Here is a 72,089-nt window from a genome sequence, read left to right on the forward strand (position 1 = left end):
CGAAGGTCCACAGGAGATAAGCGACTTGAACAAGGCGTTACTTCCAAAGGCAGCAGGAAATTGTAAAAAGAGCACTGGACTTGGAATGGGAATTCCTGGCCCAGATTCTGACATTTGCTATCACGGACAAGTCCTTGAGCATGTCTGTGTCTTAATATCCCAATTTGTAAAATGTAAATAAAAATACCTCTTCACTGAGTTGGTGTGAGTCTCAAACAAGAAAATGAATATGAAAATGACTTTTAAAGTGTCAAATGTCGTTCACATGTTAATTAATTCTTAATATCCACTCTTGTGAATTTCCCTCTATTATTATACTGTATTTATTTTAATGTGTTGAACACCTTTTCTCCTGACACTCCAAATCCCCCAATATCAGTGTCTTTCTACCAGAACATACAAGTCTACCATAAAAATCAACCTTACACTCCTATTTTACTAAATAATATCTATTTAAGAAAAGAAGAATGGAGTTAACATTTAACTATCAGATAAGATGCTAGGCAGTTTTTTCTTGTATCAGTCCTGAGATATAATTATTCCCATGTTATAGCCATAGAAGTTTAGGATCAGAGAAGTCAAGTAAACTGCCTGGGGTTGACAAAGTAACTCTCTGGCAAAGCCACAACAGGGATCAAAGTCTTTCTGATCACCAACACATTCTTATTGAACTCAAACTTGGTGCAAAGAACCATCCATTCTCAACTCACAACAAACCGATCTTTCCATATATGCTTGTCTATCTCTTCTAAGATCCATTTCTTTTTTTTTTTTTAAAGATTTTATTTATTTATTTTTTCCCCCCAAAGCCCCAGTAGATAGCCGCATGTCATAGCTGCACATCCTTCCAGTTGCTGTATGTGGGACACGGCCCCAGCATGGCCGGAGAAGTGGTGCGCGCCCGGATCTGAACCCGGGCTGCCAGCAGCAGAGCGCGTGCACTCAACCACTAAGCCACGGGGCCGGCCCACTAAGATCCATTTCTGATACTAATTTCATCCTCTCTACTTCTGATTCCAATGAATAACAGATTTCTTTCTTTTTTCCATATACATATTGATCAGATCTCCTCCATATACAACTCCTCTTCTCCACAGATAACTGAAACCCTTCCATTTTTCTTCTTGATAAACAGGGGGATAAAAAGTTGTTCCAAAAATTGATGGTAAAATTGATCTTATTTTGGAAACACACATACACAGCTGTAGTGAGAAGGTATTTTAAGTCCTTAATATTTTGTTATTTACATTTCAGGTTTGCCCACTGCCAGAGCTGAGTCTTACTTAATCCTTCTCAAAAGTTAGCTCGACACTTCCCAGGAACATAGACTATCCCAGGTGATTCAGACATCAGAACCACTGAGCAGCAGGGGCAAGAAGAGGAAGTACAGAATGTAGACTTTGAAAATAATGTCAGAAATCATCTAGGTACATTCAGGTATAATAAAAACACGAGAGTGCTATTGAAATGACCTGCGAAATGTTAAAAAAAAAAAAAAAAAAAAAAGCTGGGGACCGGCATAGTGGTTAAGTTTGTGCGCTCCATTTTGGCAGCCTGGGGTTCACAGGTTTGGATCCCGGGCACAGACATACACACCACTCATCAAGCCATGCTGTGGCAGCATCCCACCTACAAAACAGAAGATTGGCATGGATGTTAGCTCAGGGACAATCTTTCTCAAGCAAAAAGGGGAAGACTGGCAACAGATGTTAGCTCAGGGACAATCTTCCTCTCCGAAAAAAAAAAAAAAGGTGGGTGGTCAAATCTGTCTCATCTCTTCAAAATGGGAAGTATGCAATATTCAAGCCACCAACATTGAGTTATTTCTGCCAGAGAAAATGCTGTTGCAACTAGACTGAACGAGATAAAGAAGGCTGACTTATAACTACCCTTTCTGAGGAAGAGTAGCATTACTAGGAAGTAGACAAGATCCTGAAAGGATCTTAGGAACACTCCCACAGGAGGGTAGGAACAGGGGAAAAAATGGCAAATAACACTCCCTAGAAAAATATTGCCAGGAAACAGATGTGACTTATCATATCACCATCATATTATGACATATCATTTTCACCATCAACTTAAAAAATATAAAGGAATCATAGCTACAAAATAAAAGAACACATCAGAGATATGAGATTCAGGAATATGCAGGAATCAATAGAAGCTAAAACATGAGCCGGCAGCACTCGGCAAAGAAGTGGGAGAAAAACAAATAAAACCATCACAGAAATGAAGCCAAACTGGAAGCAACACAAAGAATGACAGATACTCCTGCAACCACCGTAAAGGACATAGAGAACAGGATGGATCAAAGAAAGCATGATAAAATGGAAATGAAGAAAACAATTAAAAGGTCTAAGAAAATTTAAAACATACACGGCAAGTAGAGTCAACATAAATAAATATCAGTAAATTTTATACATATTTAAAGAAATAAGAAAGTTTTGCATAAATGAATCAGGCCTTGAATCTACATATTAAACAGTCATACCAGGTTCCACAAAAAGTGACAAAGAATGAATAACACTTAGATATACCCTATTCAATTACAAAGAAAAAAATTCTCTGGGAACTCAATAAAAATATCAAATCAATTATGAGTGAAAAATATTAGGGTAGCCTCAGACTTCTAGAAAACAACATTCAATGCTAAAAGATAGTGGAGCAATGAAAGAAAAGAAAGTATGACTCACAAACTCTACCCATAAGAAAACTGTCATTCACCTTCAAAAACTCAGAGCATATAGTTCCCGGGAGTTTTGTTTTGTTTTGAAAAAATAACTAAAAAAGGAAAAAAAAAATCTAACTAGCCAAAAGAGATTGGATGAAAATTGGACAACATATAATTATTTAATTCATTTATCTGTTATATTAAGATTAAAACTCGTGGGGATTACGGTCACAGGAAAAATATGTAAAATTACAAACAATGACAACATAGAAACAATGTAACTTACAAAGTTGATAGGGAAATAGTGTACATGTTGAATTCCTCATCTTTCAAGGCTGAGAGTCAAAATACATCACTCGTATCTGAAAAATAATAGAGGTATATACACTATTTAAAGGTATAAACACTAAGAGAAAGAAAGTAAGCAAATAAACTGGGGAGCACAGAGATGGGAGGAGAGAGTGGAAAAAAAGGAAATATATTAAACATTTTCACAACAGCCTGAAATATCATAAGGAAAATAAAAAGGCAAATGACAAACTGAGCATAAATATTTGCAACATATATCACAAGTCCCTAATAAATAAATAGTTTCTAAAAAATTGAGAAGGAAACATCAACAACCCAAGAGAAATTGGGCAAGGATATAAAAAGAATAAATCAAATTCAGAATATAGGAAATTTCAAAGGACAAATGACCTGGTTTCCTCAACAAATAAATCACAGAGAAAAGAAGAATGGCAGGGAACTGTTATGAATTAAAAGAAGTTTAAAAAATATATAAACCAAATGCAATGTGTCAACACTTTTTGAAACCTAATTCAAACAAATAAATAAAGATTTTTTTTTTTTTTTTGTGAGGAAGATCAGCCCTGAGCTAACAGCCATGCCAATCCTCCTCTTTTTGCTGAGGAAGACTGGCCCTAGGCTAACATCTGTGCTCATCTTCCTCCACTTTATATGGGATGCCATCACAGCATGGCCTGACAAGCGGTGCCTCGGTGCGCTCCCGGGATCTGAAGCCGGGCCACCAGCAGTGGAGCGTGCACATTTAACCACTACGCCACGTGGGCCAGCCCCAAATAGAATTTTTAAGACACTGAGGATATTTGAATATGAATCAAGTACTAAATATTAAGGAGTCATTAATTTTAGTTCATGTGATGATGATATTATGGATTGTTTTTAAAGCCTAATCTGTTACATAAACATATTCAAGTATTGAAGGGTGAATTGATATGATATCTAGAATTTAATTTAAAATATATAAAAATTATAAGAAAGAAAAGGGATAGATGCAAAAATGTTAGTAAGTTTTGAATCTGGGGATGGGCCTATGAGGGCTCATTCTCTACTCGTATATATGTTAAAAATTTAATTGTGTACACCCCAATGAGCAGTTCTAAAAGTTCTGTATGGCAGTGCAATTATCTGTGTCTAGAGAACAGATAAATTAGAAATATCACAATTACTTCGGTTCCCACTGAAATATAATTCCCTTTGCTTTCTTTTATTGGTATTATTTGTTTTAAAACTAAAGATTTAAAACGAGGCATATAAACAGTTGTCTGACAGTTTTTTATCTTGAGCTGACTGGTTGACTCTGAACTGACTGGTCAATCCAATTAAACTGATTGTATAAGGACTTTGGCTAAAATATGAGAATTACATTATTGCAATTTTGCTGATGAAATCGTTTGTCATTAAGGGAGAGGAGAGGAAGAGGTACGCAAAGGTTGTGGATAGCATCATAAGAAAAATTCATTTGTTATTGATCATAGTTCAGACACCATAGGGAAGGGCACAAACATCACTATCTGGCTATTCTGAAACCCCCTTTGCAGCACCTCACCACCACCCCCCCAACTCATCCAGGGGAGGCCTTCTGCTCCATTAACAAATCTGACAATGCTGTTCATAATTACTTCAAGCAAGCAATTACCCATCCCAGGGTAACTGCATTGTTTTAAAAAAAAATGTCTCTGGATAACAGAACATTTGAGGATAAAGGAACTAATGCTAACAGAGGCATTTCAGACAGGAGGAAAAAAATTGCAAGGGGGATGATCAGATTTTCATTAAGGGAAGTAGGGGGTTATCAGCACTGTCAAAGGACACCCAACAATAATTGTTTTATCTGCTTTTAGAACTAAGTGGATATAAGACTGTAGGGAATTATTTGAACTACTCAGTAATGCAAACTACCAGACACTTTTAACACTACTTTAGCAAAATTCGTATTTCAAAGCAAATAATAAATATGCTTCATACAATTATCCCACCCCAATCATCAAGGAAACATTCTCAGGACCTTGAATTGATACCCCTTTATTAGCTTTGTTTTAATTGCTTTAAGAACTTAGAATTTTTTTAAAACTTTATTTGTTAAAAAATAAATATTCCACTAATTTCAACAAGATGTCTCCCTCTAGTCTGCCTACTTCCAAATTGCTGAGGTTTTCACTATGTGGTAATAGCAGAAAATAACCAAACACAATGTGCATAATGTACCTCTAGCTTTACGTACCATCCTGCAAAACACAGCAACATGGAACTAATGGACAGCAGTGCTTCCCTATTGAAGTGACAAGAGAAATCTAAAGATACATTGATAGACTTAATATGATTAAATTATTACGACCTTTAATGTGATTAATTTCATTTCATTAATAGCATAATTTCAGTGACCATTTCAAGTCCAACATGCCCAAGATGAGAATTCAAGAGTCTGAAGTTCATACTGCTATTTCAGCATTTACACCTTCTTTTAATTGTTTCCATCTAAGTGATGCTTTTATCTTTAGACACGCTTATCTACTTCTTCATTCTCTTTTGCTTTGCCTTATGCCACTTTCGTGAATTCCTTCCAGGGTGGTAGAGCCCTTGCGAACATCTATGCTTTTATTGTAGAATCTGCCCCCAAGGTAGCCACATTCTCACAGTGTCCTTCTCTGCAGCTCACAGCATAACCTGCTCTTCCATGATACATGAAGGACCACACACACACACTCACACTCAGAGCAAGCTCATGCACATGCACGCAAGTCCAGCACATGTATATTTCAGTTCCCAGAAGCTCCTTGGTCTAGCTTTCATGGATGCTACGCAGATGCTGCCTTGGCATGGCATTCTCACTGACCAGAGATCCCTCCCTTCCCCACAGAGCATGTGCTCACTTGGTTTGGTGGTGGGGAACAGATCTCGTCTACTCATGTCTTCAACTTCCACCCTAGAAAGGTCACTCCCAGATCTACTCACAGTCTAGATTCTCTTTCTGGACCTTACCTATACCTAGATATCATCCCAGTTCTGACTCAAGGCACCATAAAAGCAACAAACCGGAATCACTATGAGGGCAAGAACCACCTCTCATTCAACACCATGTCTCTACCTCCTCTCAGTTTACCTGGACCACCAATAATTTTGAATGGCTGATTTTTCATCTCACCAGGTCCTTTATCTAGCTTTCAGCTCTTCCTCACCACCTTCCCACATCCATCTCGTTTGGGCCTCAACCTCCTTTGCTAAGTAATATCCACCCCTGTCCCTACTCTCCAGAAACAACTTTCCCAGACCTGAGAAATGACTCCTGCCCCGGACTTTGCCTATTACCAAGTAAACTGGCTTTCTATCTGAGTTCACGTCAGATCCCAAAGAGTAAATGAGGTCTTGTCATGCTCTCATTTCCACTCTCCCTCAGCCTGCTCTGCTCCTCTTCACCCCTGACATTTTCCTACTAAAGCTAAGCTCATAGCAAGAGACCTGCCTCCCAAGCAAGACTTCAGTTCCCAGGGCTGGGAGTAATAGCCCATGTCTACTGAGTGCTCACCATATAGCAGAGACAGTTCTAAATACCTTATGGATGTGATCTGTGAGGTGACCAGTATGATGACTAGTATCTCATTTAATCCACAGTGAGGTTTACCAGTACAAATAAAAGAATATCCAGCCTCAAAAGTTCTTAAACAATAAAGAAATTTATTGTCTAAATTAGAGGTCGTAAGGTAGGGCTGCCTCCAGGCATGGTACAATGAGGACATTAGCAGATATAGATGAGAATGATAACTCTGAACTCCTCAAATCCTCCTGAACGTGCCTGGCTGGCAGAGGGAGCCCCCACAAATCCCCCAACCAAGCTTCTCTGATTTAACATTTCAATGACTTAACCTGGGGTAATGGCCTCACAGAGGTATGCACATTATTCTCAGCACCCACCCCACTCTCTCAATGCCTCTGAGCCCTCTTGGGCCACAGAGATCTCAGCATAGCCCAGATAGCAGTACAAGGTCTAGTTCAGGAGATAGCCAGGCATAGTGCCAATTTCCATAGGCAGGAACCTGAGGCATATGTATGGGTGGGGATTCTAAGGGTGTCTGCCCAAGGAGGATGAAATGTTAAGATTCTATTTATTACCGGTGCACTTACCAAGGAACAAGGATTTAATTTTAGCTCGAGCACCTGAGAGGGGCATTAAAACAATGTGCTACGTTGTTAACTGCAGCCTGAACTTAATAGTACTCCACAGGCAATAAGAATTAAAGGACAGAACCTCCCTGGCAGTGTTAAGGAAGGAACCCAAAGGCTCAGGAAGATAGGAATATTGTATGTGTCCAGATTTATGCCTGTTGTCCCAGTCTAATTATTAATAGTGTCACTTTCACTCTCAAAAGTGTCCCAGTTTGGGATGGTGTGCCACCTGCTCAGTCACCCCTTACCCATGTCACCCCGGAGGCTCCAGAGGACACTCCCTTTGCCAGGGCTTTAAGAAATGCCTTGGTGAGGGGAGCACCAGAATCCCAATAAAGTCCTGTGGTAGATGTCCTCTGTAGCCTAGAGATGACAGTGGGGAGTACTGGCATTGAACTAACTTCCCTGATCTCAGTGGGAACAATGGGAGTCAGACTGAGTGAGAGGGGTAGTGGCCAATGATGGCACTTAACCATTAAAAGACACTCCTTTCTTTTTTGAGTAGTGCTTGATATTTATTGAAAAGAACAAGTGCTTTTTCCAGGTAGTATTGAGGAGCTGGGCCGAGTGCCTGTTCTTGTTTGTTTTTAGTATTTTTGTCCAAATGCACACATCTGTGGGACTGCTGCCATTTTGGAAAAAAAATAACAGCTGTGCAAAACGGGTGCCTAGGAGAAAAGAAATGTCAACAATTTGGCTGCCAGGCACACTAGGCCCCTGCAGCAATTTGGTGGGGCAAGGGAGGACTCTGGGAGCAGGTAGGGAACTAACCAGGCTGCAAGACTGGCCCCTTAAAGGTTGGTGAGCTGTACAAATCATTGTCCGAGGAGGTGTAGCCAACTCAGGCATCTTCTAGGTTGACTCTTATCTCCAAAGGTGGTGGTCTGTCACTGGAATGTGATGGACGACGGTGAAGTGGCAGCTTTAAGTCTCTGGGCAGATGTAGGCCTGGCAGTTTGGCAGGGCTGTGCGTAGTCTGACCACTTTGTAACAGGGTCCTGCCCTAAAGCTGGGGCTCAGGACACAGTCCAAATTAGCAGCGGAGGGTCCTGGGGCTGGCCAGACTGGGTGGCGGAGCGCTTCACAGCGGGGCCCCAGCTCCAGCAGCAGGTAACTGGAGCACTCACTATTCCTGGAACAAAGACAAGCACTACGAGGGAGGCGGGGGATGAGGAAGAGAATGGGAGGGCAGGGGTAGGAAAGGGGATAGGAGGGCGAGGGGGAGCGCGGCGGCTCCGGACAGGGCAGGAGGGGGCGCGGGGGAGGGGAGCGGCGTGCAGGGCCCTCCCACCTAGGCCCGAGGGTCTCGGGGCCTAGTAATCATCATCTTCGTCGTCGTCGTCGTCTTCTTCATCGTCATCCCAGCCAAAACACTGTTTCATCTCATCGAGGAAGGCCCGGTAATCACCTAGGATGGGGCTATCCATCTCAATGTACGGCACCACCCACTCCTCGGCTTCCCCGGTGAGCAGGCTGATTAGGAATGCCACCTTCATGGCGTCGTTGCAGAATCGGTTCTCGTTGACAAGCATGTAAGACGCCGTCTGCACGATAAACTCAGGGAGCCGAGAGCTCTCGCCGTTAAACGTTTCAGGGAAGGGCACCGGGCAACTCGGCGGACGTACCTGGCGCAGTAGGGTGGCCCTCTCGCACACCAGCAGCCGCAGCTGTTCCATGAGCTGGCTGTTCTCGATGCTCAGGGCGCGGTGCCGCATCAGGAGCGCGTGCAGCAGCAGCACCAGCTCGTCCACCATGGCGAACGGCTTGGAAGGGCAAGGCTGAGCTCGGCTCGGTTCGGCTCGGCTAAGGTGCGCACAGAGGCCTCTCAGGAAGTGCGTGTCCGCGGAGGAGCGCGGTGGCCAGGGGCGGAGGGCAGCGCGCGCAGGGGACCCGGCGGCTGCGCAAGCTCCGCCCACAAAGCCGCACGGTCGGCCGGCGCGCCGCCGCGGCCCGGGTGAGGTGAGGGGGCGTGGCCAGGGAAGCTGCCGGCGCGGCGTGGGGGCGTAGCCAGGGTGGGGCAGGCGGGGCCGCGGAGACATGACGGGGGGGGCGGGGCCAGGGAAGCGGCGGGCAGGGTCTCGGGGCGGGTCATAGTCCTCAAGGCCCACGGATAAAGGCAAGGGACCCCGACGGAGCCCTGGATGTGGGTGCGGCGTTCGTTAGCCTGGACCGCGGGCGCGCTAAGACCTGTGTCAGAGCGGGCCAAACCTGCGTAAGTTTAAAGGATTAACCACCGTTCAACCCAGCCGACTCACACAATACAGTGTTCCTTGCTGGGTCTGTGGCCAGTAGATTTCATTTACGTGAAGTTTTGTTAACACGTTTCCTTGCTTATTTAAATCTCGTTCACCCAGAGAGCTGTTAAGCACTGCTGGCCGCACCGCGGGAGTCACACATCCTTTCAGAGTTATGAAAGACCGTCAGAGGTCCTGTCTTTTGTCCGGGGAAGAGGGAGAATCTCGCTCTGCCCTTTCCCTTAAGGTTCTTCTGGCTGGCCAAATAATCAAGACAGGTTAGCAGGAGAAAATAATACCAAGTTTAATAACATGTATACATGGGAGAAGCTCAGAAATGAGCAACTCATCCCTCTGTGTAAGCTGCTTGCTTAAGTATTGCAGCTAAAGGCGAGGAGCGTGTTGGGGGTGGGTAGTGGCCTGGGACTTTAGAGGGCAGAAGGACAATTCTTTTCAGGGTCATCTATTGATAATTTGGTCAGGGAGAGATAGAGTTTTTTGATAAAAGGGGCTTGGTGCCCCTCCCATTGCAACATCTATTTTACATTATCTTTATAGCCATCATGATAGAAGATCTGTTCCAGGAATGAGCCACCATGCCAGATTCTCTAGGCAGTTAGTGGGGGAGGTCAAATATCCTTATTGTCTTCAGCTCGAAATAATCCGCATACCAGAGTGGTGCTTCCTGGGGCAGCTTGCCCTGAGCACCATCAGTTCCCTCCTCTGCAACTTCCCCAGAAGTTTCACATATTAAAAGCTGAGCTGGTGACTGTGGAGAGAGAAATCCTGTTAGTATCCGAGTGATAAGAAGTCTGCAAAGAGAGAAAAGAACGTAGATTAGAATGAGGATGAACAGACAGAAAAGAACAAATCGGAGCACATTTCCCCACACTCCATTAAACCAGTCCCCCAATCCTGGAAATAAGTCAGTCCAATAAATTGTGTTAGCTTCGTTTATCTGATGAAAAATGTCAATCTTCTCTTTTAATAGATTTAAGTTAGATATTACTTGACCTGTTTGATTCACATAAAAGCAACATTTTTCTCCAATGATTGCACATGCTCCTCCTTGCTGGGCAGTGAGCACATCCAGAGCACGTCGATTTTGGAGCACCACAGATGCTAGGCTGTTAATCTCTGACTGGAGTATGTTCAAGGTTTGCATGGTGGTGTTGAACTCTTGCTCCATTACCATAGAGAGATTTAATATTGTCTTTTCCAACTCAATCTCCAAAGCTGGGGAATAGGACTCACAAGGCTGAAAAGAACTTGGAGTTGTGATACACAAATGGATTTTCCACGATTTCTCGACTGGCACGTTTATGTGGCACAATCTTATGAACAAACGAACCCAAGTTTGTAATTTGGCTAGCATTTAAGGTGGAGTGTTTGGTGACAGAAGGAGCCAGGTATCCAAGTCCGCATCGTCCTGACCAATTAGGTGGGAATCCTTTATACACTTTGTTGCCGCATAAAATGAAAAGACTAGTGTAGTTTAAAGACAAGGTTAGAATTGAGTCTGTAGTTCCCAGGATCTGGACTATTTCATGATCTGTGCCACTTGCACTGTTACTACCTAAACATCTCCATTTCCCATGAGCTCCTGTCAGTCTGCGAGAACAGAATAGATTGCGGAATAGCTGGTACAGGAGGCCTGCAGTCTGATTTTGGCAGCTATAAAGCCTGGTCTTGTCACCTGACCAGGTGAGTCCAGATTTTTGATCCACCCATATATAGTCTGTGGCATTGGGCAGCCTAACCATGCGGATAGCTGCGATACCCCAAGTTGCACACAGGTGGCTCGTAGGCCATCCAGAGCACTTGGTGATTTGGCAAATGTGTGTGCCAGAGGGAGTAGTGATAGAGTCACTTACAATTCCCTTGAGAGTTCTGAAGATGCCACCTGTGGAATCAAACCACAGAGTTTGACTGCAATATTGTCTCGGTATGTCACCCAGGAAAGGTCCAGCACCATGTTTACTTTCAATGCAGAGGGAAAAACTTTCACCTATTGCTTGTACTTGGGCAAGGGACAGTCCTTGACCTTCTAAGTAGTCTTTCTGGGGCCCAAGTGACTCACCAGGAGAAGAAGCAGAGTGAAGTTTCCCTTGTTGCAGATACCATACTCTGTTATTCATCCTTTTTCCGTACTTAGTCTACCAGGTGTTCATATCAGCAGGAACAAAGACTAGTTCAGGTTCTTTTGCACTATCTAGCTGTTGACATAACCAACAGTCAGATTGATTAGTTAGCGTGGCTAGGGCTTGGTAAACTGGCATAAGGGGGTGTTTGGTCTGTGTCCGACCTGTTGAAAAGGAGAGGGTTAGTAAAAGCAAGACACAGATCGGAAAAGAGCCCATAGCGGAGACTTAGAGAGGGGAAGAGGGACAGATAGAGACCAGCACTCTCCAGTCAGCTTTCTAATAAATGATTTAAAATATATATATATATATATATATATATATATCCACTAATAGTTTGTGTGTGTGAGTGTGTATATATATAGGGAGTTTTGAAGCAAGGGGGAGGAAATGGGTCAAAGTAGGTTTTCTCGATCCGTGATCTTGGGAAAAGCTGTCTACTTCGTGATGTCGGCTGCTTCTGGGGCCTGGGTTTTGGCCCTCGAAATCCTTAGTTTAAGGTCACCTGTGGGGATTATCTCCCAGTTGTCTTGAGAGCGATGTTCTGGGTCTATTTTGGCGTGGCTCGCATGGATCCAGGAAGATTTTTCCTTTATTTTGATGGCAGTGCAGGTCGTCAGTAAGACTTCATAAGGTCCTTCCCAGCGAGGTGACAGTGCGTGTTTTCTTCTAAAGACCTTGATGTACACCCGGTCTCCTGGTCGAAAGGGATGGCAAGGCTTGTCAGAAGGTGGTGGCCATGCCTCTTTTACCTGTTGACGATATGCTTCAAGTATACTAGTTAATTTTTGTATATAACAAGTCATAGCATCAAATTGTTCACTTAAGTTCCCATAATATTCATTTAATCCAGGAATTGAAGGTTTAGAGACGCCAGTAGGCATCGGACGTCCAAAAACTATTTCAAAAGGAGTCAGTCCATGCCTTCTATTTGGAGTATTTTGAATCTTCATAAGGGCCAAGGGCAGAGCCTCTGGCCATTTAAGTCCAGTTTCTTGACAGACTTTTCCTAGAGTTCTTTTTATATCTAGATTTTTACATTCCACTTGCCCTGATGACAGAGGGTGATATGGGGTATGAAATTTTAATGAATACCCCAGAGTTTTTTATCCTTGGTCTGATTCAATCCATAAAGGAATGCCAAAGCGAGGAATAACTTCAGTTATTAATTTCTTTACCACTGTTGTGGCATCTGCATGTCTGGTCGGATAGCATTCAGTCCATCCACTAAACATGCAGACAATAACCAAACAGTGAGAGTAACCTAAAGCTGAAGGCAAGTCTATAAAATCCATTTGGAGTGCCGCAAAAGGCAGCGTGGGCCTGGGAGGACTTCCTGGATCACACTGATTTCTCCCAGAGACTTGGTAAGATTTGCAAGTTGTGCACTGGGAGGGGATTTGGTCAGAAATTTTATGGATGCCAGGGCAAAACCAATTGTCTTTTAGTTCCTTAACTATCCCCCGTTTGCACATATGTCCCATTTGGTGGGAGATAAGTGCAAGCCAAAAAGTCAAAAGAAAAGGAGCTACTGGAAGTCCATTTGGTCTAATGTATAATCCATCTGATAATTGTGTGGCACCCTTTTCTATCCAATTGTCTTTTTCAGATTGTGGGGCATTTGCCTGATAGTTAATAACATCAGTCAGGGATAAAGGCAGGTTTAAGAATTGGGTGGAAAATGGATAAGGGGGTCCATAGTGAGCTGCATGTTTAGCAGCTCTGTCAGCCCTGTCATTCCCTAAAGATATGACATCAGTCTCCTTAGTATGGGCTGAACAATGAACAATGGCAATTTTTGAAGGAAGGTGAATAGCTTGTAATAAGGCTGCAATTAAGTGTCCATTAGCAATAGGAGTTCCTGCAGAAGTTAAGAATCCACGGGATTTCCAAATTGTGCCAACAGCATGGCAGACTCCAAAAGCATATTTGTGTAAACGAAAGAAAAACAAGGTTAATGGTTAGAGCAAATTGTAAACCAGTTTTTGAGTTCAGAGGACAGCCAGTGAAGAAGAATTTTAGATGTCAGCGTTAAAGTATCTTTTGCAGTTTAAAATGTCTCTGATGGTGTCGTCAGGTCATCTCTTAAGTTTATATCAAGTCCATCAGCTTCAGTTTGTAAGGCTTCAGGAAAAAGGGCAGGTTTAGTTTTCAGTGATTTCAAATGAAAATGATGGAAAAAATCAAAAACGTTAGTTTGGATATCTGTAGCCAGATATTTCAGGAGACTAGAAGAGATCAGGATCCAGTCCAGTCAACAGATATAAAACAAAAACCTTAAAAGACAATTAGCAAAACTAGGATCTAATATCTGCAAATGTATACTATAGTTTTTACTGAAATATAATTTTTCTTTCTAAAATCACCCTCATTTTTACTAAGATAGCCAAATTAAAACTAACTAGTTTGCAAAATAAGTCTAGTTCCAATAGAGTTGGCCCAATTATTTACATAAGTACAGCAAGAATAGCAGTTGATCACATAGGCTCTTTTAAATCTGCTTTGCTGGAACTTTTTTTAAGGAATCTCACATTGGACTTCAAAGGCCTCTCGAGGCCAGGAAAGCCAAGCCAAGGATTTTGTCATCAGACTTCGCCTGCAATACCTACAGATTTGGGTGAATTCCTCTCCTCCGAGGTTCCCCCCAAATATTTCGAGGTTCCTTGTACCTGCCAGATAAGTGACATTCTTTACTTATCCTGGAAAGTGCTGCTTGGAACATAAGGTACCAGGCCAATAGTTCCACGTGGCTTTATTCCATAAAGTCCAATCTTCATTCCTCAAAAGCTGTATGGTTATATCGCAAATATGATGTTCCAGTCACAGCCTTGGTAACATAACCAGTGTTTCCAATTGTGTTCTGTTATAAGGAGAACAGATTCTTATTGAACTTATGCAAATAACTATATTGCCATGAAAACAACAGTACTCACTTACTAAGAGTTTCCAAATCCTGGAGGGATCAGGTAGAGAGAAAAAGATAAATATTTTAATTTTACTTACAAAGGTATCATTTACCAAATTACTATAAGTCATAGCTAGCTCAGGAGAAAAGAGAAAAAGTTGTCCTTAAATCATAAAAAACAAAACATTAAAAATTCAGCAATACTTCAAATGAAAAATCATAAAAATTATAAGCATCCTTATCCGTTTATTCAGTCCTGTGTAATCCATTCTTTATCCCACTCTTTTTGTTAGTGGCTTTATGAAGTCATCAGTTTCTCCATCGGATTTCTGTAATTTTTTTACCAAGTTCAGTTTTATGATCAGAAAGTTTGTCAGAAATTTGTATTCTAGAGTAAGTGTTAAAGTCCTTTCCATGAACTTCTCTGAAGATGAAACATATTTTGCAAAAGCATTAGAGCAAAGAAATAAGTCTGTAAACAACAAGACCTCAAAATGGCAATTGACAAGGAAATTTGGTTAATTTTGTGACATCCAGCACTTTAAAATAATAATAACCAGAATTATGACTAATAACCAGGACAGATCAGAATTTCAGTAATGTTATACAATTTTAAAACACCTATGTCAATAACATTTACCCACAAAATAGCACCTAAGCAGACTTATCATCACTAGTCTGACAATGCTTTCCACGTAATTTAACATACTGAATAAGCCTAATAAGTTTAGTATCTTCCTCCTTATAGGAAGAGAGCAAATTTCTTTGAGAAGTTTCAGGGCCCTTTGAAAATTCTCAAAGAAAAAAAGTAAAAAAAAAGACTTTATTTAAGATATGAATTTTGGGGAGCTTGTCAAAAATATAAAAAGTCAAAGCAAACAGAGCATTAACAGTCCAAAAAGCCTTAATAGAGAGACTTCAGTCTTTTGAACACAGGAAATTATTTTAACAGGTTTTTTTTTCTTAGGTAGACTTACTCAAAGGTAAAGAAAAATCTGTTGTAAACTCTTTATCAAGTTTAAGAAAATTATATTTTTAAGAGACAGAAGACTAAATTTTAATTTTGCACCAGCTTATTTCTGCTATTAAAACTCATTTACTTAATTAAATTCATTTCAATCTTAGCCAACTTGACCATGCATAAAACTCCTTTTCCAGAATTCCTCTTCCACAAACCTTCTATAACTTTCTTTTTACATTCAGAATTTGTCCCATGTCTTTCTTTTCCCTCCTAGTACTTGAGGACAAATTTATCTTTCTTAACCAAACAAAATATTTCCATTCTTCGTACCTTTATACATCTTACTTTCCTTGAACACAGACATATTTTTCTTAATTTTTTTAGTAGCTTCAATCACATATATTAATTAGAAATTTTAACCCTTAGAAACCTTAATTTGTAAGTAAAAACTAAGTAAACAATTATAAACTTTCTTTTACATTAGTATCTTGTGGCTTGGAAAATTTATAAACACTTCATAACTTCTAGAAACACATTACTTTATAGTACAATCTTTTAATAAAACAAATGTTTACCAATAGACCCAAAATATCTTTTAGTTTTCCTGTAATGAAAAGCCAAAAGTAGACAAATGTACATTTAGCAATCAATGTCTAATATCTTATCTTATTTGGAAATGATGATACTCAGAGAATTTTTATCATAAAATTTAGCAAAACTCTAAAGTTTTAAGTCACCAAAAAGAGTTTGGAAGCTGTAACCACCGTAACGCATAATTATTGTTTAAAGTTCACCCAACATTCATCTTTTTCACAACTATTTAGTTACTTATTCCCAATAATTATTTAGATTGCCTATAAGACTTTGTGGGAGATCAAGATTTGGCCACCCTGAAATCTATCTCTTTACCTTGGTTGATTTCTCTGAGGGCATTTGACCTCCCCCACTAACTGCCTAAAGAATTTGACATAGTGGCTCCTTCCTGGAGCAGATCTATCATGATGGCTGTAAAGATAACATAGGGTAAATGTTACAATAGGAAAGGCACCAACAAGCCCCTCTTATCAGAAGTTCTGTCTCTCTGCTCACATTCTCTAGATGACCCTGGGAAGAGTTGCCAGACAATCATTTACATTTATAAGGGAAATCTCCATTTGTAAAGGTATCTCCCTCTCTGTTTGGAGAAGAGAGGGGGATGAGCTCATTTTTAGTAACTTGTCAATGTGGAAGGTGAGGCCTTGAGCTACATAATAACCTTACTCTTGTTTACTGTGCTTTAGTGGTAATCTCCTGTAACTGACTCCCCCCACCCCCAAAATCCTCCTTTGTCATTGGCTGAAAATGATATTTAAGACGAGAATTTCTGCTATTGTGTTGAAAAACGCAGTGTCCCTGCTTTCTCCCATGTATACATGTTATTAAACTTGATATTATTTTCTCCTGCTAACCTGTCTTGTTGATTATTTGGCCAGCCAGAAAAACCTTAAGGGAAAGGGCAGAGGGAGATTCTCCCTCTTCCTCTACAGTTTTGGCGTAGTCGGCAGGATCCACACTGGCTGGCAAGTTGCCTTCTCTGGCTGGAAGACCTGCCTTCTCCCTGGACTGCTGCAGATGATGAGATACGGGAGTGCCTGACGAAAGCCGGCAAAAGGTAAGACTTCTTACCACGTCAGCCTCCCAGAATCTCTATCTGCGGAGTCCGGCGGAAGGAAGTGGTGAGAATTTTTTCTCTTTCTAAATTTAGATTGGCAGGAGAAAATATTTGGGAAACTAGTTTCTTGGGATTTTAGTGACTCTTGGTTTAAATTTGGTAGAGTACTCTTGGTTTTTGATCTTGATCCCTTTTCCTCCCAAAGGTAGTCTCTGTTTTTCTCTTTTGTCTGTGTCTTTTGTCATAAGAAGAAAATACCATAGGGTAGGACGCAGGCATAGGCCCTATAAGCCTGCTGTCCGGGCTGGCCCCACAGACTGGTGAGTTTGCGGGTCTCACCAGACCGGTGTCTACAAACTTTGCTGTGGGTTATTATGCACATGAAGTGAAGGCCATTGCCGAGGGCATCTTGGAAGCCAAAAATGCCGCAAATTTAAGTGGGCGCAGGTCGAGCAGTTAAGAGCCATTAGGGCACTCGCCTCTTTCAGGAAACTCCCATGACAGGATATGTTGGGTCACGGAACGGGGTAGATGACACAGGTCCCCCGCCAACTGCAAGAAAATGTCCATGCAATGACGAGGTACTCTGTAAAGCACACAGTCCCCAACCCGGTGACACCTCCCCCCATAGGTATTATTCTGGCTCCAAGAGACCTAAGGCGTGGCTAAAGCTGTCATTGTGAACATAAGAAAAAAACCGGATGAGGTTTTTCTTTCTGTCTTCTTCTGTGTCCTGAGAAAACTTGGCTTTGTGACCAGTGAGAATATTCTCCTTGGTCTCCACCATACGGAAGGTGCATTTACCGGAGTGCACCTTGGTGGCCAGTCGAGTAGACTGGGGTTCCGAACTGTCTCTGTCCGGCTGTGCCAAGCTCTCAGGGGAGTCTGAATACCTTTGGGAGTGAATTCTGTGGATCATGGGGGCTACATCATCTGCGCCCTCACCAGGGACACCTCTTGCGTCCATGGTGAAGATTTATTCTAAGCGTGGAAAGTTACCTCCGGGTCTTTCCTTAAAAAGGCTTATTGGTTTGAGTCACTATTGGAATAAATATACAAATGAAGATCCTACTCGTCAATGGCCAGACGATGGATCCTTTGAATTGGAAAAACTTCTAAATTGGGAGAAAAAAAGAATGTTTTGAGAGCTCTCACATAATTATTTATTTGGTACCTAAGAAAAGGCCAAAAAAAAGGAAGGAAAAAAATTTGAATAGCCTTAAGACCTTGACTCAGGTTACAATTGAATTGAGAACCTGTAAAAGTGTAAGTGTTGATAAGATTATAAAGGTTGGAATGTTTGAGCTAATTTTATAGAAAGAGGTTACATCAACCTTGCCTGAGTATGTTTTAAAATGTCTGACTGAGAATGCTCCCCTGGTCCAAAATTATAAGACCAAGACCTATAGATAAAAATTTTAATGATAACTATGTTTAAAGGTATAAGAGGTGATAAAATTTACATAAAATTTTGTAGAAAAAAATTGATGTTATTTCTATTACAGAACTGGTTAACAAAAATAGTAATTTAAATGATGGCTAATTTTATCTAATCTCTTATGAAGTGTTGTAGGCAATCTAAATAATTTTTGGGAATAAATAACTAAATAGTTGTGAAAAAGATGAATGTTGGATGAACTTTAAACAATAATTATGTGTTATGGTAGTTACAGCTTCCAAACTCTTTTTGGTGACTTTTAGAGTTTTGCTAAAATTTATGATAAAAAATTCTCTGAGTATCATCATTTCCAAATAAGATAAGATATTAGACATTGATTGCTAAATGTACGTTTGTCTACTTTTGGCTTTTCATTACAGGAAAACTAAAAGGTGTTTTGGGTCTATTGGTAAACATGTGTTTTATTAAAAGATTGTACTATAAAGTAACATGTTTCTAGAAGTTATAAAGTGTTTATAATTTTCCAAGCCACAAGATACTAATGTAAAAGAAAGTTTATAATTGTTTAGTTTTTACTTACAAATTAAGGTTTCTAAGGGTTAAAATTTCTAATTAATATATGTGATTAAAGCTACTAAATATTAAGAAAAATATGTCTGTGTACAAGGAAAGTAAGATGTATAAAGAAGGTGCAAAGAATAAAAATATTTTGTTTGGTTAAAAAAAATAAATTTGTCCTCAAGTACTAGAAGGGAAAAAAAAAAAGACATGGGACAAATTCTGAATGTAAAAAGAAAGTTATAAAAGGTTTGTGGAAGAGAAATTCTGGAAAAGGAGTTTTTGTATGGTCAAGTTGGCTAAGATTGAAATGAATTTAATTAAATAAATGAGTTTTAATAGCAGAAGTAAGCTGGTGCAAAATTGAAATTTCTCGTAAAAGGATAATTTGCTTAAACTTGATAAAGAGGTTATAAAAGATTTTTCTTTACCTTTGAGTAAGTCTACCTAAAAAAAAAAAACAAAAAACTGTTAAAATAATTTCCTGTGTTCAAGAGACTGAGGTCTCTCTATTAAGGCTTTTTGGACTATTAATGCTCTGTTTGCTTTGACTTTTTATGTTTTTGACAAGCTCCCCAAAATTCGTATCTTAAATAAAGTCTTTATTTTTACTTTTTTCTTTGAGAATTTTCAAAGGGCCCTGAAACTTCTCAAAGAAATTTGCTCTCTTCCTATAAAGAAGAAGACAAAAAAAATTTGCTCTCTTCCTATAAAGAAGAAGATACTAAACTTATTAGGCTGATTTAGTATGTTAAATTACATAGAAAACATTGTCAGACAAGTGATGATAAGCCTGCTTAGGTGGTATTATGTGGGTAAATGTTATTGATATAGGTGTTTTAAAATTGTATAACATTACTAAAATTCTGATCTGTCCTGGTTATCAGCCATAATTCTGGTTATTATTATTTTAAAGTGTTGTATGTCACAAAATTAACCAAATTTCTTTGTCAATTGCCATTTTGAGGTCTTGTTTACAGACATTTCTTTGCTCTAATGCTTTGCAAAATGTTTCAACTTCAAAAAAATTCATAGAAAAGACTCTGACATTTACACTAAAGTACAGGCTTCTGATAAACTTTCTGATCATAAAACTGAACTGGGAAAAAAAAAATTACAGAAATCCGATGGAAAAACTGATAACTTCATAAAACTTCTAACAAAAAGATTGGGATCAAAAATAGATTACACAAGACTAAACCAACTGATAAGGATGATTATAATTTTTATGATTTTTCGTTTGAAGTATTGCTGAATTTTTAATGTTTTGTTTTTTTCAGATTTAAGAAAAACTTTTTCTCTTTTCTCCTGAGCTAGCTATGACTTATAGCAATTTGGTAAATGATACTTTTGTAAGTAAAATTGAAATATTTATCTTTTTCTCTCTACCTGATCCCTCGAATTTAGAAACTCTTAGTAAGTGAATATTGTTGTTTTCATGGCAATATAGTTATTTGCATAAGTTCAATAAAAATCTGTTCTCCTTATAACAGGACACAATTGGAAACACTGGTTATATTACCAAGGCTGTGACTGAAACATCATATTTGCGATATAACCATACAGCTTTTAAAAAATGAAGATTAGACTTTATGAAATAAAGCCACGTGAAAATATTGGCCTGGTACCTTTATGTTCCAAGCAGCACTTACCAGGGTAAATAAAAAATGTCACTTATCTGGCAGGTACAAGGAACCTCGAAATATTTTGGGAAAACCTCAGAAAAAAAAATTCACCCAAATCTATAGATATTGCAGGCCAAGTCTGATGACAAAATCCTTGGCTTGGCTTTCCTGGCCTCAAGAGGCCTTTAAAGTTCAATCTGAGATTCCTTATAAAAAGTTTCAGCAAAACAGATTTAAAAGAGCTTATATGATTAATTGCTATTCTTGCTATACTTATATAAATAATTGGGCCAACTCTATTGGAACTAGACTTATTTTGCAAACTAGTTAGTTTTAATTTGGCTATCTTAATAAAAATGAGGGTGATTTTAGAGAGAAAAATTATATTTCAGTAAAAACTATAGTATACATTTGTAGATATTAGATCCTAGTTTTGTTATCTTTTGAGGTTTTTGTTTTATATCTGTTGACTAGACTAGATCCTGATTTCGTCTAGTCTCCTAAAATATCTGGCTACAGATATCCAAACTAACGTTTTTGATTTTTTCCATCATTTTCATTTGAAATCACTGAAAACTAAACCTACCCTTTTTCCTGAAGCCTTACGAACTGAAGCTGATAGACTTGATACAAACTTAAGAAATTACTTGATGACATCATCAGAGACATTTTAAACTGCAAAAGATGCTTTGACGCTGACATCTAAAATTCTTCTTCACTGGCTGTCCTCTAAACTCAAAAACTACTTTACAACTTGCTCCAACCATTAACCTTGTTTTTCTTTTATAAAAATGCTTCTATTAAATACTTGATTGCTTGCTTCCACAATATAGGCGTAACCTTCAGAGCCCACCTACATCACCACCTTCCAAAAAGAACTTAATTGAACTGATCTATTATCAGGACTAAAAAATGGGTTCAGCGAGATAAAACAATCTACCAACTCAGCTTCTAGACTATGAAACTTCTTTAAGTTTCAAAAGGACTGTGAAACTTTTAGTTTCAAAGGCGGGACTATGGGAGATCAAGATTGGCCACCCTGAAATCTATCTCTTTACCTTAGTTGTTTTCTCTAAAGACATTTGACCTCCCCCACTAACTGCCTAAAAAATTTGACATAGTGGCTCCTTCCTGGAACAGATCTATCATGATGGCTGTAAAGATAACTTAGAGTAAATGTTACAATAAAAAAGGCACCAACAAGCCCCTCTTATCAAAAGTTCTGTCTCTCTGGCCACATTCTCTAGATGACCCTACAAAGAGTTGCCAGACAATCATTTACATTTATAAGGGAAATCTCCATTTATAAAGATATCTCCCTCTCTGTTTAGAGAAGAGACGGAGATGAACTCATTTTTAATAACTTGTCAACGTAAAAGGTGAGGCCTTGAGCTACATAATAACCTTACTCTTGTTTACTGTGCTTTAATGATAATCTCCTGTAACTGACTCCCCCCACCCCCAGATCCTCCTTTGTCATTGGCTAAAAATGATATTTAAGACAAAAATTTCTGCTATTGTGTTAAAAAACACAGTATCCCTGCTTTCTCCCATGTATACATGTTATTAAACTTAATATTATTTTCTCCTGCTAACCTGTCTGGTTGATTATTTGGCCAGCCAGAAAAACCTTAAGGAAAAGGACAGAGAGAAATTCTCCCTCTTCCCCTACAACTTCATAAGACTTCAGATAAAATTAGCCATCAATTGAATTACTATTTTTGTTAACCAGTTCTGTAATAGAAATAACATCAGTTTTTTTCTTACAAAATTTCATGTAAATTTCGTCACCTCTTATACCTTTAAACATAATTATCATTAAGATTTTTATCAATAGGTCTTGGTCTTCTAATTTTGGACAAGAGAAGCATTCCCAGTCAGACATTTTAAAACATCCTCAGGCAAAGTTGATGTAACCTCTTTGTATAAAATTAGCTCAAACATTCCAACCTTTATAATCTTATCAACACTTACACTTTTACATGTTCTCAATTCAATTGTAACCTGAGTCAAGGTCTTAAGACTAGTCAAATTTTTCCCTTCCTTTTTTTGGCCTTTTTTCTTAGGTACCAATTAAACAATTATGTGAGAGCTCTCAAAAAAAATTTTTTTCCCCAAATTTAGCAGTTTTCCCAATTCAAAGGATCCGTCGTCTGGCCATTGACGAGTAGGATCTTCATTTGTATATTTATTCCAATAGTGACTCGAACCAATAAGCCTTTTTAAGGAAAGACCCGGAGGTAACTTTCCACGCTTAGAATAAATCTTTCCCATGGACGCAAGAGGCGTCCCTGGTGAGGGCGCAGATGATGTAGCCCCCATGATCCACAGAATTCACTCCCAAAGATATTCAGACTCCCCTGAGAGCTTGGCACAGCCGGACAGAGACAGTTCGGAACCCCAGTCTACTCGACTGGCCACCAAGGTGCACTCCGGTAAATGCACCTTCCGTATGGTGGAGACCAAGGAGAATATTCTCACTGGTCACAAAGCCAAGTTTTCTCAGGACACAGAAGAAGAGAGAAGGAAAAACCTTATCCGGTTTTTTTTTCTTATGTGCACAATGACAGCTTTAGCCACGCCTTAGGTCTCTTGGAGCCAGAATAATACCTAGCGGGGGAGGTGCCGCGGGGTTGGGGACTGTGTGCTTTACAGAGTACCTCGTCGTTGCACGGACATTTTCTTGCAGTTGGCGGGGGACCTGTGTCATCTACCCCGTTCCGTGATCCAACTTATCCTGTCACGGGAGTCTTCTGAAAGTGGCGAGCGCCCTAATGGCTCTTAACTGCTCGACCTGCGCCCACTTAAATTTGCGGCATTTTTGGCTTCCAAGATGCCCTCGGCAATGGCCTTCACTTCATGTGCATAATAACCCACAGCAAAGTTTGTAGACGCCGGTCTGGTGAGACCCGCAAACTCACCAGTCTGTGGGGCCGGCCCGGACAGCAGGCTTATAGGGCCTATGCCTGCGTCCTACCCTATGGTATTTCCTTCTTAAAACAAAAGACGCAGACAAAAGAGAAAAACAGAGACTACCTTTGGGAGGAAAAGGGATCAAGATCAAAAACCAAGAGTACTCTACCAAATTTAAACCAAGAGTCACTAAAAGCCCAAGAAACTAGTTTCCCAAATATTTTCTCCTGCCAATCTAAATTTAGAAAGAGAAAAAATTCTCACCACTTCCTTCCGCCGGACTCCACAGATAGAGATTCTGGGAGGCTGACGTGGTAAGAAGTCTTACCTTTTGCCAGCTTTCGTCAGGCGTTCCCATATCTCACCATCTGCAGTAGTCCAGGGAGAAGGCAGGTCTTCCAGCCAGAGAAGGCAACTTGCCAGCCAGTGTGGCTCCTGGCGACTACGCCAAAACTGTCGGGGGAAGAGGGAGAATCTCGCTCTGCCCTTTCCCTTAAGGTTCTTCTGGCTGGCCAAATAATCAACAAGACAGGTTAGCAGGAGAAAATAATACCAAGTTTAATAACATGTATACATGGGAGAAGCTCAGAAATGAGCAACTCATCCCTCTGTGTAAGCTGCTTGCTTAAGTATTGCAGCTAAAGGCAAGGAGCGTGTTGGGGGTGGGTAGTGGCCTGGGACTTCAGAGGGCAGAAGGACAATTCTTTTCAGGGTCATCTATTGATAATTTGGTCAGGGAGAGATAGAGTTTTTTGATAAAAGGGGCTTGGTGCCCCTCCCATTGCAACATCTATTTTACATTATCTTTATAGCCATCATGATAGAAGATCTGTTCCAGGAATGAGCCACCATGCCAGATTCTCTAGGCAGTTAGTGGGGGAGGTCAAATATCCTTATTGTCTTCAGCTCAAAATAATCCACATACCAGAATGGTGCTTCCTGGGGCAGCTTGCCCTGAGCACCATCACTTTCATGGGAAAACAATATTTAAACAGGAATTTGACTTTAGTTGGGAAATAATATTGTATACCTCTATCCTTTTTTAGAAATGTGTCTAAATAACGAAGTATAAATAGTTCTTTAAAATCATCCGATAACCATTTGCAGGCATCCTGCCTATCTTTGATTCTCTATTTCATGTCCTAGTATTAGTGTCCCTTGGCCACTGGGTATTATTCTTTGCTTAACAATGAAGACTTGTATTTTTAAATGGTTTTGTGTTTCTACTTCCTGATTATTCAAATAGTTGTTGACAACTGAGTTGGATCCAGGACCCTAGAGCCAACATAATCTGTTGGCTCTGCTTTTAAAATATGTCCCCAATTCAATCACTTCTTGTCACTTCTACCACTACCTCCCTGATCCCAGCCTTCCTTTCTCACCCAGACTGCTGCAACTAATCACTTAACTTTCACTCTTCCCTTCCCACAGTGTGTGTGTGTGTGTGTGTGTGTGTGTGTGTGTATTCTCCACAGAGTAGGCATAGTAATCCTTTAGAACAAAAGTTAGATCTCTTCACTGCCTTGCTCAAAATCCTCCAACAGTTTTCCTCTCTTGCTCAAAATAAAAAGCAAAATCTTGGTTATGGCATATAAGGCCCTGCCTCATCTCCTAGGCCTCTTCCTGTTCCCTGCTCTGTTCCAATCACATTGTCCTTGTGGGAGATCAAGATTTGGCCATCCTGAAGTATATCTCTTTACCTTGATTGTTTTCTCTGAGGGACATTTGACTTCCCCCACTAACTGCCTAAAGAATTTGACATGGTGGCTCCTTCCTGGAACAGATCTATCATGATGGCTGTAAAGATAATGTAGGATAGAGGTTACAATAGAAAAGGCATCAACAAGCCCATCTTATCAGAAGTTCTGTCTCTCTGGCCACATTCTCTGGATGGCCCTGCAAGGAGTTGCCAGACAATCATTTACATTTATAAGGGAAATCTCCATTTGTAAAGGTATCTCCCTCTCTGTTTTGGGAAGAGGGGGTATGACCTCATTTCTAGAGGCTTATCAATGTGGAAGGTGAGGCCTTAAATCTCCATAATAACCTTACCCTTGTTTACTGTGCTTTAGTGGTAATCTCCTGTAACTGACTCCCCCCACCCCCACATCCTCTTTTGTCATTGGCTGAACATGGTATTTAAGACGAGAATTTCTGCGATTGTGTTGAGAAATGCAGTGTCCCTGCTTTCTCCCATGTATACATGTTATTAAACTTGGTATTATTTTCTCCTGCTAACCTGTCTTGTTAATTATTTGGCCAGCCATAAGAACCTTAACGAAAAGGGCAGAGGGGGATTCTCCCTCTTCCCCCACATCCTCCTTGCTGATTCTCATACATTTCAAGTAGCTCTGGCCTCAGGAACTTTGCACTTTCTACCCTTTCTGTCTTACAAAGCTCCCTCCCTAGTTAGCTGCCTAACTCCTTCTCCCACTGTTTTCAGAGAGGACTTTCCTGACCACCTCATCTATCAGAGCACCTGGTTATCTGCCAGTAGTCTCTAACCCCTTACCCTGCTTCATTTCTCTACATAGCATGTATCATGCTGGGAGCCATCATATATAGCACTGTGTTTGTCAGTCTGCCTCCACTTGAGAATGTAAGTCAATGTGGACAGAGACTTTACTTTGTTAGATGCTCTATCCCTGATGTCTAGAAAAGTGTCTGGCCCAGAGTAGAAGCACCATAAATGTTTGGTTTATGAAAGAATCTCAGGGTGCAGATGTTCAAATAAAAATTAGAAATGGTAGCTGCATAAAGTGTCCAAAAATATTCTTCAAATTGTCCAATATGTTCTATCTCTGATCATGAATCAGTCTCCATTGTGAAACGATGAGTGATGTAACAAAAATGGCAAAATAAATTTTTTTTAAAACCCTATTCTGGGCTGGCCCCATGGCTTAGCGGTTAAGTGCGCATGCTCCGCTACTGGTGGCCTGGTTCGGATCCCGGGCGCGCACCGACGCACCGCTTCTCCGGCCATGCCGAGGCCACATGCCACATACAGCAACTAGAAGGATGTGCAACTATGACATACAACTATCTACTGGGGCTTTGGGGGAAAAAAGGAGGAGGATTGGCAATAGATGTTAGCTCAGAACCGGTCTTCCTCAGCAAAAAGAGGAGGATTAGAATGGATGTTAGCTCAGGGCTGGTCTTCCTCACACACACACAAAAAAACCCTATTCAGTCCTTTTACAATAGAATTGAATGGGCACCCCTGGAAGTGAGAGGCTGAGAGAGAGGAGGGAAACAGGGCCAAGACCAAGTAAGGAGAGGAGGAGGGATCACACTGCTCAGAAGGTGTGCAGGGAAAAGACCAGGTAGGGGGGAATATGAGCCCTTGGACTTTCCAGTGATATGAGCTTCCCCCGTTAGATGAGAAGCCCCTTGAGGCCACGCAGGGACACTCTCTCGTTCATCCTTTCATCTTCAGCATCAGAAAGTGTTTATAGGTGTTCCATAAATGTTCAGTGGATGGAATGAAGGTACAGGAAATGTCAGAGGTAGGTTTCTGGCCATCCTGCCCATTCAAAGCTCAGGGTGGAGGGTAGACCTGCCTGGCACAGCGGTCAGTGTCCAGCTCCACTTTCCATGTCTAGACCCTAATACAGGAAGAGATGCCCAGGGTTCTACTCCCAGGAGCACACATCCTGTGGCAGGCACTGGATTTGGTGATTGACATGGGCTGCCTCATTGACCCTCGCACAGAACATGCATGAGGATGAGCACCCTAGGAGCCTGAGACCCAGGAGTTAAAGACTTGCCTAAACCCAGGAGAGCAATACTACAATATGTTGGTGGTGCAGTACCACAGTCTCAGCTTCTCTGATGGCACAAGCACTTCCACTGAACAACTATTATGCACTGGACTTCCATGAATCAGGAAGATCTAGTGGGGACCCAGAGATGGTTAGGCCCATGGTGCCCTAGTCCTCTTCCTACAATCCCGTGACAGAGGGAGTCAGGGAGGAAACCATAGGAAGCAACCGCTAGCATCACCTCTGAGGGGGTTCTGAGTTCCTAAAAAACAAGAAATGCCCTGGCCAGAACTGTGTACAGAGCTGAGCAGTGACTTTGGGAGGCACTTCCAAACTTGGAGGGAGGGAGGAGAGACAGAGGGACGAGAGACTCACGGGGAAGCAGTTGGGAAGAGGTGAGTAGTATCACTAAAGTATATACAGTGGTCCCCCCTTATCCGCAGATTCGCTTTCCGCGGTTTCAGTTACCCACAGTCAACCGCCATCTGGAAGCAGATGATCTTCCTTCTGCTGTGTTTCCTAACACTACGTTACAATGTCTACGACATTCACCTCACCTCATCTCATCAGGTAGGCATTTTATCATCTCACATCATCACAAGAGGAAGAAGGGTGAGTACAGTACAATAAGATATTTTGAGAGAGAGAGAAACCACATTCACATGACTTTTATTACAGTATATTATTATAATTGCTCTATTTTATTATTAGTTATTGTTGTTAATCTCTTACTGTGCCTTATAAATTAAACTTTATCGTAGGTATGTATGTATAGGAAAAAACATAGTATATGTAAGGTTCAGTACAATCCACAGTTTCAGGCATCCACTGGGGGTCCTGGAAAGTATCCCCCTTGGATAAGGGGAGACTACTGTAGAACTGTACTGTTCACATTAGCCGGCTTCCCGGTGCCCATTAGGCTCTCCCACCGATGTCAATGCCTGCCAGCGCTTCCTTCACCCTTGCTTCTCCATTCACCCTGCTTAGGGCTGCACGTCATCTTCCTTACTTTCGCTTACACCCGTGTAAGACGCTGGGGGCAGAGGCAGAGGGCTCTGTATGACTTATCTCAGGCTCACAAACTTCATCAGGACAGCTTTGGCACAGAATGTCCCAAGGGTGGTTTGGACCCCACTATTTGGCAAGAGCATGGACCCAAAGCCAATGGAGTGATCCCTGATGCTTATTGCTTCCACCATCTTCCATGCTTCAAACCCTGACCTGGTATACACCTAGCAGTCAGACTGTAAAATTCCTCTGAAATAAACATGAAAACGTCGGCCCCTTGATTCTTCAGTCTCCAGAGGAATGTGTACAAATTGGGTAAACCAATCTGGCACTTGAATATGCAGCCAGGAGCAGAAATCAGCTTTGGAGGGGATATTTGTGGGAAGGTCAAATGGACACCACTAAGATCCAGGCCTCTGCCCATAGACCCCCTCGCACTCCTTCTCCTTAACTAGGTGCACCTGAGGCTTTTTTTTTTTTTTACAGTAACCACATCTAGAGAGCTGTGGAGACCTCTGGCCTAGAGAGAGGATTGAGCAAGTACAGCATTCTCCCTTCTGTCTTCACCCTCTCCAGCATACCAAAGTGCCCTGAAACATGTTTATTTAAGTACTAACTTAACATATTCTTATGGTTAAAAGAAATTAATACTGGTGTGTTAAAAAATAAAGGAAATAATCCCAGTACCTCTCCTTCTTTCTAGAAAATCTCACTTAACAGGATTGTTGAAAATCTAAAATTCAGTTTATCTCCTTCTAGATATATATATATATATATATATATATATATAAAATATTTATAGAATCCTAATACACATAGTTCTGCTAAGAAATATATGTCAAACTCCTCTGTGTCAGGAGACACAGAGATAGGATGGACAGAGCTATCTTTCTCTTTAATGAATGCATAGTACTCCACCTGAGTTTCTCAGGTACACTCTTGCCTTAGAACTAAAGAGACCCACCTATGTTCAGTTTCTCAGTTGATGCAGAAGGATGGCACCAAATACACTCACAGTCCCAAAGATGTAGGACTGGAAAATCAGATTTATATAACTGAATTATGGTTTCTATGAATTAATGTCCTATTATTAAGTAATTTGTATTCTTCATGTATATGTTTTTATATTGCTGTAATATAGAATTTATTGCCTGCAGTGTATCACACTAGATTTTTGTTCTCATTTTTTCTCATTCCTGGTTATTTTAATATAATTAGTCACCTTGAACATACAAGAGCTTATACAGTTGGTCTGTTTCGGGCATTTTCATACATTTTAGAAAGTATCTAGCATCATGGTAAATCTGTTGTTATAGATAGTAAGAGTGTGCCCTGTCCTAAATTGTGTTTGCTTGTTTTGTTTTAAATGTAGAGTAGACCTCTCTTTCCAATTGGCTAGTTACTTTGATCTAGACTAAATTTTTCATGAGGCAGAATGGGTGTGGTGAATTGAAGATAACCACAAATTCTTTGCCACTTAAGCTATCAAGCAGTAGAAACAATTTCCTCTGCCCCTTTAATCTGGGCTGGCCCTGTGACTTTATTTGACAAATAAAATGTGATGGAAGTAACTTACCAATTATGAGGCAAGGCCTTAAGATTCTGAAGACCTGAAGATTCTGCCTTTGCCACTTGGAATGCTCCCTACTGGGAGTCAGCCACCATATAAAGGTCTAACTACCCTGAGACCACCATGCTGTGAGGAAGCTCGAGCTAGCCACACAGAGAAAGAGTGCATGTGAAGGAACAGCAAGGCAGCAAACAAACATGAGAATGAACCTCCCTTGGACTTTCCAGCCCAGCAGAGCTCCCACCTGAATGCAGCTGAGTGAATGACTTCAGCTGACTACGTAGAGAGCCAAAAAACCATCCAGCTAAGCCCTACATGAATTCCAAATCAATAGAATCATGGGCAAATAAAATGGCAGTTGCTTGAAGCCACAAAGTTTTGGGATAGTTTGTTTCATGCAGTAGAGAATTGAAACATGGAGAAACTTAGGATCTGCTGCAGATAAAAGCGTGAGCCCCATATCAAAAGAAGAGATATGGTGTTATGAATCTACAGTCCTGTTCTGTTTCCTTAGATTCTGTATTGTCTAGTTGGTATCCATTAATCACAGGGCCAAACTAATGGCCTAAGTTGTTTCCATCTGCCCTGCCATCCAGACCCTTTACTCTGAAATCATCTCCTTTATCTAACTTGCACACACCAATATTTCCCCTGCCATAAATCAACCCAGGGCCAGGTACTAGACAACTAGGGGCAGCCCCTATGCCCCAAAGCCTGCTGAAATTATTTAAACTAGCTAATCCTGAACTGTTTACCCTGACTTGCCTTTCCTGCAGAAACTCCAGTAAAGGCTCTGGCCTGTGTGTTCTCCTCACTCCTTTCTGCCTCCTGGCTAAAACCTTGTGCTTCCCCCTGTGGCCCTGCAGGGCACAACATGCCTTCTCCTCTCAGGAAATATAAGTAATAAAAATCTTCTTTCAATGCATCGCTCTCTCCAAATCACTCAGTCACCTCCATAACTTAAAATCCTGCAGGCGCAATTGAGATAAGCCTAAAGTAATCCCATCATGTTAGGAACACTAAGGAGTGTGCATGTGCACATCTGTGTCATTGTGTGAGTGTCTTTATCCAAGTGGACATACACATATTGCTGCTCTCTACCACCAACGATGCTACTTGTAATGAGAACTGGCAGTGTCACAGTATGACAAAGATAGAATCAAAACTGACCATGTTTTCTCCAAGGAATATATATGCCCAATATGTAAAAGAAGTGAAGCACATTTCAGGGAAGCATTAGGGAAAAAGAAGAATTTTTGAAATTGGGTTCAGATCCTCATGCTCTTCCTTATTAACTATGTGACTTAAGCAAGTCACTTAATTCTTCTGACCCTCAATCTCCTTTTCAATAAATGTGTATAATAATAGGACCAAATTATAAAGCTGCAGTGAGATCAAATGATAAAATAGAAAAGTATTTGGCAAACTACAAAGTGCTATACACAGATTGCATATTATTTTTCACTGGAGAATTGTGATTTACTAGTCTCGCAGTGACTATATTACCTGCATTTTAAATTTAATGTGTAGTTAGTTCACCTTTTTTATTTTATCCTAGTAGATATAAATTTAGCTCTGAAGTTTAAATAAAAAAATGTTTACTCTTGAATAAGAAGTAGTTGGAAGAATAAAATAAGGTTTCATCTCAGTCTTGCTTTGTGTCAGTTCAAAACATGCTGTCCTCGTAATGATGAAACATAAGCAATTTTGTTTTGTTTGTGTTTTTGTTTTTTTAGAGAGAAACAGTGCCCATTATAACATTCTGAAGGCTGATTTGTAACATTTTCTATTTTCTCTATCAATCTCTGGAGAATCCATGCTACATCTGAGATGTGGATATGTGATGCTCTCTCAGAGTGAATTGAACTTCCAGAAACCTTCTTTCATCACTGTGCCACCATAGTGGTTCTCCTGGGAGAGGCCAGTAGCCTGAAGAGCATCTAAGAGACAGGAAACAGGATTTCTCTCAGCCCTAGAAGCCCTCAGCTGAGTCTCAGCATCCTCTCCTCTCAGGTACCCTAGGCTTTCCTGCAAGCCTTCTTCAGGTCCCTTGGCTCCTCCTGTCCACTCAGTGACTATTTCTCTCAGCACAGAAAATGGGGTCTTTGAGTAAAAGTCCTCCCTAGGTAAGAGGAGGTGTGTGCTATATAAGAGTAACCCCAGCATCTTTCTCAAATCTCATACTGTTTCCTGCAAGTACACCAGTCTTCGTGCAAAATGAGAATGGAATCACAGAAGTTCACAGGAATACCATAGAAGTGTCACTGTGTTTTTCTCAGTGCATCATATCAGAAGGTACACCATGTCCTTTTGTTCCATCACTGGGGGACGGAGTCAGTTGTTCATTCTAAGGGTTGCAATGTTGTTAAATAAGAGAAAGACCCTAAAGTGTCCTGCTAATGACAGCAGATTACAGAATACATACGAGAAAGTGAAGGTCCAGAGGAGATAAGTAACTTGCACAAGGCAAACATAAGACATTACCTTTAAAGTTAGCATGGAACTGTAGAAAGAAGATTGGACTATAGGTGAGAATACTTGGTCCAGGTTCTACTTCTGACATGTTCTATCATGGACAAGCGCTTGAGCATTTCTGAAACCCAATTTCTTTATTTGTAAAAAGTGAATAAAAATGCCCCCTCACAGAGTTGGTGTGAGTCTCAAATGAGAAAATGAATATAAAAGTTTTCAAGTGTAAAATGCTTTTCACATGTTAATTCTTTTTTTTTTTTTTTTTTTTTGGTGAGGAAGATCAGCCCTGAGCTAACATCTGCCAATCCTCTTTTTTTGCTGAGGAAGACTGGCCCCGGGCTAACATCCATGCCCATCTTCCTACTTTATATGGGACACCGCCACAGCATGGCTTGACAAGCGGTGCATTGGTGCACGCCCGGGATCTGAACCGGCGAACCCCAGGCCGCCTCAGCGGAGCATGTGCACCCAACCACTTGCGCCACCGGGCCGGCCCCCACATCTTAATTCTTTGTATCTGTTCTTTTAAAACTTGTTTTGAAATAATTTCAAATGTACAAATAACTTGTAAGATTTTTACAGATTCCTACGTATTTTGCCCCAGGTTGAACCAATTATTAGCATTTTACCATATTTGGCTTATCTCTCTCTCAGAGTCAGTATTTGTGTGTGTATATGTGTGTGTGTGTCTTTGTGTTATCTTTTTTTATACACCATTTAGAGTTGCAAACATGACGGCTCATTTCCACTTATTATTTCAGAGTAGATTTGCTATAAACGAGTACACTGTCCCACAAAACCACAGTCAAACTGTCGAAATCAAGGAGATTAACATTGATATAAGGCTACTATTTAATGCACTGATCCCATGAAGATTTTCTTCAGTTGTCCCCCAAATGAAATTTTTAAGCCAGGGATCCAATCCAGGGTCATGTGTCACATTTAGTTGTCCTGTCTCTTCAGTCTTCTTCAGTCTGGAGCAGTTCTTCAGTCTTTCCTTGACATGCCATTGACAGTTTTTGAAGAGTACAAGCTTTCTAGTAACTTTGTAAAATGTCCCTCAGTTCCCGGTGTTTCTCCATTATTAGATTCATGTTATCATTTTTCGCAGGAATACCATAGAAGTGTCACTGTGTTTTTCTCAGTGCATCGTATCAGAAGGTACATGATGTCCTTTTGTTCCATCACTAGTGATGATAACTTTTATCAGTTGGTTGAGACCATTTCTCCCAGGTTTCCCCACTCCAAATTTAAGATAATTATTTTGTACTTATTAAGAAATATTTAATATTAGTTAGCATTCTGCTCTAAAGGAGAATTTTCCATCCTCTTTTGTTCATATATTTATTTTTATCAGTATGGATCCTGGATTCCTATTTTATTCAATGGGTTATAATCTGTTACTATCTTTATTCAGGTTGATGATGCTCAGTTGGAACCCTTTTAGGCTGGCTCCTGTGTCCTTTCGACATGCTTACCTTATTCTTTGAGCATTTTCTTTCTAGAACAATAAGATATGCCAGGCTCATCTTGTACTTTTCTTGCCCCAGCTTTGAAATCAACCATTTCTCTAAGGAACCTTCATTACTTTTAATGGAGAATGGTTTTCAGAAATAAAGATGTCAGAGTTAGGAATGTGAATTGCTATTGGTATTATAGATTTTTCACATCTAGAGCAACTATATAGCCATATGGGAAAAAAGATGAACCTCAAACCTTATTTCATTCCATATATAAATGCTAATTTGAGATAGATCACAGACCTAAAGTAAAAGCTAAAACTATGAAGCTTCTATCCATAAAAGCAAAACATTATAAATTGGACTTCATAAAAATGAAAAATATATTGCTCACCAAAAGATGCTGTTAAGAAAACGAAGAGACAAGCCACTGAATGTATATACACACCGAAGACTAATATATATACTAGGTAAATATATTTTAGAATGTATAAATAGAAAATATGTGTCAAGAATACATAAATACATTTAAAAATTCCTAAAAATCAACAATAAAAAGACAAATGACCCTTAGAAGACAATTTGGCAGTTTCTTACAAAGCTAAAATATACTTTTACCATACTGTCCAGCAATTACATTGCTTGGTATTTACTGAAATGAGTTGAAAATTTATGTCCAAACAAAAACCTGCACATGGATGTTTATAGGAGCTTTATTCATAATTGCCGAAACTTGGAAGCAATCAAGATGTCTTTCAATAGGTAAGTGGATAAATAAACTGTGGTACATCCAGACAATGGAATGTTATTCAGTGATAAAAAGAAATGAGCTATCAAACCATGAAAAGACATGGTGCAACTTTAAATGCATATTACTAAGTGATAGAAGTTAATCTGAAAAGACTACATGCTATGTGATTTCAACTATATGACATTTTGAAAAAGGCAAGACTATGGAGACAATAAAAAGATCAGTGTCTGCCAGGGGCAAGGTGGGGAGTAGGAATGAATAGGCAGAGCACAGAGGATTTTTAGGTAGTGAAACTATTCTGTATGATAATACAGTGATAGATACATGTCACTATAAATTTCTCAATACTCGTAGAATGTACAACACAAAGAGTGAACGCTAAGGTAAACTATAGAATTTAATTAATAATAATGTCTTGCTATTGGCTCATCAATTGTAACAAATATACCACACTAATGCAAGCAGTTAGTAGGAGGAGGAACTTGTGGGTGAGGGTGTGGGGGAATATGGGACTCTATACTTTCTGCTCAATATTTCTGTAAACCTAAAACAACTCTAAAAAACAAAGTTTATTAAAAACTAAAGGCAAACAACTCAATTTTTTTGATGGGCAAGTCTTGAATAAACTAATTCACAAAAGAAAACATAGGGGGGCTGGCCTGGTGGTGCAGCAAAGTGCGTGCACTCCACTTCGGTGGCCTGGGGTTCGCAGGGTCGGATCTCGGGCGTGCAACGATACCACATTGTGGTGGTGTCCCATATAGAGTAGAGGAAGATGGGCATGGATGTTAGCCCAGGGCCAATCTTCCTCAGCAAAAAAAAAAAAAAAAAGGAGTATTGGCACCAGATGTTAGCTCAGGGCTGATCTTCCTCACAAAAAAAAAAACAACACAGGAATGGCCAATAGGTTTATGAAAAGGTGCTTAACATCATTAGTATAAGGGAAATACAATAAGATCCTATTTTATACTTATTAGAATGGCTAAAATTTTTAAAAAACTGATATTCCAAATGACGTTCAGATTGTGAAATGACTGGAATTCTCGTACACTACTGGTAGGAATGTAAAATTGTACAGCCACTCTAGAGAACTGTTTGGTTATTCCTTATACAGTTAAACATATATATACACTATGACTAGAGATTCTGTTCCTAGAATAAAAACATATGTTCACAAAAGATTTCTACTATAGAGCTCATAAACCTTTGGAAACAATTCAAATGTCTATCAACAGAAGAATGGATAAAACAAATTGTGGCACATCCTTATAATCAATACCACTCAGCAAACTACTAATATACATGACACAAAGATGAATCTGAAAAGTATTATGGTGAGTGAAAAAAGCCAGCCATACCTGTGTGGTTGAATTTATATGGAATTCCAAAACAGGGACAACTACTCCATGGTGATAGAAATCCAAACAAAAGTTGCCTGGGGCTTGATGTGCAAGGGAGACTGACTGCAAAGAAACACAAGGGAAATTCTGAGGGTAACAAAAGAGTTCTATATATTAACTGTGGTGGTGGTTACATAGTACAATTGTTAAGACTCATCCAATTGAACAGCTAAGATCTATGCTTCCTAGTTTATGTAAAAATACCTAATTTTTTAAAGACTGTGGAGTATTACCTTCAAAGACCTTAACAAAAGAAAAACTGATGCAAAAATTCTAAACATAACAAATTTGACATTCAAGTATAAAGACACAAAATGTTTTTAGCACTTGGGAAAAACTAATGGAACATATTTCTCATGAGTCATTTTTGAAGATACTGCTAAAGTTCAAATTTTAGCTATATCTCTTGCAGGGCCCATTCAGGTAAACAGAAGACACTCTCTTTTTGTACAATTTGTAGGTGCACAAATTTCAGTTACCATAACTTGTGGGTTGAATTGTGCCCCCCACCCCAATTCATATGTTGAAGTCCTAACCCCCAGTACCTCAGAATGTGACCTTATTTGGAGGTAGGAAATTTACAGAGATAATTAAGTTAAAAAGAGCTCATTAGGGTGAGCATTAATCCAATATGACAGGTGTCCTTATAAGAAGAGGAAATTTGGTTATAGACACATACAGAGGGAAGATGATATGAAGACACAGGGAAGAGGCAGCCATCTACAAGCCAAGGAGAGACTTGGAACATATCCTTCTCTCATGGCTCTTGGAAGATACCAACTCTGCTGATACCTTGATCTTGGTCTTCCAGCCTCCAGAACTGTGAAAAAATAAATTTCTGTTATTTAAGCTATAAGTCTATGGTACTTTGTTATGACAGCCCTAGCCCATACTACTGTTTAGTTAATTAACACCACTACCCAAAAATATGGTTCAAATGTCAGTTACCACAGTATATCAATTGAATAATTGCATAAAGCACAGATTTTCTTGCTAACTCTTCAGTTCACATATGTAAATAACAAATATATATCCAGATAAATGACCAATCATATCACTTCTTACAGTCTGTCAGTGATTGGTCACTATATATCTGATATTCACTTCAAACACAGACAGCAAATTGTGCTGTGTTGCCTACTTTCCTCCCAGTGATAAAGCCATGTGAAATTTTATAAAAATGGAGAATAGAAAGATGGAATTGACCAACAAGTGAAAATGTAGCAAAGAAACAAAAAAAAATAACACCAAACATGAAATGAGAAAGTGGTTGTAATGGAAAGATAAAAATGTCACAGTAGAAGTGACAAGGGTAAAAATCTTCACATTAAAGAAACTCAGAGAAATTTTACAATATTGAAAATGCAAAGGATAAAGTGTCAGGAGATGACCTATACTTCTGAAGGAGCATGATAATTTGCCAAGGTATAGAAAAGATGCTTCTTGCATATCATAAGTTGTATTATTTATATGCCAGGAAGCTGTTGTGATTTTCAAGAATTTCAAGGAAGCTCCCAATCTCTATCTCTGTCTGCCACTACAAAGCAGATGTCTCTCAAGAGCTTACTAGGCAGCTCCTGTGAATCTCACATCTGCCAATGCATCTGGCTGCAACTGCCAGCAGCAGAGTGTAATACACTGATTTGTTCCACCTTCTAAGTCTCATACAAGTGCTTTTCATTTGCAAACTTTAATCCAGAACCATTTAGCAAGGGGGATTCTGGGAAACTGTTCTCTGGCTTCTCTTCTGTGATACAAAAAAACCCTTAAAATAGTTTGATGGTTGTGGTAGGCATAACCATAATGGCCATCCAAAGATGTCTAATCCCTGGAACCTGTAAATATGTTACTTTATGTGTGAAAGAAACTTCACAAATAAAATTAAGGTTACCTTAAAATAGGGAGATTATCTGGGATTATCTACCTGAGCCCAGTGTAATCAGATGAGCCCTTATTAAAAGTGGAAGAGGGAGGCAGAAGAGTAAGTCAGAGAGATGCAGGAGAGATTCAAAGAGTGAGAGGGACTCCAAACTACCATTGCTGGCTTTGAAGATGAAGGAAGGGAGCCAGGAGCCAAGGTATGCAGGTAACCTCTACAATCTGTCAGCCAACAAGGAAACATAAACCTCAGTCCTACAATTGCAACAACATGGATGTACAAGGAAACAGTTCTCACTGAGAGCCTCCAGAAAGGAATGCAGCTCTGCTGACTCATTGATTTTTGCCTAATGAGAAACTTGTCAGACTTTGGACATACAGAACTATAGGATAATCAATTTGTGTTGTTCAAGCCACTGAGTTTGTGGTAATTTGTTATAGCAGCAATGGAAAACTAATACAGTGATCATGCTGCTTTCATAACAGGCATCCAGAAAAACTAATGAGATGAGTGAAAAATCTGGCAAAAAGAATAACAGTAAGTATTGAATCCACTGAAATCTAGGACTAAAAGTGAAACAAATGTGGAGACTATAATTGCTGATAAAAAATATAAATTCCATAAACCCTAATAACGTAGAAATGAGGTAGTTAAGGAAGAGAAAGACTAAAGTAAAATGGCTAGTGTTCTTTATAGTAGTGTGTTCATCTTTCATAACTGAGGTCAAATCATATCATTCTAATTTGATAAAGTAATATGTGTATCCAGATATTTTAAAAGATAATAATAAACACTTAGAGAAATAAGATAATTAACTAAAATTTTAGTAGTAGAGGGGGGAAGAGAAAGATAGAGAAAGTGGAAATACACTAATTCCACCAATGTTCATTATTGGCAATGGCTACTATTTAAAATAACAAAGGATTAAGTATGTTGTTTATAATTAAAGGAAAACTATTGGATTAAAAATGTAATCCTGATTTTATTTGACATCAAGATGGTGGCGTAGGCGGCCTCTGAACTCACCTCCTTCCACGGACACAGCCAATTTACAACTACTCTTGGAAAAATTACCCCTGAGAGAGAACAGAAAACTGGATAGGAGGAACCTCTGCAACAAACGACAATCCTAAGTGAGGTGGAAGAGGCAGAAATTCCCTTCTGGAGAGAAAAAAAGCACCACCTACACAAGCCACAGTGCTGCACAGCTGCCCGGGAGCAGCCCAAAGGTACGCAGCCCTCCCTGGAGGAGTGGGGCCCTGAGCCAGGGAGCGTGCCTGTTATAAGCATTTTGTGGACCCAGCACAACCTAGCCGAGTGGCATAATATCTGACTTTTCTGGCTAACAACATTGTGGAATACCTGCAGAAAAGCTGGTTCACAAAGAAATTAAAGCTGGCTCTTAAAGGGCCCATGCACAAATTCACCCATCTCAGAAAGCAACCTAAAATCACCAGAAAGGTGCACAGTCTATTGGTGAAAAGAGACTCACCTGATAGGCTCTGAGTGCATCTCCACGAGAGGTGATATCTTTCCAGGGACTGGACGTTGGCGGCGGCCATTTTTGTGGCCTGGTGTGGGTATGCTGACACAGACGCTGGCAGACACCATTGGAGTTCTCCTTGCGGGCTGCTACCCAGGGTCTGCCCCACCCACTAGAGCACCTATTTACTCCAGCTCAGCCAGGGCAGGCAGCCCACCCTAGGGACTGGCCCCACCCAACAACAAGCCCTCAGGCAACTTGTGGGCCTGCATAGATTGATGGCAGGATTCTCTGCAGCCTGGCAACTGGGTCCACCTCTGTGGGGCAGGGAGTGCATAAAGAGTGGGTGGAGAGTGTGTGGCATTGGTGGACTGTGTGGGGCTCCTGCCTTGGAGAGACTGGGTCCACTTCAAGAGGTCAGGGCATGCACGTGGGGCAGGACTGTGTTGACTGTGTGTATGGACATGTGGACAGCAGGGCTTGTCAGCTGCAAAAGACTAGTGCTTCTCAAAGACCCACATGGGGATTGGCCATACCTTCCAAAGCCTGAAAAACTTCAGTGCTCCAGTGCCTGAGGCCAGCCCCACCCAGCTGCAATCCTCAGAGAGCTGACAAGAGCCTTATAGGCCCGAAGATTACAGCAATTGTAAGCCCCTGAACCTAACAGCTAGCCACATTGGGGGCCTACTCACTTAATAGAAAACCTGCAACAGGAATGTGCTATTCGACCTTGCAGCCAACTGTGCTGGGGCTCCCCACACACGATAAAGAGACTGAAGTGCCCACAACAACTACACTCAGCTGAGCATTACAACCAGCTGGACAGGGGGACAGCTCAGACTCCATGGGCACCTACGGGAGGAGCAACCCCACCACAACAGAAGGACACACGTAGCCCACACAGGGGTCATTACTGGAAGATTTGGAACTGGTGACGAGAGGGAAGCACACTGCCAGGCCTGATAAGGCATCACTTATATGAGGTCACCTCCCCAAGATCAGGAGATGTAGCTGACCTATGTAATACTTAGACACAAGCACAGGGAAAGAGGCAAAATAAGGAGGCAAGAGAATACATGCCAAGTAAGGGAACAGGACAAAAACCCAGAAGAGGAACTAAATGAAACAGAAATGAGCAACTTACCTGACAGAGAGTTCAAACAAAGAGTGTTAAGGATGCTCACATATCTTGGGAGAAGAATGGATGAACTCGGTGAGAAAGTCAACAAAGAAATGGAAGATATAAAAAAGAACCAATCAGAAATGAAGAATACAATACTGGAAATGAAAAATTCACTAGAGAGACTCAAAAACAGAGTAGAGGATACAGAAGAATGGATCAGCAAGTTGGATGAAAGAGTAGAAGAAATCAGCCAAGCTGAACAGATAAAAGAACAAAGAATTAAAAAGAGTGAGGACAGTCTAAGGGACATCTGGGACAACATCAAGTGCACTAACATCCATGTTATAGGTATCCCAGAAGGAGAAGAGAGAGACAAAGGGGCAGAGAATCTATTTGAAGAAATAATAGCTGAAAACTTCCCTAACCTAAGGAAGGAAACAGACATCCAGGTATGGGAAGCACAGAGAGCACCAAATAAGATAAACCCAAAGAAGCCCACACCAAGGCACATCATAATTAAAATGTTCAGAATTAGAGATAAAGAGAGAATCCTAAAAGCTGCAAGATAAAAACAAGTTACATACAAAGGAAACCCCATAAGGCTATCAGCTGACTTCTCAGCAGAAACCTTACAAGGTAGAAGAGAGAGGCATGATATATTTAAAATGCTAAAAGGAAAAAACCTACAGCCAAGAATACTCTACCCGGCAAGGTTATCATTCAAAATGGAAGGGGAGATGAAAAGTTTCTCAGGCAAGCAAAAATTAAAGGAGTTTGTCACCAAAAAACCAGTTCTACAAGAAATGCTGAAGGGACTATATAAGGGGGAAAAAGAGAAGACCACAAATGGGAAAAATTATCTATTTCCATGATAAGAGGGTAGCAGACAAAATGCATAAAAAAGAGGTTAGATGTGATATCCAAAACATAAAATGTGGGTGGGGGAGTTAAAGAGTAGAGCTTTCAGGGCCGGCCACGTGGCTTAGCGGTTAAGTGCACGTGCTCCGCTACTGGCGGTCCGGGTTCGGATCCCGGGCACGCACTGATGCACCGCTTCTCCGGCCATGCTGAGGCCGCATCCCACATACAGTGAGTAGAAGGATGTGCAACTATGACACACAACTATCTACTGGGGCTTTGGGGGAAAAAAAAAAAGGAGGAGGATTGGCAATGGATGTTAGCTCTGAGCCGGTCTTCCTCAGCAAAAAAAAAAAAAAAAGGGTAGAGCTTTCAGATAGAGGTCAAACTAAAGAGACCACCAACTTAATATAGATTCCTATATACATAGGTTACTGTATATGAACCACATGGTCATCACAAACCAGAAACCTGTAATAAATACACAAAAAACTATGAGAAAGGAGCCTAAAAATAACAGTAAAGAAAGCCATCAAATCATAAAGGAAGAGAGCAAGAGAAGAAGAAAGGAAAAGAGAAGAACTACTAAAACACCGAGAAAAAAAAGTTAAAAAATGACAATAAGTACATACTTATCAATACCTACTTTAAACGTCAATGGACTAAATGATCCAATTAAAAGGCATAATGTGGCTGATTGGCTAAAAAAATAAGACTCAAATATATGCTGCATACAAGAGACACACTTCAGACCTTAAGACACTCACAAACTGAAAGTGAAGGGATGGAAAAAGACACTCAATGCAAATGGCAATGAAAAGAAAGCTGGAGTAGCAGCTTTTCAATCAGACAAAATAGACTTTAAAACAAAAACTGTAACAAGAGACAAAGAAGGGCACTCCATAATGATCAAGGGAACAATCTAACAAGAGGATATACCACTTGTAAATATCTATGGACCCAACATAGGAGCACCTAAATATATAAAGCAATTATTAACAGACATAATAGGAGAAATAGACAGTAACACAATAGTAATAGGGGACTTTAACATTCCACTTACACCAATGCAGAGATCATCCAAAAAGAAGATCAATGAGGAAACATTGGTCTGAAATGACACACTAGAACAGATGGACATAGTAGATATATACAGAACACTCCATCCAAAAACTGAAGAATACACATTCTTTTCAAATGCACATGGAACATTCTCTGGGATAGATCAGATATTAGGCCACAAAACGAGACTCCATAAATTTAAGAAGATTAAAATAATACCAAGCATCTTTTCTGACCACAACAGTATGAAACTAGAAATCCACTATAGGAAGAAAAACAGAAAAGCCACAAATATGTGGAGACTAAAAAAAATGCTACTCAACAACGATTGGGTCAATGAAGAAATCAAAGGAGAAATCAAAAAATACCTGGAGACAAATGAAAATGAAAATACGACATGCCTGAATTTACGGGATACAGCAAAAGCAGTTCTAAGAGGGAAGTTTATAGCAATATAGGCCTATTTCAACAAACAAGAAAAATCTCAAATAAACAATCTAACAATGCACCTAAAAGAACTGGAAAAATAAGAACAAACAAAGCCCAAAATCAGTAGAAGAAGGGAAATAATAAAAATCAGAGCAGAAATAAATGAAATAGAGACTAAAAAAATAGAAAAATTAATAAAACCAAGTGCTGGTTCTTCAAAAAGGTAAACAAAATTGACAAACCTTTAGCTAGACTCACCAAGAAAAAAAGAGAGAAGGCTCAAATAAGTAAAATCAGAAATGAAAGAGGAGAAATTGCTACAGACACCTCAGAAATACAAAAGATTATAAGAGAATACGAGGAAAAGCTATATACCAGCAAATTGGATAATCTAGAAGAAATGGGTAAATTCTTAAAATCATAAAACTTTCAGAAACTGAATCAAGAAGAAATAGAGAATTTGAATAGACCAATCACCAGTAACGAGATCAAAACAGTAAGCAAAAACCTCCCCAAAAATAAAAGTCCAGGACCAGATGACTTCCCTGGTGAATTCTACCAAACATTCAAAGAAGACTTAATACCTATCCTTCTCAAACTCTTACAAAAAATTGAAGAGGAGAGGAAGCTCCTTAACTCATTCTACGAAGCCAACATTACCCTGATACCAAAGCCAGACAAGGACAACACAAAAAAAGAAAATTACAGGCCAATATCACTGATGAACATCGATGCAAAAATCCTCAACAAAATACTAGCAAATCACATACAACAATACATTAAAAAGATCATACAGCATGATCAGGTGAGATTTATTCCAGGGATGCAGGGATGGTTCAACATCCACAAATGTATCAACATGATACACCACATTAATAAAATGAAGAATAAAAATCACATGATCATCTCAATAGATGCAGAGAAAGCATTTGTCAAGATACAGCATCTGTTTATGATAAAAACTCTGAATAAAATTCATATAGAAGGAAAGTACCTCAACATAATAAAGGTCATATATGCCAAACCCACAGCTAATATCATCCTCAATGGTGAAAAATTGAAAGCTATCCCTCTGCGAGCAGGAACCAGACAAGGATGCCCACTCTGACCACTCCTGTTTAACATAGTATTGGAAGTCCTAGCCAGAGCAATCAGGCAAGAAAAAGAAATAAAAGGTATCCAAATTGGAAAGGAAGAAGTGAAACTGTCACTATTTGCAGATGACATGATTTTATATATAGAAAACCCTAAAGAATCCACCAAAAAAAACTTTTAGAATTAATAAATGAATATGGTAAAGTTGCAGGATACAAAATCAACATACAAAAATCAGTTGCATTTCTATACACTAACAATGAAGCAGGAGAAAGAGAAATTAAGAATACAACCCCATTTCCAATTGCAATAAAAAGAATAAAATACCTAGGAATAAACTTAACCAAAGAGGTGAAAGATCTATACACTGAAATGTACAAAACATTGCTGAAAGAAATTGAAGAAGACACAAAGAAATGGAGATATTCCATGCTCTTAAATTGAAAGAATTAACATAGTTAAGATGTCCATGCTTCCTAAAGCAATCTATAGATTCAATGCAATCCCTATAAAAGTTTGAGCAATGCTTTTCACAGAAGTAGAACAAAGAATCCTAAAATTTATATGAAACAACAAAAGACCCTGAATAGCCAAAGGAATCTTGAGAATAAAGAACAATGCTGGAGGCATCACACTCCCTGATTTCAAAATATACTACAAAGCTATAGTAGCCAAAACAGCATGGTACTGGCACAAATACAGACACACAGATCAATGGAACAGAATTGAGAGCCCAGAAATAGACCCATACATCTATGGACAGCTAATTTTCAACAAAGGAGCCAAGAACATACAATGGAGAAAGGAAAAAGTCTCTTCAACAAATGGTTCAGGGACAACTGGACAGCCACATGCAAAAAATTGAAAGTAGACCATTACTTACACCATACACAAAAATTAACTCAAAATGGATTAAAGACTTGAATGTAAAACCTGAAACCATGAAACTTCTAGAAGAAAACATAGGAAGTATGCTCTTTGACACTGGTGTCAGCAACATATTTTCAAGCACCATGCTGGACCAAGCAAGGGAAACAATAGAAAAAATAAACAAATGGGACTACATCAAACAGAAAACCTTCTGCACAGCAAAGGAAACCATCAACAAAATGAAAAAACAATCTAAAAATTGGGAGAAGATATTTGCAAACCATATATCTGATAAGGGGTTAATCTCCAAAATATATAAAGAACTCATACATCTCAACAACAACAAAAAAACTAACAACCCAATTAAAAAATGGGCCAAAGACCTGAACAAACATTTCTCCAAAGAAGATATACAGATGGCCAACAGGCATCTGAAAAGTTGTGCAACATTATTAGCTATCAGGGAAATGCAAATCAAAACTACAATGAGATAGCACATCACGTCCATCAGAATAGCTATAATTAACAAGACAGGAAACAACCAGTGCTGGAGAGGATGTGGAGAGAAGGGAACTCTCATACACTGCTGGTGGGAGTGCAAACTGGTGCAGCCACTATGGAAAACAGTGTGGAGATTCCTCACAAAATTAAGGATAGAACTACCATATGATCCAGCTATTCCGCTGCTGGGTATTTATCCAAAGAATATGAAAACACCAATGTGTAAAGATACATGGACCCCTGTGGTCATTGCAACATTATTCACAATAGCTAAGACTTGGAAGCAACTAAGTGCTCATCGAGGAACGAATGGATGAAGAAGATGTGGTATATATACACAATGAAATACTACTCAGCCATAAGAAATGATGAAATCCAGCCATTTGTGACAACACGGATGGACATTGAGGGTATTATGCTAAGCAAAATAAGTCAGAGGGAGAAGGTCAAATACTGTATGATCTCACTCATAAGTAGAAGATAAAAACAACAACAAACAAAGACGTACAGACAGAGATTGGATTGGTGGTTACCAGAGGGGAGGAGGGCGAAAGGGATGATTTGGCACATGTGTGTGGTGATGGATTGTTTAGTATTTGGGTGGTGAACATGATGTAATCAATGCAGAAACAGAAGTAAATGATGTATGCTTTAAATTTATGCAATGTTACAAACCAATGTTACTGCGATAAAAAAATTAATTAATTAAAAAAATTTCATCTTAGGTTTATAGCATTGTGTACAATTACTATTTAATTGGACATTTAAATTATTTCCAATTTCATATTATAAATGATGTGATCCATATTTTGTAAATAAAGCTTTCACCAAAAAAAAAATGTAATCCTTCCAAAGCATCAGAAGAAATACACAAAAAAATCAAAGAAAATATATTAAAGGCAATAAAAATAGAAAGCATAGCATAAAGTAATTTGACAGAACTAAGTCCATAAATGTCTGCCATTTCAATAAAGTCAGCTAAATTCACTTATTAAAAGATAAAAGCTTTCAGATAAGACAATATAGGAAAACCCAATGTGCCTAAAACAAATTGACTCAGAAACATTGATATGAAATAATAGGAAGAGTCAAACCATGCAAATACAAGCAAAAATAAAGCAGGGTTCATAATTTTAAAATCAGGAATGTTGAATTCAGGGCAAAAAGCATTAAAATAGAAAAAAATTGTGGGATGCTCTGTAATTATAAAGGATGAAATTCTTAACAAAGATCCTACAATTATGAAAGTCAATGTGCCAAATAATATTGCATTAATTTTCATAAGATAAAAATAGCAGGAAATAAAATGAGAAAGATAAAAACATATTAGTTGTAAGGTCTTAATTCATCTCTCTCAGACCGTGATAGATCCAAGTGGACAAAAATATAAAATCAAACACCTAGATCTCAGTATCATAATAAGTAAAGTATATCTAATTCATAAATATTGAACCAGACATGTTAGTGTAGTAGTATGGTATGTAAACCATCTCAGTGAAGTATTTATGTAAAGAAGCACTCATGGTTACACTCAGAAATTTAGTGTAGGGTTATGCAGTGTGGCAGTCCATGCATGTTGTCACTGATATACTGCCTCACCTTATTGATGTAGGTAACAGAGTCAGGCTTCTAGGCCCTTCAGCTCCTGCTGGACCTTCAGCTTCAGCGTCTATGACTTCTGGTCCAAGTGTGTGTTCAGCTTCCTGATGAAGGCATTGGCTTCTCTTCCAGTTCATCTGCGTCATCAAAGAGGTGGTAGGAAACTGACATGGGTTCTAGTTTATCCTTATAGATTCCAGTTGTCCTTTCTCCCCTCCATTTTACATGCATCTTTCCTTCCTAACTGCCTGCCCTGCTGTCTTCAGGGCACACATAAGACTCAGAAACAACAGATGTATAGAGATCACTTTACCAGTACCCACAATAGCACACATCAAATAATTCCTATAATAAACACTTTATTCTATATCACCTGTAGTGGTTCTGATGCAATTGCCATACAGGTCTGGTTCTTAGTGTTTCCATAATGTCTCTGACATCTCTCTGCCTGAACAATATGATTGCCCACTTCGCTTCTCCACATTGCAAAACTACACAGCATTTCTCTCTGATGTAAATTCTTCCAGCTTTTGTCTTATGACAATATTCTCTCACAGCAACAGATTATACCTAACTGCTCCCTTAAATCAAGTTTTGCCCCTCCCAGTCTCCTCCATAAGAGAGCAATATGAAAATAATACTTATTTTATTGATTTAAATATGTATTATTGGGGACCATTTTCTGTGCTTTAATCGTTCTCTGCTCTGTCTTGTAAGATCTCCCAATCTATGAACTTTTTCATTTGAAATGAGAACATTTTATATCAACTGCTTTTCACTAAACAACATTAGACTATGTCCTGAGGCAGAGTGGAGGTGGGGGAATATTACTGTCCACACTTAGAGGTTTTCACACCAGTGAAAACCTGCTCATTTCTTTGCTAGTTTTGGATAGATTTATTTTGGCAGCCAGGTAGTGACTCTTAGAAATAATCAACACAAGTTTTAGACATGGCAGAAAGTAGAGATAACACTCTAGGGTTTAAGCTAATCTCCTGTGAGACACGGATTCTCCTTTCATTTAAAAGCTGCTATTTTGCTTTGCCTCAAAGACAGTAGAAAATCATAGTTTAGGGGAAGAAATGACCAAAATAAAGCCAAAAGCACTCAGTTTCCCTGTATTGAAAAGCCCAGTCTTACTATTCCAAAAAGCATGGCCGATAAACCCTTGAGTTAGTTGGCCCCATTTTGTGAGCAAAGTAAAACAAAATTGCAATGTTGAGAAATTTACCACTATTTGTTCATATAACAAATTAAACTAGATAATCACATTGTTTCAGTGAACAATTTCCTTGAGTGATTCTTCAGAGTAGCAGCTCATTATAAATGAAGAGATAAAGTATGAAAGTAGTAGAAACCTAAAATGATTTTTCAAAGTTAACACTCTTATCAGACTTTCAGAAGAAACCACTGCAGACAATGATAAATCATAACTTTCCAATAGCAGGTCCCTATGCTTGCAGAGAAAATAGGATGGATACATTGAAGGTAAAATTAAAGTTAGCATTACTGATAACTTTTAATTAATCAACTCTACTACCTAACTCTGAAAACATAATAGCACTCTATGGAAGCCCATTTTTGATGGACAGTTTTAAGACAAAACCTATGCGTTACTTCTGTTGTGATGAAACCCATTATCTCATTAGAGCAGCTCCATGGCAAAAGGAGCTTTGTGACTTAACTAGCAGGTTGGTAAGAACTGAGGACAAAGGCATTTAAGTTAGCACTGAGTTTCACCAGGGTTCTAATGAAGGCATGCTCTCAGGCATTCAAATGATTTGGAAATGCATTGCCGCATTATCTCAAGGAAGCCTATAGTTTTTTTATTGAAATATGTTTGACACATAACCTTGTGTAAATTTAAGGTGTACGACATGTTGATTTGATACTTTTGTATATTGTAATATGATTGTCATTTTAAGGATAGTTAGCACCTCTATCACATCGTGTAATTATGATTCCTTTTTTGTGGTGGGAATAATTAAGATCTAGTCTCTTAGCAAGTTTGATGATTATAATACAGTATTGTTGACTATATTCACTATACCGTGTATTAGATCTCCAGGACTTGTTTGTCTACTAGTTGCAAATTAGTACCCTTAAACAACATCTCTTCTAAACCATCCCCTAGTAACCACCATTTTACTCTGTTTTTATGAGTTTGGCTTTTCTAGATTCCAAATAGAAGTGATATCATACAACAAGTGCCCATCAGTGGATAACAGGATAAAGAAGATGTGGTATATATATATATACACATTGGAGTATTATTGAGCCATGAGAAAGAAGGAAATCCTGCCACTTGCAACAATATGGATGGACTTTGAGGACATTATGTTAGGTTTGATAAGTCAGACATCGAAAGACAAATACTGGAAGCCTATAGTTTTAGATCTGGAAGGGATCTTGGAGGTCACTAAGTCCAAGGCCTAGAGTTTGTAGACTTGTTCCATTAACACAAGTAGAGGGTGAAATTTACTAACAGAGTAAGGAGTTGTAGGCACTTGTGAAGAGATAATGGACACAGGACCAAGTGAAGGTGATTGGAGGATGGTTTTGATTTTCAGGCTTTCTGACTTGGCTGCTATGTACCAGGAAAAGTGTAGGGTTGCCTTATGCACTTGGGGCTAGGCCATCAACATTATGATCACCTCACTTTCAATATACTCAAGATCTATGTGAAAGGAACTTTAGGATGAAATGGGAGACTTTTCTGGGCAAGGTTCTTATTTTGCATGTGCACATTCTCACCATATCCTTATCTATTTGGATCAGAAAACTGTACTTGAGATGATGATTTTTCTGACCCTTCCTTTCTTTTAGTTTGTTTTCATTTTTATTTCCCTCTAGTTTTAGTTTTGTTTATTTTGAAAATCCCGGTTTATCATACCTTTGTGAAAAGGAACAAAAAAAGAAGATTGTTAAAAAAATTTTGTTGTTTGTTCTTTAGTCAGAAAGAAAGTGGATTTAGCTTTCTCTTGACATAGGTTTTAATAAGAACAGAAGGAAGAGAGAAATGCCAAGGGGAGGCACAAACTCAGAGTGAAAAAAGAGGGGCCTGCCTGCCCAACATCACCCATGGGCTCAGATAAATTGCTTCAGAAGCATCTCTTGGCTCCAACCTTAAAGATCTTATAAAGAGTGACAACAGTACAGTAATGATAAGAACACTGGGAATAATAATGGGCAGATTTAAGTTAGAGTGCTGAGTATACCATGTGATTTTAGGTAAGTCACCTGACCACTGTACTACAGGTTCCCCTTCAGGAAAATATAGATCATATTGCCAAACTTAAAAAAATATTATGTATATTAAATAAGATAATGTATTTTAAAGTAGTTGATATATAGTAAGCATTCAATGGATGTTTGTTATTATCATTGCTATTTGAGTGTGAGTTAAAAAGAGTGTTTTTTCTGATATGTTATGTTAGTTTCTTGGGCAGATTGGTCTTGACACAAATGTTTGCCTGTTTTGGGACATCTCATATGATTTTATTTTATTTATTTATTTTTTTAATTTTTTGTTTATTGCAGTAACTTTGGTTTATAACGTTGTAAAAATTTCAGGTGTACATCATTGTACTTCTATTTCTGCATAGATTACATCATGTTCACCACCAAAATACTAATTACAACCCATCACCACACACATGTACCGAATTATCCCTTTCACCCTCCTCCCTCCCCCCTTCCCCTCTGGTAATCGCCAATCCAATCTCTGTCTCTATGTGTTTGTTTATTGTTGTTATTATCTACTACTTAATGAAGGAAATCATACAGTATTTGACCTTCTCCCTCTGACTTATTTCACTTTGCATTATACCCTCAATGTCCATCCATGTTGTCACAAATGGCTGGATTTCATCGTTTCTTATGGCTGAGTAGTATTCCATCGTGTATATATACCACAGCTTCTTTATCCATTCGTCCCTTGATGGCACTTAGGTTGCTTCCAAGTCTTGGCTATTGTGAATAAGGCTGCAATGAACACAGGGGTGCATGTACCTTTGCAAATTGGTGTTTTCAAGTTCTTTGGATAAATACCCAACAGTGGAATAGCTGGATCATATGGTAGTTCTATCCTTGATTTTTTGGGGAATCTCCATACTGTTTTCCATAGTGGTTGCACCAGTTTGCACTCCCACCAGCAGTGTATGAGAGTTCCCTTCTCTCCACATCCTCTCCAACACATGTTGTTTCCTGTCTTGTTAATTATAGCCATTCTGACGGGCGTGAGGTGATATCTCATTGTAGTTTTGATTTGCATTTCCCTGATAGTGATTTTGAACATCTTTTCATGTGTCTGTTGGCCATCTGTATATCTTCTTTGGAGAAATGTCTGTTCAGGTCTTTTGCCCATTTTTTAATTGGGTTGGTAGTTTTTTTGTTGTTGAGATGCATGAGTTCTTTATATATTTTGGAGATTAAGCCCTTATCAGAAGTATGGTTTGCAAATATCTTCTCCCAATTGTTAGGTTGTCTTTTCGTTTTGTTGATGGTTTCCTTTGCTGTGCAGAAGCTTTTTAGTTGGATGTAGTCTCATTTGTTTATTTTTTCTATTGTTTCTCTTGCCCGGTCAGACGTGGTGTTTGAAAATATGTTGCTAAGACCGATGTCGAAGAGCGTACTGCCTATGTTTTCTTCGAGAAGTTTCACAGTTTCAGGTCTTACATTCAAGTCTTTAATCCATTTGGAGTTAATTTTTGTGTATGGTGTAAGGTAAGGGTCTACTTTCATTTTTTTGAGTATGGCTATCCAGTTTTCCCAACACCATTTGTTGAAGAGACTTTCTTTTCCCCATTGTATGTTCTTGGCTCCTTTGTCAAAGATTAGCTGTCCATAGATGTGTGGGTTTATTTCTGGGCTTTTGATTCTATTCCATTGATCTGTGTGTCTGTTTTTGTGCCAGTGCCATGCTGTTTTGGTTACTATAGCTTTGTAGTATATTTTGAAATCAGGGAGTGTGATACCTCCAGCTTTGTTCTTTTTTCTCAGGATTCCTTTAGCTATTCAGGTCTTTTGTTGTTCCATATAAATTTTAGGATTCTTTGTTCTATTTCTGTGAAAAATGTTGTTGGAACTTTGATAGGGATTGCATTGAATCTATAGATGGCTTTAGGAAGTATGGACATCTTAACTATGTTAATTCTTCCAATCCAAGAGCACAGAATATCTTTCCATTTCTTTGTGTCTTCTTCAATTTCTTTCAGAAATGTTTTATAGTTTTCGGTGTACAGATCTTTCACCTCTTTGGTTAAGTTTATTCTTAGGTATTTTATTCTTTTAGTTGCAATTGTAAATGGGATGGTATTCTTAATTTCTCTTTCTGCTACTTCGTTGTTAGAGTACAGAAATGCAACTGATTTTTGTATGTTGATTTTGTATCCTGCAAATTTACCATACTCGTTTATTACTTCTAAAAGTTTTCTGGTGGATTCTTTAGGGTTTTCTATATATAAAATCATGTCATCTGCAAATAGTGACAGTTTCACTTCTTCCTTTCCAATATGGATCCCTTTTATTTCTTTCTCTTGCCTGATTGCTCTGGCTAGGACTTCCAGTACTATGTTAAATAGGAGTGGTGACAGTGGGCATCCTTGTCTGGTTCCTGTTCTTAGAGGGATGGCTTTCAGTTTTTCACCAGTGAGGATGATATTAGCTGTGGGTTTCTCATATATGGTCTTTATGATGTTGAGGTACTTTCCTTCTATACCCATTTTATTCAGAGTTTTTATCATAAATGGATGCTGTGTCTTGTCAAATGCTTTCTCTGCATCTATTGAGATGATCATGTGATTTTTATTCTTCATTTTATTAATGTGGTGTATTACGTTGATTGATTTGCGAATGTTAAACCATCCCTGCATACCTGGAATAAATCCCACTTGATCATGGTGTATAATCTTTTTAACGTATTGTTGTATGCGATTTGCTAGTATTTTGTTGAGGATTTTTGCATCGATGTTCATCAGTGATATTGGCCTGTAACTTTCTTTTTTTGTGTTGTCCTTGTCTGGTTTTGGTATCAGGGTAATGTCAGCTTCGTAGAATGAGTTAGGGAGCTTCCCCCCCTCCTCAATTTTTTGGAAGAGTTTGAGAAGGATAGGTATTAAGTCTTCTTTGAATGTTTGGTAGAATTCACCAGGGAAGCCGTCTGGTCCTGGACTTTTATTTTTGGGGAGGTTTGTGATTACTGTTTCGATCTTCTTACTGGTGATTGGTCTATTCAAATTCTCTACTTCTTCTTGATCCAGTTTTGGAAGGTTGTATGATTTTAAGAATTTATCCATTTCTTCCAGATTGTCAAATTGGTTGGCATATAGCTTTTCCTCGTATTCTCTTATAATCTTTTGTATTTCTGAGGTGTCTGTTGTAACCTCTCCTCTTTCATTTCTGATTTTACTTATTTGTGCCTTCTCTTTTTTTCTTGGTGAGTCTAGCTAAAGATTTCTCAATTTTGTTGATCTTTTCAAGGAACCAGCTCTTGGTTTTATTAATTTTTTGTATTGTTTTTTTGGTCTCTATTTCATTTATTTCTGCTCTGATTTTTATTATTTCCCTTCTTCTACTGATTTTGGGCTTGGTTTGTTCTTCTTTTTCCAGTTCCTTTAGGTGCATTTTTAGATTGTTTATTTGAGATTTTTCTTGTTTGTTGAGATAGGCCTGTATTGCTATAAACTTCCCTCTTAGAACCGCTTTTACTGTATCCCATAAATTCTGGCATGTCGTATTTTCATTTTCATTTGTCTCCAGGTATTTTTTGATTTCTTCTTTGATTTATTCGTTAACCCAGTCGTTGTTCAGTAGCATTTTGTTTAATCTCCACGTATTTGTGGCTTTTCTGATTTTCTTCCTATAGTTGATTTCTAGTTTCATACCGTTGTGGTCAGAAAAGATGCTTGGTATTATTTCAATCTTCTTAAAGTTATGGAGACTTGTTTTGTGGCCTAATATGTGATCAATCCTGGAGAATGTTCCATGTGCATTTGAAAAGACCATGTATTCTTCGGTTTTTGGATGGAATGCTCTCTATATATCTACTAGGTCCATCTGTTCTAGTGTGTCGTTTAAGGCCAATGTTTCCTTATTGATCTTCTGTTTGGATGATCTATCCGTTGGTGTAAGTGGAGTGTTAAAGTCCCCTACTATTATTGTGTTACTGTCTATTTCTGTTTTTATGTCTGTTAATAATTGCTTTATATATTTAGGTGCACCTACATTGGGTGCGTAGATATTTACAAGTGTTATATCCTCTTCTTGAATTGTTCCCTTGATCATTATGTAATGCCCTTCTTTGTCTCTTTTTACAGTTTTTGTTTTAAAGTCTATTTTGTGTGATATGAGTAGTGCTACCCTAGCTTTCTTTTCATTGCCATTTGCGTGGAGTATCTTTTCCCATCCCTTCACTTTCAGTTTCTGAGTGTCTTTAGGTCTGAAGTGTGTCTCTTGTATGCAGCATATATATGGGTCTTGTTTTTGGATCCAGTCAGCCACCCTATGCCTTTTAATTGGAGCATTTAGTCCATTGACGTTTAAAGTAGCTATTGATAAGTATATACTTCCTGCCATTTTTTAACTTTTTTTTTTTCTCAGTGTTTTAGTAGTCCTTCTCTGTTCCTTTCTTCTTCTATACAGAATTGATGGTCACTTTAGTTTGACCTCTGTTTGAAAGCTGTACTCTTTAACTCCCCTCCTCCCTCCTTTTATGTTTTTGATATCATATCTAACCTCTTTTATGTGCATTTGTATCCCTTACGTTCTAATCATGGAAATAGATAATTTTTCCTATTTGTGGTCTTCTCTTTTCCCCTTACATCAGTCCCTTTAACATTTCTTGTAGCACTGGTTTCTTGGTGACAAACTCCTTTAATTTTGGCTTATCTGGGAAAATTTTGATCTCTCCTTCCATTTTGAATGATAACCTTGCTGGGTAGAGTATTCTTGGCTGTAAGTTTTTTCCTTTTAGCACTTTAAATATATCATGCCATTCTCTTCTAGCCTGTAAGGTTTCTGCTGAGAAGTCAGCTGATAGCCTTATGGTGTTTCCTTTGTATGTAACTTGACATTCTCTTGCGGCTTTTAGGATTCTCTCTTTATCTTTAATTCTGGACATTTTGATTATGATGTGTCTTGGTGTGCACCTCTTTGGGTTTATCTTGTTTGGGGCTCTCTGTGCTTCCTGTACTTGGATGTCTGTTTCCTTCCTTAGGTTAGGGAAGTTTTCATCTATTATTTCTTGAAATAGATTCTCTGCCCCCTTGTCTTGCTCTAATCCTTCCGGGACACCTATAACACAGATGTTAGTGCGCTTGATGTTGTCGCAGAGGTCCCTTAGACTGTCCTCAGTCTTTTTAATTCTTTTCTCTTTTACCTGTTCAGCTTGGGTAATTTCTTCTAGTCTTTCGTCCAGCTCACAGATCCGTTCTTCTGTATCCTCTACTCTGCTTTTGAGTCCCTCTAATGAATTTTTCATTTCCAGTATTGTATTCTTCATTTCTGATTGGTTCTTTTTCATATCTTCCATTTCTTTGTTGACATTCTCACTGAGTTCAACTATTCTTCTCCCCAGATCAGTGAGTATCCTTAACACTCTTAGTTTGAACTCTCTGTCAGGTAGGTTGCTCATTTCTGTTTCACTTAGTTCCTTTTCTGGGGTTTTGTCCTGTTCCCTTACTTGGAATGTATTCTTTTGCCTCCTCATTTTGCCTCTTTCCCTGTGCTTGTGCCTATGTATTAGGTAGGTCAGCTACGTCTCCTGCTCTTGGATAGGTGACCTTATGTAAGTGATGCCTTAGGAGGCTTCCAGTGTGCTTCCCTCAGTTCTCAATGTTCCAGGGGTGACCCCTATGTGGGCTGCGTGTTTCCTTCTGTTGTGGCCTGTTTGCTCTCCCTGTAGGAGCCCAGGGAGGCTGAGTTATGCTCCTGGCCAGCTGTTGTAATGCTCAGCTGCTTGTAGTTGTTGTGGGCCCTTCAGTCTCTTTATCAGATGTGGGGAACCCCAGCACAGTTGGCTACAAGTTCTAATACCACATTTGTGTTGCAGTATTTCTTTTAAGTGAGTAGGCCCCCAGAGTGGCAGGTTGTTAGGCTCAGGGCCTTACAATTGCTGTAAGCCTCTAGCCTATTAGGTCTCTTGTCAGCTCTCTGAGGATTGCAGCTGGGTGGGGCTGGCCTCAGGCACAGGAGCACCCAATCGTTTCAGGCTTTGGAAGGTGGGGCAAACCTCCTATGTGGGTCTTTGAGAAGCACAAGTCTTCTGCAGCTGAGAAACCCTGCCGCCCACAGGTCCACACACACAGTCAACACAGTCCTGCCCCGTGTGAGCGCCCCGACCTCTCCAAGCGGACCCAGTCTCTCCACGGTGGGAGCCCCACACACTCCGCCACCACCCCACACTCTCTACCCGCTCCTTGTGCACACCCTGCCTGGCTCAAGTTGGCTCAGTTGCCAGGCTGCAGAGAATCCAGTCACCAATCTATGCAGGCCCACAAGTTGCCTGAGGGCTTGTTGTTGGGTGGGGCCAGTCTCTAGGGTGGGCTGCCTGCCCTGGCTGAGCTGGATTAAATCGGTGCTCTAGTGGGTGGGGCAGACCCTGGGCTAGCAGGCCCCAGGGAGAACTCCAATGGCGTCTGTGTCAGCACACCCACACCAGGCCACAACAATGGCCGCCGCCAATATCCCAGTCCCTGGAGAGGTCTCACCCCTCACCGAGATGCACTCAGGGCCTATCAGGGGAGTCTCTTCACCACAGCACTGTGCACCTTTCTTTCTGGTGATTTTCGGTTGCTTTCTGAAATGGGTGAGTTTGCGCGCGGGCCCTTTAAGAGCCGGTTTTAGTTTCTTTGTGAACCGGGTTTTCTGGGGGTAGTCCCCAGTGTTTTAGTAGCAGGCAAAGTCAGATATTATGCCGCTGGTCTCGATTGTGCTGGGTCCACAAAATGCCCACAGCGAGGGCACTCCCCGGCTCAGGGCCCCGCGCCTCCAGGGAGGGTGCGTACCTGTGAGCTTCTCCCGGCGGCAGTGAAGCTGGCGGCTTGTGAAGGCGGCGTTTTTCCTCTCCAGAAGGGAGTCTCTGCCTCTTCTACCCCAGTTAGGATTGTCCGTTGTTGCAGGAGTTCCTCTTATGCAGTTTTCAGTTCTGTCTCAGGGGTAATTTTTCCACAAGTAGTTGTAAATTGTCTGTGTCCACGGGAGGAGGTGAGTTCCAAGTCTGCTTACGCCGCCATCTTGACTCTGCCTCCTTATATGATTTTAAATATCAGTTTTGGACGTTTGCTTTCCATCTGATTTTTGTCATAATGGAAGTCCTGTTCCATCAGAAATTAAAACTCTCTGTGTTTATGATAATTTGTGGCTATTCTAGAAGCGTTCACAATGTAAATGACATACCTATTACCCACCAGAAATATAATCTGAACTACCCAGTTGAGCTGGAACTAAGTCAGCTTTGCCAAAAATGAATCATAATCCTTACTAATACACTTTGACTGCTGTTCATTATGCTTGTAATTGTGGCTGATAAATTTATTAAAATATTTCCTTCTAATTGGACACTCTCTGAACCACTTAGCATATGATAGATACTCCTTCCCTATCTAGTCTTCTAATACTGAGCAAGAGTGGGGAGCTAAATGCCAAGAAAGTTCTAGGCTGTGATACTCACGGACCTTTGTGTAAACCACCAAAGAAAATCCTCTCTTAAGAGGAAAGAGGATATTGTGTATCATTTTTGTAAATTAGTAGACTTTATATTTTAGAGTAGTTTTAGGTTTACAGAAAAATTGAGCAGAATGTACTTCTCTCTCATTTTATTATGTTGTGAAAACCTGATGTTCAGTCATTTTAGGTGAGAAATTTATTGTCTGCTCCTTTCACTCCTGAAGAATTTGATTTCAATTTCAAATCTCCTCCAACATGAAATGGCATTCGGTAATCACATATCCCTTCCTATCACGGCCTCATCAAAAGTGTAACTTTCTACTACTGATAACCATTTGGAAAGGAGAGAAGGAATGAAAAATGTAGGAATTGCAGTTCTGAATAAGAAAAATATCCAAGAGAGATTTCCGTGAAATTTTCCTCCACCAAATAAAAACACCAACCTCAGTTCAGGGAACATAACTGACTCTGTGAGCTGAGTCACTTTACCTGGCTAAGTCCCACTTTCCTCAGCTGTAAAATGAAGAAGTGGGACCAGCTCAGTGGTTCTCAACTTTGGCTGCTGTACATTGTAAACTTCTAAGACATTTTTCAATCTCACTGAGGCTAGGCCTGGAGAACAGTTTGTATGATATAGGATTATTTCTTCCTTAAAGGATTGACAGAACTTGGCTGTAAAACTGCCTGGGATGTGTGCATATAGGTTTATGTGTGTGTTGGTGCAGTTTTCACAGGTAGATTTTTATTTACTGATTCAATTTCTTTAGTGGTTATAGGTTTGTTCAGGTTCTTAATGTTTTTGTGAAACCAAGAATTCTCATTTTTCTTGGAAATTATCCATTTGATACATGTTTAAATGTATATTGGCATAAAGTGGTTCGTAGTATTCCTTTACGCTTTTTAATTCTTCTGCTCTACCTGCAGTTATGTTCATATTTTCACTCTTAATATTGTTTATTTGGCCCTTTGTCTTTCTTTTTGGTCTATATTTCCAGAGTTTTATCTATCATATTTGACTTTAAAAAAAAAAAAACTTTTTGTTGCTCCTCTCTGTTTCTTCATTTTCTTTTTCCTTTCTGTTTTTATATTTATTTCCTTCTTTTTCACTTTCTTTGGTTTTATTCTGCTATTCTTTTTCTAATTTCTTGTGTTGCACATTTTGCTCACTAATTTTAAGCTTTTCCTCTTTTCTTATATATATACATTTGAGTCTACAAACTTCCCTCTCATTACTGCTTTGGCTACATCTCACAACTTTTGATATGAAGTGTTTTCATTGTCATTCAGTTCAAAATATGATTTGATTACTATTCTGGCTTTGTCTTTGTTCCATGAATTATTAGAAATATGTTTTAATATTTCTAAATATATTAGCAGTTAGTTATCTTTTATTTATTTATTTCTGTTATTTAATTTCATATTAAACAAAACAAACTCTGGTCTATATGGTATTGATTGGTATTTGCTAACATTTTCCTTCTGGGCTAAAACATGGCTAATATTTTTTCTTGACAGAATTTCATTTATTTATTTTTACATAATGTAATTTTTCCATCTTTATTAAGGTATAATTGACAAATAAAAATTGTATATATTTAAGGTATAAAATGATGTTTTGATATATGTATACATTGTGAAATCACCAAAATCAAGCCAATTAACATATCCACCACCTCACATAGTTTCCATTTTCCTTTCTTTAGTTATTTTTTTACTTGGGTGAACCTGGAGAACATTATGCTAAGTGAAATAATTTAGTAATGTATGATCTCACTTATATGTGGAATCTAAAAATAGTCAAACTCATAGAAGCAGAGATAGAATGGTGGTTGCCAGGGGCTTGGAGGATGGGGAAAAGGGAGATGTTGGTCAAGGAATACAAAGTTCCAGTTATGCAAGATGAATAAGTTCTGGAGGTCTAATGTACAGCAGTGAATATACTCAACAATACTTTATTGAATACTTGAAATGTACTAAGAGGGTAGATCTTAACAGTGCTTATCACCAGAATAAAGTTTAATTTTTTAAATAAATGTTCCATTTGTGCTCTGAAAAAAACGTTTATTCTCTAATTGTTGTGTGAGATTCTGTATCTGTCCACTAGATAAAGCTTACTAATGTTCCTGTACAAGTATCATATAGTCTTAACACTTTTACTGCTTGATCCATTAGTTTCTGAGAGACAAGTATTAAAATCTTCCACTATGATCATGGATTTGTGATTTTTCACTTTGTAGTTCTGATATTTTTGGTGTTCTGTATTTTGATGCTATGTGTTAAGTGGTTACAAATCCCCAATAATATATCTTCAGTATATCTTTTAGCATTGCTATCCCTAATAATACTTTTTTTGCCTTTAAATCTATCTCACTTGATATTGATATATCTATGGCATATTAATCCTGATGTATTTTCTTCTATTCCTTTATCTTTAGCCTCTCTAGGTCTTTGGATTATAGGCATATCTCTTATAAACAACATATGGCTAAATATTTTTATATGCAATATAAGAACCTTGATTTTATATGACAATTATAGACATTTATATTTATTGTGATTACAGATATATTTGGATTTATTTCTATCATTTTTCTTTTGCATTTTTTTCTTTTCTATACTCTTCCTTTTCCGGTTTACCTCTCTCCTCTCTTGCATTTTATTTACTAATCCACTCTTCTTTGTTTACCTTTTCCCCTTCTACTAGTATGTAAAGAACACATTTTATTTCTATTATTTTAGTTGTTAGCCTTAAGATTTTAAATACATGACATAAAGTGTAAATTTTAGAAGTATCTCTATCCTCCTTATGGATAATTCAAAAACTTGAGAACACTTTTACAGAGATCATTTTCTTTTATTGTTAGATGTCTAGTATTTTAGTTCCATTTGGTTTTAAACCCTCCTGAAATTAGCCACAATTGTTTTACATAGTCCGTGGTTAAATTACCCACATATTTATCACTTTCTTTTTCACGGTTACTTCTTACATCTCACTCCTTCCTTCTGAGTTCAATTTCTATAATTACAAAGTAGTTCCATTAATAGTTATTTCAGCAAATGTCTGTGACTGGTGAACTCTTATTCTTTCTTTCTTTGAAAGTATGTTCATTTATACATTATAAATTTGTTAGTTATAGAATGCTAGATTGACAGTTACTTTCTTCCATTATCTGGAGTAATGATTTCTTTATCTTCTGGCTTCTATTACTGCTTTTGAGAAACTTACGCCTGTCTAATGGTCTGCCGTTTCTTTGTAGGTTATCTTCCCTCCTCTGATTGCTCTTAATGTTTCCCTCATTGTTGGTCTGCAGTTTCACTATTGTATGCCTACAAGTAGTCTCAGTTTTATTTATCCTCTTGTGATTCACTATACTTTCAGAGTCTGAGGATCCATATTAATAAATTCTAGAAAAGTATTTGAATATTGCCTCATCCCTATTCTATTTTCTCTTTGTGGAATTGCTATTAGATATATATTGAAAAGTCTCACTCTATCCTCCATGTCTCCTGATATTTCTCTCACATTTTCTAATTTTTTATCTCTCTGAAATGAACTCTGGATAATCTTTAAGTATCTGTCTTCTAGTACATGAGTTCTAAACAGATTATATACAGCTGTGCCCAATATATTGTGATTTTAAGTTCAAAGACCATATTATTCATTTCTGGAAGTGCTATTTGGTTCTTTTTCAGCTATACTCATTCCTTTTCTTTTTCATATTGTCTTGTTATTTCTTATAGTTTTTATTCCAACTAGATCTTTAATTGTCATAAACATATTTATTTTATAGTCTCAGATTACTTTAAAATCTACTGAGTGGATGGGGGAATGAGGAAAGCCTCTATTTTGCTATGTCTGCTGATTCTCACTCATGATGGATCATTTCCTCCTGTGCTTTTAAATTTTGGATTATGAGTCATTTTCTGTAGAGCTTTGTATGAAGAAATCGTGGGTCACCTGTATTGGAGGCATATCCCTTCAGGATGGTTTCACGTTTGCCAGTGCCCAGGGATAGTAGCAGCTCACTCTCAATCTTATGCTAATTTCTTAGTTTGGAGTTTCTACACTCCACCCCTGGAGAACGGTGCTAGCTCTATTCTGCAGACTTTCAGCTAAGCTATACATTAATCCTCCCTTATCCATGGGGGATACGTTCCAAGACTCCCAATGGATGCCAGAAACTGCAGATAGTACTGAACTCTATATATGCAATATTTTTTCCTATACATACATACCTATGATAAAGTTTAATTCATAAATTTAGCACAGTAAGAGATTAACAACAATAATTAATAAAAATAGAACAATCATAATGGTATACTGTAATAAAAGTTACTGTAGATCTTAGCAGCCTCAGCATATGATTTTTTTTCTTCTTAAGTAGAGAACTTTCACCTTTTCACTTAAAGGAAGCACTTTACCGCTTCTCTTTGGCATATCCGAATTGCCAGCATGACTACTCTTGCACTTTGGGACTATTATTAAGTAAAATAAGGGTGACTTGAACACAAGCGCTGCGATACCACGACAGTAGATCTGATAACCGAGGAGGCTACTAAGTGACTAACAGGACAGGTAGCTTGTACAGGGTGGATCCACTGGACAAAGGGATGATTCACATCCTGGATGGGACAGAGAGGGTTGGTGAGAGATTTCATCATGCTATTCAGAATAGCCTGGAATTTAAACTTATGAATTGTTTATTTATGGAATTTTGTATTTAATATTTTCAGACCGCAGTTGACCTCAGGTAACTGAAACCCCAGAAAGTGAAACTGCAGCTAAGGGGGCACTACTGTATAGCTATCTGGCATGCCCTTTCACTAAATCAATTGCTTGTATGGACAATTAGCACCTTCTGTCAGTGAATTACAAGGGTGTGAGGGTTCTCCCTCCCATCAAGTTACTCTACGGCCTAAAATAAAATCCCTCCTTATATAAAAATGTATTGTCTTTCCTAAGTAACCTACAATGAATGATTTCTGTAGGAGAGAGGCTGGCTATCGAGATCAGTCTGTCCTAAAACTCCCATCTATCCTCTAGTGAATACCTTTCAGCACATGCTCAGGCTTGTCTTTCTCAACCAATTCCCTAGGTTGTCTGATGGTACAGAGATCTAGTGGTGTCTAAACCTGTTTTAGTCTCTTCAAACAGCTACTGAAGACAGGTGGAGTCCACACTGGTCGGCTCAGAAGGAAAAAAAATATATAAAAATATACCCAGGTGGGCATAACATGACATTTTCTTTCAAATATTCTGCACTTGTGGTCTGCCAAACATTTCAAGAATATTTTTCTACCTTATTTGGACAAGGTTCTTCTGAGTAAATGAGATATATAAGAAACACAAGGAATAGGATAAGAGATTGATAAGGTATTAAGAATTAGTAAGCAGGCTACTTGTAACACCATCCATATACTGTTTATTCAGCTAAAAGTAGTGTGATTTTTTTATTTTTAATTTTGCTAAGATATCCTTTCCATCTCTTAAACTTACTTATCTCATTCATGACCTTTTTTTTGGTCTGGTTTAGAATGATGGCCTTGTTGCTTTCAGATACAGATACTGTGTCAGGAACAGGAAAGTTCCCTTAAAAATACTCTACCAGCAATGGAGAGCAGTTTTACTAGGAAAGAACATGGCACATTCACCTAGTCATGCTGATCATGGAGAAAAATCAGGTAACTGTGGGTCACCCTTGTGTGGCAGTCTATGTTTTCAGTGGGTGCAGAGTCATTGCCTGCTGGCACTGGGGTCTTTTTAGCCTTTCTTGGAGTGGTTGTCTTCCATAAGCACCATCCACTGAGCCTACGTGTGCCCTATCCTTTGTGCATTCATTTAGCAAATGTGTATTGCACTCGTAACATTTACCCTGCTCCAAAGGCAGTATAACACTGTGCTGAGCACTGAGGATATGGCTGTCAGGATCCCTCTTCTCAGGAACCTCGAAATCTACTTGTGGAAACAGATACCTAAACTAGCACAACAATGAAGTGTGGCAAGTGTTTTGATGGGGAAATTTAGGAGTTATGGGAACCCCTATGAGGGGGACCTAATACATTCTCAGGTGAGTCAGGGACAACTTTTCAGAAATGTCATTGGAGCTAAGATCTCTGAAGGATGATTGGAGTTAAGAGGCTGTATGTATGTGGGAGTGTGTGCACTTGTTGGGTAGAGTGGGTAATTCAGGCAGCCAGAAGCTCGTGTGTCAATATCTGAAGGAGACCTTGATATGGTGCAGGGTAGGAAATGAGAAAGTTTGATTGGGCTATGCCATAAACTGAGTGAGTTTGGGTGCTGGGGCACATGTAGGGAGAAGGACAAGAAATGAAAATGGATAAGTAAACAGATAATCCAAAGCCTTATAAACCTTATAAGAACATGTAAACTCTGATTAGCCTTTAAAAGTTTGGATTTTACCCTAGGAGGAATGAGGAACGGCTGAAGGGTTCTAAGCAAGGAAATTATATAGTTATTTTTGAGTCATATAACTACTGTTTTGGCTAAAGTGTGAAGGATCCATTCATTTATTCAACAAATATTTATTTATATAGTATTACGTAGAATGATAGAAGCACCACGGGAATTATAACTGCTGAAGGATGGCTTGGAATTTTAAATGGGCTGCATTTAAGAAAGTGACATTTGAGCGAAACCTTGATGGAGAAGAGGAATTGAGCCGTGTATCTATAGGGGAGGAGTCATTCCAGGCAGAGGGAATAACTAATGAAAAGGCCCTGAGGCAGAAGTGTGCCTTGCATAATAATATGAAGGCTAGGGAGACTAGAAGGCATAAGCTAAGAATGGCAGTAGGAGATGAAGCAGAGAGATAATGAGGGGATGTGGGATCTTTGTAGGCCATTGTAGGATTGGCTTTGAAGACATGAGGAACCTTCAAAGGGTTTTGAAAATAGCAGCCATTCGAGCCAGCCCCAATGGCCTAGTGGTTAAAGTTTGGTGTGTTCTGCTTCAGTGGCCCGGGTTCGGTTCCTGGGCGCAGAACCACACAACTCATCTGTCAGTAGCCATGCTGTGCTGTGGTGGTGGCTTACCTAGAAGAATGAGAGGAACTTACAACTAGAATCTACAGCTATGTACTAGGGCTTTGGGGAGGAAAGAAAAAAAAAAAGAGGAAGATTGGCAACAGATGTTAGCTCAAGGTGAATCTTTCCCAGCAAAAAAAAAAAAAAAAAAAAAAAAAAGAAGAAGAAGAAAAAGAGAATTGTTGTGAGGGTTAAATTTAAAAAACAAAAGAAAATAGGAATAATTCAATCTGACTTACATTTCAGCAGAATCATTATGACTGCTGGGTTAAGAATAGATGGTATTGTGCAGGCAAAATAACCAACAACCATTCTATAAATGAGAGAGATAAGGTGAGTTTTACTTGAGCCAAAGTGAGGATTATAATCCAAGAAGGGCTTTTCCATAAAGGAAGAAAGAGTTCTGGAGAAGCATGGTTTTTAGTAGTCTTATACCTTTTTAGAACAAAGAACATACATTCAACATGCCCAGGATACATATTCATCAAAGTTTCAAAGAGGTATTCAGTTTCAAATTAGCAGGTCAACATGACCCTGATGTTGGGAAAGGGGCTAATACAGGCATTACCCACAGGGCAATAGGGTATAGGAGGGGAAGTATGCATTCTTATCTTGAGAGAGTGCATTCTTTAATGGTTAAAGCAGATGTACAATGTATGTTCGATAGGCCATAAGTCAGGCTTCTTTAGTTCAAGCTGAATCAGTTTTGAACACAAATAGTTACCCCACATACCTCAATATGTGAAAATCTCTTGTCAGTACGATGCCATGTAAGCAAGGAGATATATTAGAAGACTACTGCAATAATTCAGGTGAGAGATGAAGGTGGCTTTGACCTTGGTGGAAGCAGTATCAGACAGGCCCACCCCTAAAATGTGTGGTGCTCAGGGAAAGAGTTTAAATGGAACCCTACCCGTGTTAAATACAATATATTCTATCTTCCTGTCTTACAAATATGCCTTCATATTGACAACTTTTACAAATGTATAAATTTATGCTTTTTGTATTAATGGAAGTTGGGAAAATATCAAATATGACTGAACCTGTATATTCTTGTATGTGTCTGGGTGTTCTGTTGGTGGACTGACAATGTATGCAACATAAAACATATAATTCATAGTTTATTATATATCTACTCTATAAAATTTTTCTGGCCTTTATTTCAACAAAATTATTGTTTATAATCAAGATTTTTACATAATATTTATTCTATTAATGACAGTGCTAAATTAGATATCCTTTCTTGAGTCATTGTAGTATTAATAGATTGTTAATAATTTCAATTTGAGGAAACTTTGTGAGTCAGTAGCAACTGAAATCATGAATAAAATTGTTAAAGCAATACTTAGATTCATAAATAAACGATACATTTTACTTACCACATTCAAATAGTGTAATAGAGTGCATTTGACAAATTTTCATTATTGCACAAAATATTACAATATATTTGAATTTCATCATTTAATTCTCCATGACATATACAAATTTCACAAAGACTTCAAGTAATATATAGATGTGGACGGTAATTTAAAGAATTGTTATCGTACTTCCCACATGTTACATGGAAATTTAAAGAAATTTACATTTTACATTTGAACAAATATGAATTATTTAGTATGAGAAAATATTCTTCAGCATCCATGTCCAGTTGTTGTAATTACTGAACTGATTCTTAACTCCCTCCAAAACCATGAACTGGATCACAAAAGGAAGCAAGAAAATGGACATTTAACACTACTAGGAAACAATATTTTCTTATTAAAGATTCTACTGCATTTATACTATTTGAGAGGAAGGATTTGATAAGTTAATTCATCCTTTCCATTATTTAGGAGCTTCTGCCTCTCAAATCCTTCCCACACTCTAATGCAGTGTCTGCCTTTGACTTCAGAAGCCATGGAAACTGGAGCCTTCAGAGCATTTGTACACATCATTTATTTTTTCAAGAATGCAGAGCAGGCAGTGTAAAAGTGTTTCTCTTGTGCCTGAATGATATTTGTCAGGAAAATGGATGTTTAGGGTTACAGATTATATTTTGCCAATGCTGAATGTTTGATTCATGTAACGAAAGTGCCCATGTGTTCTATAGTAAATTTATTTTTGTGTGTTTGGCATATGCAGGGCCTTCTAAAGAAGTGAGCCAATAGAAAAGGCACCTATTCTCTGTGTCTAAGAGTAGCACTGGTGGAGGGGATCAAAAGTAGGTAGATTCTTGATATATTTTAAGGTATAGCCAAAGAATTTGCCATTAAATGAGATGGATAAAACGACACTAGGAGCAGGCTTTAGTGTGGGAAGATCAAGAAATCTTGTTGTGAAACCCTGAATTTGAGATATCTATTAGACATCAAATGTCAAAATGTCAAATAGGCATTTGCATGTACAAGCCTGGAGTTTAGGAGCGACGTCCATGCTGGAGATACAGATTTGGGAGTCATTAGCATATAGATGTATATAAAGACATGAGATTGGATGAAATCACCAAAGGAGTAAGTATTTTAGAGAAGAGCTATGAGTAAGGATCCCTGAGTATTCCTATTTTAAAGATTAGGAAGCAAAGGAGAAGATGGCAAAGGAAACTGAGAAGGAAAAGCTTGTGTGGTGAAAGGAAAAGAATGAAAAAATATCATAGAAGCCAGATATTTAAGCCAGAAACTCTTTAAGGAACATTATACCAAATATTGGTAGTAGGTGAGAACTGAGACAACCATTGGTTATAGCGATGTGGTCACCATTGGTGACTATGAGAAAAGCGGTTTAGGCACGGCCCCGTGGCTTAGGGGTTAAGTGCGCGCGCTCCGCTGCTGGCGTCCCAGGTTCGGATCCTGGGCGTGCACCAACGCACCGCTTCTCCGGCCATGCTGAGGCCGCGTCCCACATACAGCAACTGGAAGGATGTGCAGCTATGACGTACAACTACTGGGGCTTTGGGGGGAAAAAATAAATAAATAAAATCTTTAAAAAAAAAAAAAAAGAAAAGCGGTTTAGTATGAAGTGGTGAGAGTGAAAGCCAGATTTGAATATGTTGAGGAGAGACTGGAAGGAAGGGAATCGGGTATAGCAAGTATAGAAACCTCAAGGAGATTTGCTGCAAAGGGTAAAAAGGAATTGAGGTGGTGCCTGGAGGGAAAAGTGCAGCCAAGATTATTTTTTAAAGACAGGATGAATAGCAACACGTTTGTATGCTGATGAACATTATCTAGTAGGGTGGAGAAAAATGATAATGTAGAAAAGAGCAAGGAGAATCGCTGGAGTAATGTCTAGAGTAAGTGAGAAGAAATGAGAACTAATGCACAGATCAGAGGAAGTGGCTTGAGATAGACTATGAATACTTGATCTATAGTTACAGGTAGGAAGGTACAGTATGTGAGGGCAGGTACTGGTAGGTGAGTAGATGTGATGGTGTGACTATCTGGAAATTCTCTACTGATCACTGAAAATTTCTCAGTGATAGAGTAAGCAAGCTCATCTCCTGATAGTAAAGTTGGGGTAGGCAGTTTTAGAGGTTTAAAGAGAGAGGACATAGTATGAAGTATGAATGTTGGAGAGTGAGAGAGTACATGGGTCACATTAAATATCCATTTCAGATTACTAGGCATGAATTTAAATTCCAATAAACATGACTGTGTGATTTTATCCAGCCACATTCAGTTGCATAGGTACCAGTGCACAATAGGAAGAAAATTGGATTTAACCAGGTTACTGTTTTCCCAAGAGAGTACAACAAAGCAAGAGAGGGGCAAAGGAGTTGAGGGTGTATGCAAAGGAGATATTTTAATGTTTGACCCTGGAATTTAATCTAATCAGGGAGGTAAGAGAAGACATGAGGGTTGAAGGACAGTGGCAAAGGTGGTACTCATGTCCAGATGAGTTGAAGAATTATTTGAGTTGGTGTAAGAGAAGGAATCAGATGGACAGATAGGAGATAGTGGACAGAGAGTGATGATTCGAAATTGAGTTTATGGAGGGGCTGATCATTAGTTATGATAAAATCAATGTTATGACCATGGGAATGAGAGTATCTGAATGAGAGTAAAGGCAAAATCATTGGAAGAGAAAGGTTCAAAGAATTGAGACATTGGAATGTTGGAGTATCAAGTCTATTATGAAATTGCAGACAGGAGTAGTTTTAGAGAAAATGCCAATGCACCAGGAAATAACATCTTTGGGAAATGATTGGGGAATGTCCCAGGGGCCATTAGAAGTCACAGTAATGAGGCACAGTCAGTAAGTTAGCCTGATGACATGAGAATCAAAACTGAGAGTGTTTAGGGAGGAGGAATGCAGAATGGTCTGGAGATAGTAATGAGGAATTAAAGTGGACAGCTATCTGACCTCCAGGTGTAGTGTTAAAGAGACAGTGGGAGAAAAATGAGGCACAGTGTGAGAAGACAGCAGGAGAAGCAATGTCCTCAGAGGAGATCTAGGATTTAGTTAGAGCAAGGGGGAAAGGGAAATTTCAGAAAAGAGATTAAGATGACAGTGGGTTTTGCTGATGATGAGAGTAGTGAGTTTCAGAGGGCACAGCGGAAGGTTTTCGGGAGTCAGGGAAAGGCTAGAGAAATGGACAGGATGAAGGTGGTGGTGCAGAATTATATGGAATTTAGGCTGGAGGAGATGAACCCTGGGAATCAAGGGCTTCTTGTGGTAACTGACATATTAGGGATAAAGGGCTAGTGAGGGCAGGTGGTCTCAAGGCAGACTGTGGTGGTGAAGCCGTGAGTGTTGAAGAGTGTAGAATGATGAGTGTCTGGGACTAACTCTTGACCCAGGAAATGGCTGCAAGAGTATGAATTGGGTTAGTCACCATCTTGGTCTGATTTGACCCACCATATACTTTTAAGATTTTCAAGTTTTACTTTAAAATAGATATCAATTCTTACTGCCATTGGTTTAGTGACTACTTTTGAATTGTATGTGTGTGTGTGTGTGTGTTTCTGTGTGTATATATGTCCCTCTGATGCCATTAAGCCGATTATTTTTATTAATACTAATTAATTAATTCTATATTTAGGGAGCAACGTCCTTGAGCCAGAGTGTCAGCCACAAGTACCAAGAGCGGAATGTTATCCCTAGCTTTGAGTAGCTCACAAAACATCAAAGTAGAATGAGTAGAACAATGTTTATAGTTGTAATATAATTAATAATCCTAAACATGGTATAAAAATAGGCTAATATATTGCCCAGCAGACAGATGATTGCTCTTTAGAATTTTCCTTCAATACTGCATTTATTTTAATTTGCTGATCTATAAAAATGCAAAAAATAAAAATGACATCTAGATACCAGCTGTCATGAGGCTCTTTCCAGCTTACTGTCCCAAAGAATCTTGGGCTTGAGCAGCAGGGTATTTAATATAATTCCTACTTCATGAAAGCAGAGTGCTTAGTGGGGAAAAGATTGGATTGGGAATAGGGAAACCTGGCCTAGCTGTGTGGCTATTTATTGGATCTCAATTTCATCCCATACAAAATGAGTGAGTGGCCACTAACTTAGGTAAAAGAGTGTGGGCTTAGACATTAATTCAAAAAGCACTTATTGAGTACTTGTTATATACAAGGATTTCTAATAGAAAGCAGGATCAAGAAAGATCAGTTTCACCTTACACTCTGCTGCCTAATTATTTCACAAATGCAAAATGTGCTTTTCATAAGGAAATAGTATTTCCTCAAGAAAATGCTTAGAATAAGAAAAAATTCCCCCTTTTTTTGGCAGGCAGGGAAGGAGAACCCATTCTTGCTGACTACCTTTTAATCCCTGACAAAAGTTTGACTGAAAATTTAAATATTAATTACTGATTAGCTGATAATTAGGTGCTAACTGATAATTAGAGGGTTGCTTGATAATAGGTCAACTTTTGAATACTTCTAACACATTTACACTGTCAGAGGGTGGGGAGTAGGCAAAACAACATGCTACCATCTTACATTTCCTTGCTTAGAAATGGAGCAAGTGTTGTTTTTCAGAGTTGAGGGATAGTATCCAACTGGACACCAGCCCTTTTTCTATTGGTTTCATGCTTCAACTGCTTTAATACATTTCCTTTAAAGGCCATTGAAAAGGAAAAAAAGAAAAGGGGCTAAACCCTGTCCTAGAAGAAACAGAACTTTGTAGAAAACAAAAACTAACAAACAACAACAGTGATTCACCCTGACAATTTTTATTTCTCCACAGCTTTAATTCAGATACATAACGCATCACATTACCTAGTACTAGTTACTAAGGCGATTTAGTCAAGAGGTTGACAGGGACACCAGTGAAAATGCCGTCACAGCCTAGGAAGGTATTTTTGAAACCAACTGAACAGCAAAATTGATTTTATGCTGCTTTATCTTATGGTAAAACCAACAGTTTTACAATGCCTGAGCCATCGCTAACACAGTATAATTTTTGAAAGTGGAGGAAAAACTAAGGAGCAGTGTTTATCTTTAAACAATGATTGGAAAGAGCTGCTGTTTCAGAGCACAAATCATGCTCACCTGAGAAAACCCATAGTTTCTAGAGAGCCACATAAAACCTCAGATGGAGACGAGTTTCTATGTGTGCCAAGACTCAAATTACAATTCTCACATTCAGTATTTGTTCACTTTCTGAAGGTTCAGCCCTTTAGAGATTCTTGGAGCTTTTAGTCTCACCCAGTCTTCCTGGGGAAAAAGAAGGTCATCACTTGCTGTGGCTTTGTCAGCTTTAGTCAGCCTGTCTCTTTAGCATCAGCCAATATAGGTTGCTGGGGACATATCTGAACTAGAAGTATACTTCTGGCAAAAACATGGTTGGGAAGACTTCTAATTTTCCCAGGAAGAAGACGATGTCAACATTAACATGCTGGGTAAGGCAGTCTCTCTTGAATCAAGAACCTTGATTCATGGATTTATCCAAATATTCAACAAACAGTACTAAGTACCTATTGTTGGCAGGCTCTGTGCTCAATCAATGCAAAAGACAGGTAGGTGAATATTACCCCATATCTGCCACATAGGAGCTTACTGTCTAGTGTGAAGACCAATGAATAGATAATTACAACATAGTACGAACAGGGTTCTGATAGGGGAATCACAGCTTGCTGTGGAAATACATTGGAGAGGCACCTAACAAAGACCTAGCTGGTATGTGATGGGGTATAGGAAAAGTTTCCTAATATTTAAGCCCTTTTATTTGTATTCATGTGACTCCTTGTCTCAGTGTCAGGGGAAATCAATTATTTAATCCATTTAGAAAATATTTATTGAGCATTCACTATGTTTTAGGTACCATTCTAGATATTGAAATAATGAATAAGAAAGAAAAAAATTTGCATAGTCTAGTAAGCAGAGGCAGGCAATAAACAATATAAATAAGTAAAACAAATAGAATGTTAGAAAGTTTAGTGTTATAGAGAATAGTACAGCAAGGATGGAGAATAAGGAGTGTCAGATGGGCAGTGTCAAATAAGAAGTTTGCAAAATTTAAATGTTTTTACTCTGAGAGAGATATGGAGCCAAAAATTATGTTCTAGCAGAAGAATGACAGGATCTGATTTCTATTTCAGCAAAAT

General features: G+C 38.9%; 1 protein-coding gene and 1 long non-coding RNA gene across 3 annotated transcripts; one reads left to right on the top strand and one right to left on the bottom strand.

The window, feature by feature from the left end:
- Positions 1-7,627: 7,627 nt before the first annotated feature.
- LDOC1 (LDOC1 regulator of NFKB signaling) lies at positions 7,628-9,032 on the bottom strand. The gene is made up of 2 exons (XM_087427400.1): positions 7,910-9,032; positions 7,628-7,806 (listed from the first exon to the last, which is right to left on the bottom strand). The coding sequence occupies exon 1, from the start codon at positions 8,890-8,892 to the stop codon at positions 8,452-8,454; it is 441 nt and encodes a 146-aa protein (XP_087283526.1). The 5' UTR covers positions 8,893-9,032; the 3' UTR covers positions 7,628-7,806; positions 7,910-8,451.
- A 263-nt stretch (positions 9,033-9,295) lies between these two features.
- On the top strand, positions 9,296-32,492 carry LOC147911741 (uncharacterized). Of its 2 annotated transcripts, none has more exons than XR_015550621.1 (3): positions 9,296-9,350; positions 27,730-27,856; positions 31,601-32,492. It is a non-coding gene; the product is annotated as an uncharacterized LOC147911741 (long non-coding RNA). The 2 variants fall into 2 exon arrangements; XR_015550620.1 differs by lacking the exon at positions 31,601-32,492 and adding an exon at positions 28,781-29,009.
- Positions 32,493-72,089: the final 39,597 nt, after the last annotated feature.

This window comes from Ceratotherium simum, chromosome X (genome assembly GCF_057802395.1).
Source record: "Ceratotherium simum simum isolate JZ-2026a chromosome X, ASM5780239v1, whole genome shotgun sequence".
Lineage (NCBI taxonomy): Eukaryota > Metazoa > Chordata > Mammalia > Perissodactyla > Rhinocerotidae > Ceratotherium > Ceratotherium simum.

Coding starts and splice junctions, on each gene's coding strand:
- LDOC1 (XM_087427400.1), bottom strand. CDS start 8,892: ATGGTGGACGAGCTGGTGCTGCTGCTGCACGCGCTCCTGATGCGGCAC.